Source organism: Aquila chrysaetos, chromosome 20 (assembly GCF_900496995.4).
Source record: "Aquila chrysaetos chrysaetos chromosome 20, bAquChr1.4, whole genome shotgun sequence".
Taxonomy (NCBI): Eukaryota; Metazoa; Chordata; class Aves; order Accipitriformes; family Accipitridae; genus Aquila; species Aquila chrysaetos.
The window spans coordinates 12,787,376-12,847,456 of NC_044023.1; the positions used below are offsets into that span (position 1 = coordinate 12,787,376).

A 60,081-nucleotide genomic window follows, 5' to 3' on the forward strand; every position below is an offset into this window, starting at 1 on the left:
AAATGCAGAGCAGAGTGGAGCAAGAGATGAAAACACCCGAGCCCTTGGGATCAGATGAGCCCACTGTCAAATTGGTACCCCTGTTCTTTATGCACCGTTGGGTGTTTAGATTTAATTCCCCCCTCCTCCTCCTCAAGGTTCGCCAAGGAGATCCCACTTCTGCCAAGTGATCGGTGACGTTGCTTGTTCGAGATCCGTTGGAAAGCTGACATCAGCGATGCTTTCAGCTCTGCGCAGAGGTGCAGGTTGAGAGGAGACCTGGAGTGGGCCCCACAACAAACTTGCAGTAGTGTTGCCTCAAGTAATATTGCGCAGCCAAGACGACAGATTTTAGGAAATGAATGAATTTAACATTTATTCATGAGTGCAGTCTGGGAAGATTCTTAACATCTTTTTCACTAACAACAACAATAAAATTGGCATTTCAAAATACAGAAAAGATATCAAATACCAAAGGGACGTCCTACTGAGGGAGAGGAAATCAAGTTGATTTGACTCCAGAAACAAAAACTGAATACTTTGAATATTTCTCTCTGTACAACTGATATAATGGTTTTTTATTTTTCCAAACAAAAACTACACTTCAATTTTCTTTTCTTTTTTTTTAAAGTATGAATTCAATATCTTGGTCATGAAGGTGGAATGAATGGTCATTCTCAGACTTTCCTGAGGAAACAAATTTATCAACAAAGAGGCGATGGTGACCAGACCTCAACTAACAAAGCTCTAATAAGGTACAACAGGTTGTCTGAACCTATGTCAGAGCTCAGCCCACTTTTTTGTCTGACCTTAGCCTCAAGTCCCTGTACCAAAGTGGTGGCACAGAGCTCTGTGGTTCCCAGGCTGCCGGCAACAGCAGGGTTATTGATCAACCTCAAATGTCCAGACCCCAGAGTAGAGTCATCCTGAAACCCTTCAATGGGGAGAAAGCTAATTTTGAGCAATTCTTCTGTAAGAAGTACATCTTAACTTAAAGCACTGTGGGCTTTTTTGGTGTGTGGCACAAGCCTTTCTGCCCTCCCCAGGGTTCCTTCCAGTTGTCTTCTGTTGCAGATCTCCCAGCCTTTCTGCACCTGCATTTCTCCTTTGAGCGCCTTCCTTCCCAGCAGGAACTGGCAGGGCTTGAATCCCTTTTTCCTGATTCTTGTCAGTATGAGAGATGTCCTAGATACCAGGTTAGATCTGAATACCAGACATCCTACATCTGCAGGAAAAAGGGTGTTGCGTGGTTATTTCCCCTGTCTCTGTTAAGTGTGTTGTGCCCTTCATTTTCAAACAGAGCACTTGATCTTTCTTAGACAATTTATATCTCTCATTCCCTTCTCTTATAGTCTCCCACAGCAAGGTCCCAAAAGTTATCTAATAAACATGGATGTTTTGACATCCTCCCACAATAACTCTAAATATCACACAGGAAACATCGCCTAATAAACGATATAATTACTGTAAAGATGAAAACCAGCACTCCTGAAAACACGCAGTGAGTTGCTCTTTATCTTGTCGTACAAATTATTTCCATTTTTTTTCTTGAGTGCTTTGTTTTGTCTTGCTTTGCTTTCCAAGCTCTTATTTTGCCTCATCGCTTGTGATCATGTGCAAGAAATGTATATCTCCAGGCACAGAAATATAAAGCACAGTCGTTCTGAGCTGCCACGGGAATGCAGGTCCACCCAGTTAATTTTTTCCCACTGTGCTGGGTGGAGTGGCTCCACAGACCCACTCATATACACACCCTTTCTTTTTTGGTACTGTTAATTATTTTAAGCTACTCTTCAGGTTGGTAGCATAGCTTATTACTGTGGAAAATGGGCAGTTTCTTTCCTTCTGTGGTGAATAGTAAGTTATGAAAAGCTTTTTAGCTTGATTTATTCTGACTTCTGCCATGTTTCGCTGATTTATCTATTATGCTCTAAAATAAGGCCAATTAAACCCAGCAGTTAAACCAGACAGAGAGAAGGGCATGCATTTCCCTACCCAAAAGGCATTTTTGAAACAAAAAGACATGCTTTAAGCCAGTAAACGGTATCTTTTTCTTTGAACTAAGGACAGTACCGTACAATTATCATTGACTCTGTTGTCATGGGCACATCGCATTATCACTCCGCTTTGCTTTGTTACTACGTTCAGTCAAAGCAGTGAAATACAAAGGAGCAGGCTGCTCTGTCAAGTGCTCCAAGGATGGGATTGCTGAATGCTGTATTTTAATAACCTGCCTTGTTCACATGAGCCGAGCCAGCCGCAGCCAAAGCGGAGAGCAGTTGTTGGCCAACCAAAACACAGCTGTTGTAGCTCATTTTGAAGTCTACCAGCCTTTCTGCTGTCCATTTTCAGAGATTAAGCTTAATCTTCTGTATGTGAGGCTTATGTCACCTTATTCAAGAACGGTTTCACTGACAGCCTTGGAGTTTTTCCTCTTTGCCTCATCCTTTGTGGTTTTGGCAGGGGAACAGCTTTATAGAAACGTACCCAGGCAAAAAGCAAAACTGTATAAAACCTGTGTGGTTCTGCCACACAACCAGCAGCCAGGCCATGGCCGTGCAAGCGGTCCGGGAAATCACAAGGTTTTTGATAAAAGTGCAAGCTGCTATTTTGTTATGCTATCAAAACTGGGTAAACCTGACCATTTTGTGTGATTTGAGCCAATGGGCACATGCACAAAACAGAAGCCGTGTTCTAATCTGAGTTTTATTTCCATTTTTTTTTAGCTTTCTCTGAAACCGAAGTGCAATTAAAGTGTGGGAGAGGAGGCAGTTCTCTAATCCGTATGGATCAAAATTTCATAAAATACTAAGTGAGGTGCAGCAAAACGAAGCAGCTGAGTCTCACCAGCCTGCCTGCCTCTTTCCGTGGCCTCATCTGCGTTGTGCAAAAGCCAAATCAGAGTTAGAAGTAATTCTGCTCCACTGCCAAGAAACTCGTCGCGTTGGTTTATCCAGAAGGGCTTCTGTACCAAAGATAGCCTTTGGCGTGTGGGTTACGTTTCAGGTCTGCTTTTAGAAGAGAGCTGTTCCAAGAGAAGCTGAATGTCTGTCTTCAGGTCTGTGATTATTGTAAAAGCCTGGATTTGAGCTTTTTTTTACTGCCTGCGTGTCACAGCACTTTTCTAATGACCACTGGTCGCTGCCTCAGTTGAATAAGTTTCCCAGATTAACCAGGAAAAAGAGAAACCCTCCACCCTTGGTTCTTTTTCATTTTATAATTATCTGCTGTTTCTCTAGAGTTGCTCTTTTATCCTTATGTTTTGCTCTTGCCTGGATGTGCCCAGTGCCTTGCAATTAAAATGAAGCGGCTCTACATAGCTCACAAACTAAGATCACATGCTGCCAACCCTTGCTCATTAGAGCAATCCCACCAGAGCGAATAAGGCTCTTTCACATCAGGTCTGCTTGCTTGGTGAAGTTTAGTAGGTTCTGACCTTAAGTTACACGTTTTAAAACGTCAGCTAAATGTTCTCTGACTCACTGTTAATAGTATAATTACTAATGGGATGAACCTCTAAAAAATAGATCCAAATATGTTTATATAACAATCAGAAAACTTTCATTCCCAAAGGGAAGGAACAGTTGTACTTTCAACATCACTTGAGTTTTGGCCTGGAGGTGTCCTACGCGCTGTGCCAAAAAGTAATAATTAAAGGGACATGGTCGACATAAAACTAAATTTATTGAAATTCCTTACCTGTGCTACTTGGCAATGCATTAGGGTGTTCAGAGAGAAGAGTTTTTTAAAATAAGTTTGTTTTGCACCACTTAGCCTCTTTGTTCTTTCTGCAGTGCTCAGTTTTAAGTATAAAATCTGCTTTTTCTGGTTTCACTTCTAGTTTGTGTTCGATCACTCAGTGTTTCTGTGCTGTATGTGTTCTGAATTTAAAAGACATCTGCTTCACTTCAGCTGTATCCCCCACTGTCAGTCTTTGCTTCCTCCTGTTATATGCATACTAAAATATTGCTAGCATGAATATGCAAGGAAAGTAAATGCAAAGCCAGCACCACAGATAATTGCTGATCCTTTTAAAGTGTCCAAACCTCTCATGACGTCTTTGATGCAGAGGCTGTTAAGCAAGACAGATTAAGATTTGACTGCTCTCTTTGCAAGCAACAAGAGCAAGCATCTGCAATTACTTTATGAAAACAACCACGGGTGAGAATTACAAATCAATACATGCAATGTGCTCGGTATATTTTATTTTAATGAAACCCTGCTTCACCCAGCATTTGGAGTTTCTCAGCTGCCTTGTTAGATCCCTGGCATCAAGGCATGGTGACAAAGGAGTGAGCCGTCTGCTCCGCAGCTGGGATCACGTGGCAGATGCTGCAAGTGACCCTGCAAATTTTGCTGATTTATTTTTTTGGTGTTTCCCCTCAATGGATGGTGTTGCAAGTAGTTCACTGGAAATCACAACTCACTTGGTAGCCAAGTGTTTGTGAGTAAAATTGCAAGAAATCTGCCTTTAAATTAAAAGAAAAAAGAAGTATAAAAATGCATAATGCTGAGTCCACAGGCAGGCGTGACCCTCTTGCCAGTGTCAGATGGGGCCAGACAGGGGCCGAGCTGCATTAGCACGCAGGTTGTGCCGAGCAGACATGCCCCGTCCAGATGTTGGCACCCTTCCCCGCCGAGAGCGCCTCGGATGGAGACGGGGGAGTCGACTCCCACCCCTGCCTTCGTGTGCGGAGGGCTCCAACCCGCAGCGCCGGGCTCAGCGCCGGGCTCACGCAGCCCAGCGGCTTCTGGCCAGGAGCCGGCTTGCATCTGGCCAGCTAAAAACTCAGCCGGAGCGATTTATATCCATCTGCACCCACGGCCCGTTACTGCTCAGGGTGCAGTTTGAGGTTAAAGCTAGAACAATCCTTTTTCTAGGAACAATGCCCTGGGCAAGGTCTGTCTGATCCAGAAGATTTGATGTTCTCAAGAAGAAAAAAAAACAAGCTTCTTGACTTCAAAGCCATGCCTTTCCCCCACTTATAGGGTTTATAACAGAAAAGTCTTGTGATCTTACATGGTCAAGCGCAGCCCGAAGGCTGCGCAATAGCCTGCTCTGTCAGTGAACTCCTTGTAACAAGTCCAGAGAGGGGGGAAAACAGCCAAGAAGCAAAATGCCAGCAGAAAGTGTAAGGTCAGCTTGAGTAACTGATATACCTGAGAAAACCAGGGTCTGCTCCTAAGGATTGCTCAGGGTGAAATGGATGATCTGCACACCAAACTGGTCTCTGCCAGGGAGGCATCCCTCTTGCTGCAATGGCAGCAGGGAGGAGACAACCAAAACAAGGACAGTGCACACTTCCTAAGATTTAAAAGAGCATTGTGAAATAAATACTAGAAATATTTAGGTTGTGTAAATCTTCAGTCGGGTCAAAAGCAAACAGAATGTGCTCTGCAAGAGCCAGGCCAGTCCGCCCAACGTGGCTGGCAGTCAGCAGGCTTTGTAATCAGCAGATTAATGACCTCCAGAGAAACGTCCCCCCGCTGACAATTTACTTCTGACTGATTTCAGCTACGCATCCTCGGATGCGGTTCCTCTGAGCTTGCTGCGATCAACGGGCTGGCATGTGTTATGCAGGACATTTAGGGGCATTCATTATAGCCACAGTGCTGACGAGGGGGCGGCTGGGAGAGGCTCCAGGCAGAGCAGCACTGCTGGGGGATAAACACTCTTTCTCCCAAGGGCTGGGTGCTTTGCAGTAGCTGTGTTGCTCCTCTTTGGATTTTTTTTTTTCAATTTAAATCTCTTTCAGCCTTGGTTTGTAATTCTTCAGGATAACTAGTTCCCTGTTTTTTTCTTCTAGGGCTCGGTAATTGCTTGGCTTCTTTCCAGTTGATGCTCCCCATGCACAAAGAGGGAAGTGTGCTCTTCTGTATTAGCTTTTATATGTATTCCTTCCCTTAAAAGAAATGAAGAGGGCATTTGTCTGCACTGCGTTTTTGAGGGGTGAAAGGGGGAGCCTACAATGCCCACGAGGTTCAAAGGTGAATTTAGACAAAATTACAGGCACACGCAGGGGATGTTTTCGGGAGTACGTAGCGCCTTTGTGGATCTGAGCAGACTTGGCAGCGTAGCGTGACATCGGTACAGCTGCCGGGGGCTCGGTCCCTCCGGACGGACACAGGCGCTCGGCAGGAGAGGCTCCCGCTGTTTGTGGGCGGCTGGGGGGATTGGAGAGCACATTCTGCTCTTGGCTGCTCTTTAAAGAGCAGCATAACCTCTCCGCAGATAGAGGTTGTCTTTGTACTAGAAATGGCATTATTCCCTATGTCGTTCAGCAGTGTCCTGAGCAGGTTTGGACATAAATACCCTGATATAACAGCCCGAGCTTGATCTGCACTGGACTTGGCCTCCTGCTGCCGTGGGCATCCTTGGGAAAGTGGGGCTTTCAGGGTTAGAGTGTTCCCAGCAGGGGGAGAAAGCTCAGTGCAGATCTGCAAAATGCTCCTGCTCTCGTGGTGAAGGTGTGCTGCCCAGGAAGAATGCCTCATCTTCCTCAAATTCAGCCAGTTTCTCTGCAACATTTCATTTTTAATGTCCAAATGCGTATCTGAGGAGGTTGGCCTGTGTGCTACAATAGAGAACAAAATCACTGTGAGAGCTTGTTTGGACTGAATTCTATGTGCACACAAGGGAGAACCTGCCAAAAACGTAAAAACCTAGGCTATGTACCCATGCTCATGTTTTGCTGCACTGATAATATAATATTTCCTGGGGCAAGTTGAAGCAAAGTGACATGTTTACCCTTTAGTGTGGAAGTGAACTTAAAGTGAACTTACACTCTGAGGTGTGTAAGTAAAAGAACTTGAACGGAACAAAAAAAAATGGATGAGTAGTTAAAGGTATCTTGCAGGAGATAAGTTGGCAGGAGTCTAGCCGATTTAACATTAACACCCAGAAAGCATAAGAGGCTGTAAGTTAACCATGAGGATCATTAACTTCTGTCTCCTTTCAACCTATGGAAAATTATTTTCCTCCCATTTTTCTGTTTTCTGGCCCCTTTGAATGTAATCAAATGTAACTCAGCTTTTCAATTCAGTGAAACCTTTTAATCCTGCCTGTGTATGAAACACTTCATACCATAGTGTGGCACTTCATAGTAAATTAAATTAACTCTTCTCTATACTCCTGGACTGTGAGAGACCCTCAATAAAGAAAATAAATCTGCAAATAAAGAGAATTTAGTAGAAAGCTGAATGTTTCCCATTCCCCTCAGAGACATGGAGATCAGTGTTACCCTCACAAGCCCATGTACCTGTATAGGTTCAGCCAGATACCTCACTTCTCTGCAACTCTCTCTCTTTTTCCTTCAGAGCAAAACCTGCTGTCTTCTGAAAACATCCCAGAGACGGCGAATGCAGCCTGCCTGGCTGCTCCAGGCAGTCCGGCATCCCTTCCCATCCGCACACTGTGCTCGCAGGATGACTCCTCACCCTCTCCAGGCTCTTTTGCAGGTCAGCAAAACAGCCAGAACACCCCTCCAGGTCCATGATACTCCCATGGGATGGGTGTTCAGTACAAGCCAAGACTGGGCTGCTTCTGACGGCAGAGTACAAGCTTGCAGCACGGGGGTTTCCCCAGGGGTTTCATTTTGGAGGGATCCTCTGTCATGACACGAGGCGCTTTTTGAAGCGGGTGTTTGAAACCATTTGTCCTCCTGCAACATGTGACTGCTGCTGCCCTAACAGGGTGCAGGACAGGCAGGGGTCACCTGCCAACACCGACACCCTCAGAAAAGTGCCATCTGCTCATCCTCGGGGACTGACCTTCAGCACTGAGCGCATGGCTCTGCTCCACCTCTAGCCTTCCAGGGAGGTGGGAGAAGGAGACTGGTTTGATAATAAACCTGGATATCCCATAGAGAAGGTTATCTAGATGGGGATTAGGAGGGAGCACAGATTAACTTTTTGGAGTAAACTGCTAGGAATCAAGTTACCTCGATCCTCTGTTTTGCTCTGCCACTGACTCATTCTTCCATCACAGGCAAGTCACTTCACCTTGATGCAAGGATTAGTGAGAACATGCCTCTAGGAGAAAAGCCTGTCTCATGCCTTTCTAGTAATGGCTCTGTTTACTTTCTACTTTGTCTGTGTTCAGTTGTTGTGGAGTTATGGCTTTCATATTTAGAAGAGGGTAGTGTGGATTAGAAGTCCATGTTACAAGAGCCAAATGTGCAACAGAGGGTTTAAAATGGTAGCGAATGTGTAATTGGTTAAAGAGTGAGTTAATGGAAAGGAACCTGTGGCTACTGGTAGGGCACAGAGCTCCATGTTCTCACCTCATCAGCACGCAGAAGCATTTATGGGGCTCCTACAAAGCTTTCAAGATTCATTGTACGCTTGGCTGCATATTTTTTGCCATAAAGAGCCATAAATGCATCGTGTTCTCCATGGCATTAACTTATCTGGCAATATGGCCTCTTCTGAATCAAGTATTTTTACAGTGGCATCACTAAAACCCTTTTGGAGCTTGCCATGAAGCGTTGAGTACCCCCTTTCCAAAGCAGAAGTGTGGGGGGGAAACTGCTGACAGCCCTGGGCCAGTGGGCTTTCCTCCTGCCTGGGCTGGCTTTGGGAAGCTCTGCTGAATGTGTGAGCCGAGCTCTGCATTCACAGCTGCTTCCCTTTTGGTTTTACACAGGACTCGTACAATAGAACTCATCAGTGAGTGTGCCTTTGGGGGACTGCTGTTACTCTGACAGGATGCTTGGGGGGACTCTCTTTTTGCACATCTTTTTGATGGGCTTGAATACAAGTCTGATCCCAAAAGGTATCGCCCTACAAACATGTGTCCCAGTGATCTTCAGGGCTCTTTGTGTTTGAAGTTACTTTGACAATTCACCTGTCTTGCTTAGGTAATAGCTATAATATTCCCCTAGAATCTAGTTGAAGAATTTAAATTCAAAACCCAGGATGCTGTCATTATACTAATCTCTTTTTACACAATTGTCAATCCAACTTGTAGGCTGGTGCAACTACTGTGTGCTGCTTCTGCGCACCACTGCTTTCCATCATCTCCTTCTCTAAACTCAGTCCCCCACACAGCTCTGTCTACATCTTTATACAAACTATACCCACACCTTCGTCCTCAATTTTCTAATGCAGAGAAGCCACAGCACCTATCTACCGACCCAGTGGTGTCCCCTGATGTTTCCACTCCTGGCCTCTGTGTTGGAATGGGTAATAAAGATGCTGCTCGTTTCATCTCTATTAGGCTTTTCAAAAAGGCTTGGAAAATGAGATGCTGTCTATCTGAGGGGGTCTCAAAATTCATAGACTCAGTTAACTGCATGGATTAGAAACCACCTGGAGGGCTTTTTTTTGATCTGTGAAAATTTAAATTCAGCAACCACTGTTTCCTCCACAAGAGAGGGTGAAATTACCACCTCTCGACTCCAAGGAAAAAGCTGCTTTCCCTGACTTCCTTACAATGCTTTAGGTGTTAGTGATTAACAGTATCAGCCTTCCTTTCTGTCTTTGTTGTTGCAATACTAGATTTTGTGCATATGGTAAGTGATGCAGGTACACCACCTATTGTTAAAATAGACTAGTACTTCCAGCAACAATAATTCATTTCAGCTGCTTATAGTTTTGCCAAATTGCAACTATTTGGGTTGAAACTTCCCAACCAGAGAGTGTCTGCTTCATGCTGATTAATTTGCTTTAAATTTCAGCAAAAATGTTTCAGCTGTTCTTTGACCAAGATTAAGGAGATGTATTATTGAATGTTGTTCTTAGTACTTACTGGGTTACGGTGGAGGTTTTTCTCTCTTTTGTAAAAGAGATTCTACCACCCACATGGGTTGGACTCGAAGCTTGTCATGTCTTGGATGTGCTTTCTGGTGTCAGGCAGGGCTGTCCTGAGAGCCTGTATGAAACAAAGGGTAAAATCACAGCCCATTTTGTTGCCTCCTGTTACAGTCTGTCTCCTGGATAACTTGCTTTCCCTGCTCCTGTTCTCTCTCCCACCATCCAAGCTGAGTAGCTTGCTGCTGTCCCCTCTCTCCCTCTCTTCACCAAATTCACTTGGGGTCCCGTCTCCCCCTTCCCCGCTGTGTGGCAAGGCTGAATCCTTCCGAATCTGTCCTTGGCCCCTGAACTGGGGGACAGTGACAGGAGAGCGTCTCAGGTGGTCAGACATACCTTTTTGCCCTCCCAGAAGTCAGCAAACGGGCTAATTTTAGTTGATTGTTTGAGTCTGGACAATCACATTTTGAACATTTTCCAGTTGTTACAACCCCTCTGGAGTCAGCCACCAAAACTGGGAAATGACATTGCCTTTCTCACTTTCTCAATATCTTCCCTGGCTGCCAGGTTCATTCTTGTCTCAGAGTACAGTTCTGGCACCTGCCTCTACCCACGTGTGTGTAGGGGTCCTGGGAACTGGGCTAATTCAGATGCTGATTTGGTATCAAGTCCTGTACCGTCAGAAATGGCACCTTCTGCATCTAGAGAGGGTTTGGACACTGATCTCCTGGGAAATGCTCATGCTGAGTGGGTTTCTTCAGACTGATGATTGATTTTGCAGCCAATATTCTTGAGGGCAGGTGGGTGGAAGGGCTTTTTGGACAAGGAGAAAAACAGATTTCTGAAGCTAGTTAAGGAAAGTTGTTCCCCTCCCCCCCCCCCCCCCCACCCCCCGCCCTATTTTGCACTTAATATGATTTAAAGTTGGCAAGAAAGGCTTGGTGCAGGAGAACAGAGATATTCACATCTGTCACTGCAACTAAAGGGGACTTTCTCTGAGCGCAGCCCAGAAAGTCAGGTGCATTTGCTTTCACTGCTGTTGGATCTTTCACCAAAGTACTGTTTTTAAAGCATTTGGTTCCCCAGCAGGATTTCCCACTCTGGTTTCCATGAGATTAATTGTTTCAAAAGCTGGAGTGGATGGAAAGTTTTGTTGGCTAAGTCCATACAGAAATAGCACTACTCCTCTGTGCAGGAAAAGCTGATACTTTTAGCACTGCCATGTGTTTCTGTACAGTCTAATATTTCACTCAGCTGTTACATATTCTTACTTTATTCAGCCATTATTTAACACATTAAGGAAGCACATGAAGTGGTTTCATGTTGCTATTGATTAACACCTTTTCCTTTATAGTCTTCTCATAGTAATTTTTTAAGCTTCACTGTCACATTCACAAATGTCAACATGCAGTTGCAGATCAGACTTCTTTGAACGCAGGACAGGTGTTTGAGACACTGCGTTCAAAATGAGGAGATTTTGCTTTGTGTGTCATTCATTGCCATTCCTAGCCTTGGTCACAAAGGGTGGGATTTAGGATTAGGTTTCTCTCTACTGTGTGCTTGTCCTGACTGATTGCAGAATACATTTCAGAGATTTCAGCTGAGAATGGTTTTCTTTTCTTGGCTTTTGCACAGTCCAATTAAGATTTCATTGGAAAACGTTAACTAGTAAAGTATATCCCTTCTTCAGCTACAGCTGTAGTGACCACATAACTATAAATTCCTGTGTAGTCAAACAGTGGCTCACGAGATCCATGGAGTCATGCCCACTTTGTCAAGCTTTGGAAATCTTGAGAGGAGGGCCTGGAAAGCCAGCATTAGCCTTGACGGCATGCTTGGCTGGTTTAGCACCACGAATCTATGTTAGGCTCTGCAGGAATAGTTTGGTTGGCTACAAACCAGCTACCAGAGGAAATATAGCTAAGAGAGCAGAATAGGAGAGGACAGTAAAGCCATATATACTGCACTGCAGTATGGATGAGAATTAACTGTCAGAATAACACAGCTTTATTACATTTTTTCCCCAATTCCTAATCTTTTCCTTGCATGGAGCCAGAGTTTATATTCTGGGCCAGCCGTATTTCTAGATAATGTATAATCATGGTTCCCTCTCATCGATTATCTTACTGCTCAGTTACAGCTGCTTTGCTGGGCAGCACGAAGCTTTTCCACACGGTCTGTGGGCATCATTAAAAAGCGACATAAGCTTGGTGCTTTCAGCCCAGAGGGATTTGATCCGCCTTTAGCGCAGGGCTGATGCACAGCGGCAGCCACTGGATCTCACGAGCTTCATGGTGCAAAGGGGAGCTCTGAACGGGGAGCCTCAGCCTGCAGACACCATGCAAGCTTGGATGAGGGCCATGTTGCAGTACCGTACTGATTTATATTGCATGTAGAGCATGTCCTTCTCTGCCACCCCTGCAATTTGAGCAGCAGTTTTTTATTTCCTCATTAGTTATTAGGTTTTCCTAGTCTTGCTTTGCTAAAACCAGGAGGCTGGGGGTAGCTTTACTCCCCCATCTCACGTTAGGGAGAAGGCTCTGAAGGACTGGAGGACTGCAGTACTGAATTGTTGGCCAGGGGCATTTCAGGGCATAAGCCACAGAGAGGCTGACTGAAGCACTTTGTTCAAGCTCCTCCGCTCTGTTAGCTCCAGGATGCCAAATGGAAGTAAAACAGAGCAAGATTCAGTGCAGTTCTCATTGCTTCAGGTTTTAAATATTGCAACATATGCCTGACCTATCTTGTACTGTGTCCAGCTGGTGTTTTCTGAGCATTGAAAGAGATAATCGCGTATTGTTTAAATTCATTTCTGAAGTTTGAAAACCAATTTCTTTTTAAGACTGTCCAGTTCACTAATTGAACCTCTGCACAGAAGCGTATTCAGTTTCTGCTGTAACCTGCTACTGCTGCTTCTAGCTGTAGCTTTAACCGCAGAAATAACAGCCAAAAAAAAAACCCCTACTATTTGCTTCATTTTTTTTTCTAATTTTTTTTTCAATGACACTGACTGCACTGTTAGTAGGAAAGAAGGTTTAGGGAAGGCATATGACTGTGCTTTCTTCCTCAGCTGAGAGAGGCATTTGAATTCTCTCTGGCTTTGCTGAAATCACAGTATTGCTGAGAACATCTGTAGAAAAGAATAAGCTTTTTCTCTCCCCCCCTCACTGACAGCAAACTTCAGAGACGGTCAGGCTCATGGGTGTTTCTGTGGATTATTTTAGCTACACTGAAAAGGGTAGAGCCTGTCTCGTTGCAACCAGCTGGAAATACAGCAACTGCTTTAAAAGTACAGGAGTTAGCTGCCATCAAAATATAGACCTGGTAGCAGTCAGACTGTTCTTTAACATTTTCAGCAGTGCTAACATTACAAACCAAGTGCTCTGAGGGGAAGTCTGGTCATGCCCTGAGCAGTGCAGAGCATCAGTAACTCAGCCAGCCAGACCATCTGCGCTTAAATGGGAGGACACCTTGTTGGTCATACTGGTACCTCCTCCAGAGTCGCCCACGGTAGGGCGACAGGCATATTCTCGCTGGGCTGCAACTAAAAGCTTTTGGAAGCTGAGACTTGGACTCACAGGCTTAGGTTTCTGGGAGCACACGATGCAGAAAGTCATGAATCATCACTCCATGGTTAACATCTGCAAGAAGAGGCTAAGGCATGACCTGCAAACCTTTGATCTAAGTTGTTTGGGCTGCAGTCTGCAGGGCTACTTGGGCTGTTTCTCCTGAATTAATTGTGGTAGTAATAGGAGCTCCAGCTGCAAATCCAGTGCCCTGTCCCCTTCTGTCTCTGATGGACTGTGCAAACAGTGGACCAAAGTCCTTGTTTGAAAGATTTCTTTATAAAAGAGAGGAGCCAGACGGCTGGGCTTTCTCTGCAGTGGCTCAGAGACTTGGAATGTGCTTTCTCCACTCCATACTAAGCTGATTTGGTAACTTTCCAGGATTAAACTTCTTGCAAAAGACACCTCTGGATAGAGTTTCTGGAGGAGGCAGACACCATGCCTCCTAGATATGCCTCCTAGACATTATGGGTAGGTGGCTGTCTGATTTTAGCAGTGCTGGAGTTTACTAATGCAGATATAATTCAATTAGGGCACCCAGAGGATTGGAGAAAAGCCTTTATTATTTTTAGTCTAAATAAAAATAGTATCTCAGGCTTCCCAGAATAGTGAAAACACAGTGTGTCATGGACGATTGCTGGACAAAGAATATTTATATGCCTTTTCAGACAGGGTTTCCATGAAATAGAAGATGTTTAGATTGGATTTGACCAGCCCTGTCATGTCGAGGCATATGCAATTAGTTCTCTATGCTTAAAATTGCAGTAACAAACCTGTGTTTGACTTTGTGGCAGTACGTGCAGGATACAGCCTCACAAATGGTATTTAGATGATGATTATTTTAATCGTACCCCCTTCAGTAAACAAGAAACTCTGTATTTAGTCATGGGGGAATGTTTCAGCAGTACTAATGGGATTTAGGAACCTAAAGACTCATCTAAATGTGGTCAGTGAGGGCAGTACCTAAGTCACGGGGCTTTCTTTGAAAACATCGCTCCATACTCTTGTCTTCTTTCATTCTCCTCTTCCTCCAGGGCCAGGCTGCTTCCTTGTAGGGACTTTCAGCTATGTCGGCATTTCTGGATGGTCTGGTTCTGCTGTCAGGATGCGGGCTGCTGAGGGGAGAAGGGACAGACCTGCCCAAGCTTCCCTGATGCAAGAGGGACAAGAACATACAGGACCTCTGCCCCTGCCTATAACACAAGGTTTTAAGGAGAAAGGGAAGTTTGTCAGCATGCTGATTCTGTGGTCGAGGAGACTTTTATAGCACTGCTCTGACCACTGATGGCAATTTATGTTGTTATTTACAGTGTGGGTTTTTTCCCTTCCCTTTGTATTTGGAGCCACTTCAGATGGATGTGTGCATAATAGCAGCAAAGTGAACGCTGCAGGGAAGAGAGCTCTCTCCAGCACGCAATGCCCCGCCAAGCTGAGAAGCTGCTTCGTTTGGCCATGAGCAATTCTTACCACATACACCCCCTCACTCCACTCTCAGGGACAAATTTGCCATCGCTCAGACCTAGGGAGTTGGAGAATGAAACACCCTAGATCACAATTTTGTGCTCATTGCTGCTATGCTAGGAAATGGGACTCTCTAGATGAGGTATTTAAACTAGGGTCTCTCTCGTGCTATATCTTGGCTGCTGGCTGGTTGGATATGGAAGATCACAAGACCAGATCATTTGGTCCTGGGGTTCTGGTCATGAACAAGTCAACATAAATAGATGAAAGTCCAGGAAACACGACTTTTCACAGAAATACCTGAGCAGTCTTTGCTACCTGCTCTGCTCCTAAGATACCAGGCTTGTTTGTGCTACTGAGTCACACGCTTCCAAGCAAATAAAGCCCAGCTTAGAATAATCTGTTTTATACCTTTTGTGAAGGTATAAAAGCATGCTGTTAACAAATTTCTCTCTATCGAATGGATGTATAGACTTCCTGGACGTGGTCCCTCGGCTGGGATAAAAATGAATACAGTCTCTGAGCAAATGCTTACAGCAGCCAAAGATCTGGCCTTTTCATTACAGGCTTCAAACTAACAATTCTGGGCTTGCAAATACATCAGCAAAGGCGCCGTGCCTGTGTGGGCAAACACTCCCTCCCTCTTAGTTATCACCAGCTTCAGCCAAATGGTTTAAAGAGCACAGTGCTCAAATTGCCCTAAAATATGGAGAGATCTCCTGATGGCATCTCCAAGCCCCTGTTTCCCCATTTTGGGAATCTTTTGAACGCAAACCGTGCCCGGGCTCCAAAGAGAGAATTTTCTGTTCTGACATGGTGGAACTGTGGTCGCAAGGTCAGCACGTGGTGCAGGTCTTGTGCCCCATCTCACCTGCCACTGCTGGGGAGGTCCAATAGGACCTGAATGCAGGCAGAGGCATAACAGATCAAGGACTGCAAGCACTGGACTCCCAAATACCCTAGCAAGGTCATGATAAATTACTGTGAGGTTTGGTGTTGCCTAGTAATGCAGACTCCCCACTGTGTTCCCCCCAGTTGTAGACAATACGAAACCAAAGTGCAGGCTGGTTTCTCCTGTTCTGGGAGAGCTTCAGGGGAGCAGGTAATAAAACTCAACTCATTGTGTCTTGATGCTTTGCAAAGTATTTGAGCGTTAGCCACGACACCAGACAAACCTCTTCCTTTCCTTAGCCTTTGCCCAAGGGAAACCCAAGGGATTTCTGTCTGAGAAAAGGCTTTCCTGGGGACCAAGGCAGGAATGCCCCACAGGAGACGAGGGCTGTCACAAGCCTCTACCAACGTCCACTCCAAATGCAAACTGTGCTCCTGATTGATAGCATGCCTGCAAAATAGGTGTATCTGCGTCACTGTGCATGAAAACAGCTCTTCTCACCACCACACAGAGTAAAGAGCGTGTACAGTGAGTGTTTGTTTCGTGGAGGGGTTTCAAAACAAACTTTGGACAGCTGTTAGTCACTTCTCCTGGTGTATGGCTGGAAGGCATCGCGATGCTACACTGGTGAGTGCAGTGAAAGGGAGCTGGGGGCTGTGCTCATGTGGCTTTTACTGGGTTTAGAAGATGTTCATCAGTCTAACAAAAGCCGGCAGCTCCTCTACTGCCTGTTACTTGGCTTCAGTACCATCAGTATCTTGTTTGCGATGCTGCGATACTTGAAACAAAGAGATTTGTGTGCATGCTTTGCTTTCCTAGAAGTTAAGACCAGCTCCCAGGGGCAGACTGCCTGGCTGTTGTTTACATGGACGCTCTCCAGCGCTAGTGCCACCGGACTGCCCAGTTAAAACACGCTGGCGTGCATGTGGCATCTCTATTCACCAGTCTGAGCCCAGTCGTTTCTACCAGGGGAAGCACCACATCCGCAGAGAGGGATGTCCCAGTCCTGGTGTGGGTCTGGCCATCATGAGAAGAGCCTTTTTTCTTTGGGGAAGACTGGTTGTGACTTGTTTTTAATCCCAAACTCAGGCAGTAGGGCAGTGCTCATAACCCCCCAGGGACTTAAATATTGCTGTGCTGCACTGTGAGGTGGCGCAGCAAGGCGTGGGATGCAGTCAGGCTTTTCCATCTGTTCAAAAAATTACGGGCTTGGGCCCTTGAGAGCCCATCCTGCCCTGAGGGATTTGGGTTCATAACTATAGGAGTATTTGTATTTTTTTTCCCCACAATAGGATTTGGTGTTATTTCTTGGGATTTGCAGCACAAGGTAAGAACGAGACAGAAGATATTTTTACCAAATAGTAAATATTCAGTGGCCACTAATCCTAAGAAACCTGCGAGAGAAGGTAATTCAGGTCCTTTGAAAAGTCTGGCAATGTACCTGCTCTGAGTTAGGTGTTTGTGAGCCAGGTAAAGCCCTATAGGTTCTGTTCCAGGAGTTTTTACCCTTCCCTTCAGACCCCTCATGAAGTTGCAGATACAGTTCTTCCTTGGAGGAGGCAACATCTTAAGGAATGAGAAGGAGAAATTTCCACCTCCAGAGGGAAACTTGAAACACATATTTTTCTTGCAAGACCTATTTGTGCTGGAAATGGTCAGACTCCTCTTTCCCAGCCACTGTAATCAGATGGTAAAAAAGAGCACCTAGTATACAAGTCCCTGCTCTGTGCAAAGCCTTGCTCGCAGGAGATCTATTCAACACAGTAGAAAAATTACTTCTCTCCATCTCCTCCCTCTGAACTGTGTTTCCTTGCAGTGCAGGAGAAGCTATGTATTAAGTCATCTGCTGCGCACTGACATATGATGGGCAGGGCCGTGGCGGTAGCTTTGCTCCAGGGCTTCACAGCGTTCCCTTGAGCAGAAAGGTCATTAGCTGCCTCCACCTCAGCCGTGCAGCAACATCACAGCATCCCCTTCTCTCTGTATAACCCTGCACGTAGCTGTTACAGGGATGGCAGATAGAGCTGACCAGTTGCAGCCAGTGCTTTGGGCAGCAAGGAGAAAGGCTGCGGCTTTCTGCTGTGAATGTGCAAGAAATAGCAGAGCACGAAGCAAACACTGACCACAGGAGTGAGTCTTGCACTCCTGGTGGGAGGCTTGACAGGTTTGCTGCTTGTGCTGTCGGAAGCAACTGCAGTTCCCAATGCTGTGCTAAGATGAAGGGCAACTGGCTTTCCAGTGTATATCTGTAAATCACGTCCCTCCCTCATGCAAGCCTCTAAATCAGACATCAGCAGAGAACAAGCTCCCAGCTGGTAACAGTACATAAACTAATGAAATAGAAATGCCTGGTACAAACGGCAAACACGGTTCCTAGTTGCCACCACTGAATAAAATGGTTGATGGGAGTTTCCATCATACCAACGGCATTTCCAGTAGATGCAAGCATTGCAGGCAGAGAGTAGTCCTCAGAGCCTGTAATTTAGTTTGCTCCCATCACCACTAGTGCTTTTAAAAGAAAACAGCTGCTGGGGTTTTTTTTTTAGGCCTTTTTTTTTTTTTTTTTAATTGTGGCAGCAAGAAAGTTAAAGGAATGATCTCTTGAAATCTATTTTGACAGAGGCCAGCATTTCACGATACGAAGCGAGAGCCCGGTTTTTAGTTTCTTGGTCTCTAGGGAGATTTCCCAGATCAGGAGATAATTGCAAAAGGAACTCTGGGAAGTGATTAGGGTTTTGTTTGGGAACAGAAAGGTCAGCAAGGTATGGAATTAGCCAGGTTTCAATATTAACTACTGAGCACCAGATACTATTTGCACTATCCTAACCCTCAGTACTTTTTTTCTGACAAGGAGTATGAACCTGCTTAACTTTAGGCAACATACACTGTCATACCCACCAAATCAGTGCAATTCCCCGGGGTGTGGAGTGTCTTTGGGATCAGCTGCTTATTCCCTGCCCTGTCACCCTGAGACCAAGGAGATTTCTCAAGGCATCCGTGCTACTTTGTATGAACAAATGGCAAAATCTGGCCATAGATTTAAAAGATTCATCAAGCATCTTGTTTTATTATACATACTTTTAAATCTCCAGTTACCTCTCCAGAGGCATTTAATGTAAATTCTGCCTTTTATCCAACCTGTTTCTTTTATATACTGAGCCTGCAAATATTTACTCCAGTACTTAATGGTGACAAGTCCACCTCGGCATGATTCTCTGCTGCTTTGAACTATGGCTGTTGTATATCAGTGGAAAGTGGGCATAAGCACTAGTGTTTTGATGAAATAATATTTGAAAACTCACATTCTGCAGGTGAAAAGGACTACAGGAGATGGTTGAAAATAGCGCACTGCTTGAGAAAGCAAGCATTCCACTTTGGTGCTATTAGCAGAATTGACTTTTCCTGGTTAATACAAAATGAGACAGAACCAGACACCCTGCTTGTCTTTCAAGGCAAAATGTTGTGGGTTCCAGTTATGACAACGATGGCTCAGGTAAGGTGGTAAGAAAAATTTTTGAGGGTTTGCAGAGCTGGAAGGGATTGCTTGGCAAGATCATAAGGTGTCCATCTCAGGGAAAATTTCAGAACAAGCTGCACACACGTCTGCTCAAGTAGGGAATGAGCTGGGGCTTTGCAAGGTCCCTCTCAGCTGGCACATTACAGTGATGCCATAAAATTTAAAACAAAGCATTGAGTATCAGGATACACTGGGGCCTGTAGAAATCCTGGAGGCAGGGTGCTGTCTAACGCAGTTCTTAGAAAACAGAGATTACCCACGGTCATCTCTGTGAGTAGCTGCCCAGCTGCTGGTCTCTGAAGAAAGCCTGTCCTGCATCAGTGTAATTTCTTACATATCTGCCCAAGCCCTTGCTAGCTTGGTAAAACTCGGGGGCTCTGGCAGCCAAGGCAGCGTGCACTGGAGCCTGGCCACCAGCAGATGGAGGTCTCACCAGCATGAGGCCAGGGTAAATTATTTCTGTGGCATTCGGACTCCACAGTTAAGTAAGTGGGTGCAACATGCGCGCTAGAAAGGCTTCTTTTCACAGTAGCTGGAAAACCAGGACTTGGGGAGGAGTTCAGCAGATTCCTCAGTTTCTAGCTGAAACTAGCTGCTGTTTAATTTCCATTCAACATGGTCATCAGACCAAAGCTTGGGGTTAATCTCACTCAGTGGCACCAAGGTCCTGGGAAACAGCAAGGCATTTGGGAGAAACCTGCTGAGAAGACAGTAACGAGCACTACTAATGAGCGGGGAGGGACTCAAGCATGCACTGCATCAAAGGCACAGCATCTTTCTGCAGGCAAAAAGCACCCCGTCTTCACCTACAAGTCAGATGCAGTTCCAGGCCTCGGCAGTAACAAATAATTTTCCTCCATGCCATGTTATTAGTGCCTTTTGACCATTATTCTTGGTTATCAATATAGCCTTTACAGTCATAAATAGCTCCAGCCATGGTCTGAACCCCACAGCGCGAGGCACCGTGTAGACAGGGAGCAGCATGGCCCTTCCACGGGGAGTTCACAGCCTGGCAGGGAAGGAGCCATTGCCATTCTCCAGCAAATATTCGTTTCTCAGTTGTTGCAATTAACGTGGCAAACCGGCAGATTAAGAGAGCCAGGCTCAGTGCTCGCCCACGGACACGCTCACTTCACATGTGCCGCTGAGCAATCATATTTTCATATGTGCTTTGTGCCTCAGTTGTTCTCCAGTCACCAGTGGTACCCGGGGAAGTAGAGAGGGTCTTCTCCAGTGCAGACTGAATCTGATGATTCCCTTAGAAATAGGCTTGGGATAATAATTTGGGAGTCTGAGAGCTTGGGTTTAATCCTCTGCCCTTCTACACTTCTGGGGTGACCTTTCTTCTCAGGTAAGCACCAGCCACTGTTGTCTGCCTTACGAGCTGGGGTTGCTCGCTCTTTTCTGTATGGTGGGGCTGCAGGGGAAGGGGGGTGGTACAAGACATCAGCATGTGGGACCAGGGAGGTTTCTCAGATGCACAGAACTAGGCAACAGCAAAGGCCTGACCTCCCGGCATCTGGTGCCATTGCCACCCGACAGCTCTTACCGTAATGTACCTCCCCTGCCTTGAAAATGTGTTTGTCCTTCTAAAAAGGGTGTTTTAGCATTGGAGCCGATCATATTTGCAGCAGAGCCCACATAAGAATCCTATGAAATCTTCATGGTGTGTTTCGCCTTCTAGCCCCGCGGATCTGAACGGCACGTTCACCTCGGACTGTTGGAAGACCAGCCTTGCATAGCTGATGTGATCACAGATGGCCCCGGCCCTGCCCTCCGGGTATGAAATACAGACAACAGTCAGCAGGACGCAACAGGTCAGTGTCTGAGTTTGAACTGGGGTGTTTTACTGTATTTTCTTTTAAGGAAATGTCCAACTATAGGTGAATTTTGGTCACTTCTACTGTTCTTATTTCTCCTGCTGAGCCCAGGGAAGCTGGGCTAAAGGGATGATTATTTTCGTTAGCTCCTCCGCGAGCCTTGGCCTAGATTTTCCAGTGTTTCAGTACTGGGAGATGCAAATAGTGCAACACTCACCAACTGTCTAAGTGCCCCTTCCAGCTCCTGCAAAGCTACTGGAAGGGGGTTCCCACTGCACGGGCTGGATATATGCCTTCAGTCTCTGCACTTCACTCTGTTCCCTTGAGAGGTTCAAGGACAGCAGTGCCAGACATCCCTTTTGCTGTAGCGGACACCCAGAGAACCACTCCAGTCTCTTCTAATGCTGACAAAACCCATAAGTCTTCATTCCCCTCTGAGGTTGTTGGAAGCCTCTTCAGAAACAAAAATAAAGGGAGGTCTCACTTTGTAGTGCATCCCCAATATGACGGTAATGCCTGTAAGCAGGTATCAAAATGTATTCGCACACACCAGTCCCTCCTCCCCACCTGGACTCAGCCAGCCCCTTCGTTCCTTGGGTCTCTCAGCCCATCTTTGCACGTAAGGCAGATCCCAGCTCTTTGCACGCTCGCCAGGGCGGCCAGAATTGCTGCACCACTTGCAACAGAGAGCAACCTGCCTCTGCAGAGCCGTTCCCAGCCAGCAGCCATCATTAACTCTGCCCTAGCACTGTCTGTCTCGCTCCCCAGTGGCAGGGGTTACAGTCCCTCCCTGCACAGATCCGACAGGCACGGGGCTCAGGAGCTGAGCTTATCTTTCCAACTGGTTACTGCAGTACTGGTTACTGCAGTTACTGGTTACTGGTGTGTCCTTGCGAGGAGGTATAAGCATATTCGGGTCTCAGCTGTGGTCTCGTTTCTGTTACCCCTCTCTAGACCATCCAACAGGGACTTTAAAGAGCTGTGTAATTTCATGGTCATAGCTCAACTTGGCCTGCAAGACGCTGCGTCGGTTCTTATTTCATTCCTTTACTGCAGTGAATTCTTCCTGCTGGTTTACTCTGCCCTAAATGAGGGCAGAATGAAGCCCAGCATGTGCACACACCCAGGCTTTCTTTGTCATTCCCAGTGGCTCCTCCTTGAGCTGTCCTCTTTATCTTAAAGCTAAGTATTTTGGGGATGAAGAGAGCAGCAGTGATTGACTGTTGTCAGTGGGACTCCAGCTGTCACCCTGGCTTTCTAATTTGACAAGTGGCCTTTGACTAGATCTTGAGTGTTTTACAGAGGTGGGTCAACAGCATTACTGCTATTTCAAAACTGGGGCAACAGAAGCGCAGAGCTTGTTTTGCCTGCAATTACGGAGCCTGGAGGTTAGAGGACGTGGTAAGAGAGCATTGTGCTCCTGCTTTCCAAAAACATGCAGAAATTAGTAGAAAATTACGTGCTCCTATGTAACTTTACTGCTTGAGTTAGAATTACTCAGAAGCGTTATTGCTTTCAGTTAAAGTCCGCAGGGCCAGGGGGTTAGCCAAAAAAAAAAAAAAAAAAAAAAAAAGAGGTGTATTTTAAGGCCACGAAACTTTGCGATGCTTACGAAGTAGCGAACGTGCTGAGAGAAGTCACCAGGAAACTCCCGCGCCCTGCCAGCACATCAGTAACTCTCTCTTCCCCTGCGCGCAGTTTTAAAGCCACCGCGGGAGTTTGGCGGGGAAGGGCGTGCTCCCGAGCGCTGCCAGGGAGCGGACGCGGCCCCGGCCCGGGAACCCCCCCCCCCCCCCAGCCCTCCCCCGGGGCCCCCTCCCGCCGCCGCCGCCGCCGCCGCCCGGCGGGGCTGGATGGGGCGAACCGCGCCGCGGCCGCCGGGCGCCGAGCGCCAGCCCCGGCGCCGCGGGGCACTCGGGGGGCGAAGTTCCCCTTCCCGGGGCTGAGCCGTCCCGGTGTCACTTCCTGCCGGCGGCGGCGGGGCGAGGCGAGGCGAGGCGGCCCCGGCCCCGGCCCCGGCCCCGGCGCCGGGCGCGGAGCGGGGCGGGGCGCGGAGGGGAGCGGAGCGGGAGCGGGAGCGGCGCCCGGGGCCGGCGGGCGCTTCGGCGGGCCCTGGCCGCGGGGCGCTGCGCTGCGCCGCGCCGCCGAGCCGCGGCGGAGGATGCGGCGGAGCCGGGCGCCGCGGCTGGCGCTGGCCGCCTGCCTCGGCTCGGTCCTGCTGGTCGTCTTCTACTTCCAGAGCGGCCTCAACCCAGGTGGGTCCGGCGCGGCCCCCCCCCCCCCCCCCGGCGAGGGGTGCCCGCGCTGGCGGCGGGACCCCCGGGACGGAGGCCGGGGGCCGGGGGCGGGCGTGCGGCGCCACGGAGCGGGTCCGGGCGGCCCCTGAAGCCGGGTCGGGGGCGGTGAGAGCCGGTCTGGTCCGGAGGGGCCGGTCCGGGGGGGGGAGTTGAAGTTCGGGTCAGCCGGTGAACTCGGCCGGAGCTCGCACGTTTCTCGGCCCAGAGCGTTGAACTTCGCTGTTGGGTTTGCTTGGAGCGTGTGACCGACCTGCCGTCACAGCGCTGCCGTTCTGCGGCGAAATCCCCGTTTCATTTTGAAAGCAACCTTCTTTGGGGTGACCGTCCCGTCCGGCGTCCCCGCGTTCAGCGAAAGCAGGGCGTGAAGTTGTGTAGAGCTTCGTGCAGTGCCCCTGAGCCTGGGCTGGGCTTAGGACAGAGAGAGGAGCCGCTGGGTTCCACAGGTGCCCGTTTCACACCCACGGCCACTAAAATTCCCGGGGAATCTGGTTGACTTGCTCAAGGGACTTGTTTAGTGTGTGCTCTTAGAAATATCTTCCACGTTGGGAAACAATTCAGAGCTAGAATATAAACAGTTTTGCACTGGAGGGGTTATTTATTTCCCTGCCTGCTTTCTGCTCTTTTGGGGAAATTAGCTCCTCTTTCCTAAGAGATGTTATTGGGTAATTCCTGTAGTTTTAACAATGTACTACTAATGTCTTCTGATTACAGCAGCAATCCATCAATGGGGCCTTTAAAGTTACGTCTTAAAACTCAGAGGACTGATTTGACTGAAATGTTAGTGGAATTTTATCAGCGTGGACTAAATGAAATGCGATTTTCCTTTTACAGGGGCTGCTCCATCACTTTAATGTGTTTTTTCCTAAAAATAAAAAAAAGGCTTAACTTGTTGGCTGAATAAGATTGAAAAGGAGTTAGGTTTCGGCAAGCATTTGTTATTTCTAGAAGAGCATGTGAAGTTTGTCAAATGAATTCAGTAATCCCAGAAGAGCACAATCAGCACTGTATTCCTTAGTAACTTTTTTTTTTAAAGGAACGATACATCCATCTTATTTTAGTATTGGGACTGTTCAGTAAAAAGTGCAGCACTGAATCAACTCTCATCTCCAGGACTCCTAACAGAGAGACGATAGCGTTTTACATTGGATTCGCTTTCTAGTATTCGGCTGGAAAATGTGGCTGTTTTCAGGACTCTGCTTTTCAAAAGGAGTCTTCTGCGTGTCTGAGTCAGCAGAACTTTCTGTGCTTACTTGACTTTAATCCCTTGCATGATCTCAACACAGTTTCATGCAGAGTTCCCGTCAGGTCAGAGCAAACCAGGTGACGGTAATGGTGATGGCATCTCAAGAGGGGTTTGCGGGATTTGGGGTCTGGAACACTCCCTTGAGAGGCGTTGGCCAGCTGAGGCTTTGGGAAATGCAGCACCCTTAATAGGCTGCAAGTCTGTTTCCTTCATATGGGGCAAGTGTGATTTTTGAAAGGTCCTGTAGATGGTGGTAAGTCTGGGGTAGGGATCCTCAACTGGTGGAAACCAGCGGTGTTTGTCACTCGGTGGAAGCTCATTTGCAAGAGTGGTGAACACCAGATTTGCCCCTTAAGGTTCACAAAAGAGGTGAATTAAAGTTATATTCATGTTCTCTAAAATCTGGTTATTTTCTAGCCGCATAATTGTCTCCCTGGGTCCAGCCTTCATTTTTGTGCCATTTCTTTCCCTTATTATTTTTCAGTTTACAGTTTTTCCTTTCCTCTTTAGTTCTGTGAAAAACTCACACTAGCAGAGGAAAGGTCATTACCATATACAGAAAAGAAGCAAGCTAAAAATTGCTTCTTTTTTTTATCCCAAAGGAAAGCAAACTCAGGCCAATTACTTGACTTTTAGAAGTTACAAGTTACAATAGTAGGTAAACAATTTGCAGACAAAAATGTCATCTTTAAAGTGATGGTTGCCTTGAGGTTATTTGGAGTTCTAGTTGTCTGGTGTCATTTGGTTTCTATATAATAATGAAGAAAAATGCTAGAAGAAGCAGCAGTGCTATGAGTTTCCCCCGGGAGCAGTCAGATCCTTTTCTCCGTCTTTAGCAGGATTCAGCAGGTCGCCTTTCCTGGGCCACCCATGGTCCGTTAGGTGTGACGTGCTGAATTAATCCTTGCTAACAGCACGTAGAGATCGAACCATCCTGTGACCAGGACAAGGAATACAACACGGGAAGAAAGACGATATAACCAAAACCCTTTAAGTTTGAGAGTGCTAAGGGCTCACTCAGCTCAGGGAGCAGGAATTAACTCCTCCGTTTGCATTTTCCACTTTTAACTCCATCTGGGCAGTTGTGCGCTGGCGTGGTTTGCACTGAACTCCGTGGCTGTGCTGAAATAAGGCTTTCTTGTTCTGCCCTAGGAACACCCACACACCAGCGTGTGCTGAAATAACTCTGCTCCTAAATGCCGCCGAGTTGGTTATTTTGGTGCTGGGCTGAATTTGTTTGTACTGAAGTCAGTGGCAGAATCCCCCGTTGTCCCTCCTGGAGGCAGAAACGGGCTCGGGTGTGTTTGCCAACCTCACTGGCGCTCAGGAGAGGTGAGACGGTCTCAGTGCTCCCCACGAAGAGCAGCCGCATGTGGGTTTGAGCGTGCATTGACTTCACATCCCCGATTGCTTTGCTTTGGCTTTCCGTGCTGCTGGCTGTACCAGTGGGCAGCCCCAGGGCTGTAGTCCCTTGTCCCTGGCCGTGGGGTGCAGCTGTACCCACGGAGTGTCCCCTGCTCACTTTGCGAAGGTGATGACCTGTCTGTCCTGTTGGCCTTCAGCTGTCTCACTGCAGGCTCACAGATGCATGGCCAGGGGCAGAATATCTGCATCGCAGGGAGGTGTTAAAGTGGTGCTGCGCACACTGGCAGGTGGGATTTACAAAGACTGCCACAGCGCGTAGTTAGGGGGTTTGGCTGGAGCAGACCTCTTCCAGCATCTCCAGGCCCTCCTGCATCTGGACTGGTGGTGTGGGCAGGTACGCCCAGCTCGTGGGCAAACCTCACGCGATCTCAGCTTGGTGCCGGGAGCGATGTGGTCTGTCAGGGGGACGTGGTTGTACTGGTGTCAACCCACAGCCATCCAGGAGATCCCGCCTGGCTTCGGCATGATTGTCATCCGTCTTCTGAGTTGATCTTCCTCTGCTGTCTCCTCCAGGGACGGTGCATTATTAGGGGTGGCTATGCTGACTTCTGCACGCCGTACAGTTTCTGCATCAAGAAGGTGGGAATAAGCAGCGGGGCTCTCAGACCGTTGTTTCATCTAACTCCAGTTGTAGCATGTCTAGACTGGCACAGCGGTAAATGCTGGAGGCTGCAGATCCTTGTCTACATCAAAGCTTTGGTCACTGCTGTTCTCAGGGGAACCACACTGATTTTAGCAGCAGTGGGGGAGCCGGGGATGACTATGCTGGTACAGATGTGGGGTGGAGAGAAGGGAGAACAGCTGAAGGAGGCAGAGGGAGGTGAGTGGCAGGTGGTAAGGCCCTGCGTTATTCTGCGTCTGTGGTTTCTGCAGACCTTAATTAAAAGTGCTGTGGGGCCACCCCAATGGTAGGTCTTTTGGGGAAACTGAGTAGGCAAGTCGTACTGACGTCCAGAGAGCTAGCAGTTTTCAGGCTGCTGGTGAGGGGCCAGAGGGATGTATGCACGAACTAGCGGTCTCCTAAGCAGTTAATAAGGAGCTCCCCCATCCCAAAAGAATGTATTTCCTAATGAGAGGCGATTGGGTGCTGTATGAAACATTTTACATAACCTTCCCCCTCTGGAGGCTTCTCTCTCTGACCAGTGTTATTTGAGAAGAAATCCCTTGCAATCTCAGAAGTGTTTGGAGGAAGAGGCACCTTTGGAAGCCTGAGGCAAGGAGGGAGGGTGAGGTCATTCAGTCTGATCCCAAGAGACCCTTGCGTAAGTCAGGCTGTTCTGTTCTTGCCCCATCCTTCCTGCGTCCAGTCCAGTGGCTTGTGCGTGCTGGAGGTGACTGGAGGGGACAAAAGCAGACCTTGCACAGAGGCAGCCTGCGGGACGGGGAGTGCTCCGCTTCCTGTTGTTTCGAGTTTGTGCCAGCACTGAATCACCTGCTCCAATAAGAAAGACGGAAAAACCCTCAATCTCAAAATGCTGCTTTATTTCTGCTCCGGTTCTGTCCGACTGCAGCATCCAGCTGTTGCTTCTTATGTCTTTTTAGCAGCACTTGCTCAACGCTGGCTTCTGCACTCCACATATTCTTCCAGGACCTGCTATCAGCAGGAGTTGTTGGACTTCCATGGGGCTTTGCGGGTTAGATGTACTCAACCTTCGATCTGACTCTTTCACAACGAGAGATATCGGAACCAGGATCATAGTAGCGCCAGGGTTGTGATACTGCTCCAGAAAGGTTTGCGAGCGGGTAAGCAGCAAGATCCCTCTCTCCATCCGTACCTGCTCCTGCATCGACTGGTTGGATCTCCTCTGGGCACTGACGGAGCAAAGCCACCTCCAGCCACTCCTGGAGTGGAGGCACCACTTCTCCAGCCTGAGAGAGGAGGATTGGGGTGTTACAGGAGGATGAGCAGCAATGCCAGAAGCCATACCACCACACGTAGCACATATCACAGGCAGGAAACCGCCTCATCGTTTTGGTGGTGTTAGACACTCTCTGATTTGCCAAGGTGGATATGGAAGATACCCATTGCCACCACTCTCTGCCAACTTTGGGATGGTTTCTGTTGCTCAGCCCAGCATCTCTCAGCACCGGCAGGTCCTGGAGAAGCTCTTGCTTCTGATTGTTGCAAATCTGGCCTTCCACGTTTTTCTGAACTATGCATCCGAAGTCTGTGTGGTTGCTCTTGTGAACTCTCAGCCAGCTCCATCCTTGTGCCTCAAGATTTGTTCCTTCGGGGGGGACAAACTATTATAGAGATTATAGAGTGATAGAGATTGTAGAGTTTATAAGTGATTTGACTGAGGTCCCGCAGAGCCCTAGTCCCTGAACCTAGAAATGCACCTAGACCTCGCCTGAACAGAGACTTACACACTTAGATATTAGCAGACCCTTAGAAACCAGGGATTCTTTTTCAGAACAGGAAAGAGCCTATTTTAGACCTCAGTTCCTCCCCATTGTTTAAAGGTATTTGCAGGCTGAAATTCAGGCACTGCCTTGGGACATGAGCGCGGTTCGGCCGGCGAAGGCTTTCTGAGACTGGGTCATGTTTGCAGCTGGCTGACACATGTCCTCAGCCTTCCAGATAACGAGGGCTACGCTGCCTTCGCCCTGGCTAACGCTGCAAGCGCGGGCAGGGATGTGAAATCTAAGACGCCCTCTGAGATGGTGTTGGTTTTTCTGTTTTGTTTTGTTTGCTTATGTCGTGGGGCAGTTTTGCTCAGCTCACATTCCTGGTCACGGCGCTGTGATGCCCAGGATGCAGCCGCTGCCTTTCAAGGAGCCAGTGCTCAAAGTGCAGCGACGTTTGTCAGCTGAGGCATTGGGCAACATGGGTTGGAAAGCCCTCAGCTCTGCCATGTTTGAAGAAGACGTGAAATGCTGTAGCCGTGACCTGTTGTGGTAGAAAAAATCTGTCCGGTCCAAAGCTGCAAGCAGGGCAATAATGAAGCCCATCTGCTCCCGAGGGCCAGGCTTTTCACAAGGAGTGCTTTCTGTAGTCCTTCTTGGCTTTCTAAAGTTTCCTGAGAATCTCTAATACATGCTAGAGGTTTGGGAGGGGGAAGGAGGGGGCTTAGCACACCGGGAGTTAACTCTGTGCCTGCAGGAGAGATTCACGTCTCGGTGGCTCTGCCAGGTGGATCCAGCCTTCGCTGGCCCTGCATCCCTCTCGCATCCCAACCTGGCTGTTTCTCTCTGGTAGCACATTGCACCTCTGCTTTCTGCTTTGTCCCTACTCCCAAAACCCCAATGCTCCTATTTATCCTGCAAAAAGGACTCCACAAAAACATCTTCTGGGAGCAGTAGGACCTCTGCCTGCGTTGGTGCAGGAAAGACCTTCTGGGGATCATCAGTCAGGTCTGAGGCTGGGAGACGAGCGCTCACGCAGTGGCCAGGACACTCCTGGGGGTGCTGGGGTTTATTATGTGCTGGATTTTCTTTCCTGGTCCCTGTTTCCCGCAAGCATCTGAATGGAAAGCATGGCAAACCCTCCATCTTAATCCCAGAGCAAACACAGCTGTCTTTCCCAGGACTCACTGTCAGAAGCCAAGAAACTACATAAGGCATTAGATGCTGAACTCCCATTACTCCCCCTCGGAGCTGAATACCCAAAGAAGAGCTTAACTCCCCAAATACCTCTGTGGGGTCAAGGGGGGGGGGATGTTTCACATTGAGGCTTTGAGGCAGAGCTGGGCAAATGCCCAAAACATTCCTTGTTAAAAGGCAGTTAAAGACTATTAGCAGTCTGAGAGGGAGGGAACATCTCACTGAGTAGCTCCGGTGGCCTGAAAGGCCTGGGATGAACATCGCCATGCCTAGGTCCTGCCTTCGCTGCAAGGATTGCACTGATGTTGAGAACAGGGACAAATAGAGCTACCCTAAGAGCTGGGGGTATTTTTTTTTTTTTCCCCCAGTAAAATCATTCATGGGTAGAGGGGAGTGACTGGTGTCAGTGGAGAGTTGAACCCCATATTCCCAGCCTCTGCTGTCCAATTCAGACCAGCCTGCTCTCTCCCATACATGTACCTGCATCCACGGAGCTTGCACTGCTGTAAACCGGGACGCCCTGTCTCTGTCTCCTGTCTGGATCTGCAGCTTTGGGACAGGCCTATATTCACCTACACGCTCTCTGCAATTTCCCCACTGTTTCACATGGATCTTTTAATTTTTCCCTTCTTCAAATGCAACTGCTCCCTTGGCAGTAAAATCCTTCCAGCAGGGCTGGATGGTGGGAGGTACTGCTAAACGCACCCTACACATGCTGCTGCCCTATGTGGATGACCCCCTTCCCTGATGCTCATCTCCAGATGCTGGGATCCTTGCTTCTTGGCTGGTTGTCGTGGTTTCTTCTGGCTAGCGCAGTTTTTGCTCTGTTGCAGGTATGCACCCCATGTAATTCCAGTAAATTATCCAGTAAAATTGGTTGTAGAGCTCTGGTAAATAGGGTCCAACCCCCAAATGTCTCCTCTGCAGCCTGGACTCCCTCTGTTCTCCATTTCCCAATTGCCCATGGCTTCCACTGGGAAGCAAAATCTCAGTCTAAGCCAAAGCCCTACATGGGCAAAGATGGGAAGAAAGAGTTGCTCTGTATCCCCAGGAGGTGGGTGGCCACTGCTCAGATAAACTCCTCTTTCTGCATGTCCTTCACAGGAGGTCACCCAGCGTAGGAGGCAGCACCGGGATGTGGGGTTTGATTTTGTTTCTCTTATAGTTTTAATGAGCCGGGGTGCAAAGACGATGCTTCGTGTACTGTGTTAGAAGGAGAGCGTGATGCTCTGAGGGAGCATGCAGCATGCGTGAGAACAGGGAAGGGAAGGGGAGCTAAAGGACACGGTGTGAGAAGTGGCCCTGTGCAACTCGGGTCCTTTGCAGAAGTGATGCCCAACATTGCCACTGCAAGCCTCGTGCTGTCAGGAGACGTGGTGTGCTGGCTGGTCAGCAAACGGGCTGCAGCAGACCAGCCAGGCGTCTACAGATTTTGCAGGAGGCAGCACTGTTGGTTTCAGCAGCCACCACTGCCTGTTCCTCTCTGCATGGAGCTGAGCAAGCCCAGAAGACCTCGTAGCCAGATGAACCTGCAGCGGCTAATATCCTCAACTGTCACCCCACCGCTTCACAGCCCCCAAATTTTGAATCCCTTCTCACTGGGCTGAATCTGGCACAGTACAGCGGTGCCCTGAAGTGTGCTTTCAGGCTGAGCCTCGCAGACAGGACAGCGATTGCAAAAAGCAAACACACCATGGTGCCCCGTGCACACACGCTGCCCTGCAGTTGGCAAATAGGTCTTGGTGTCAGTCCCAGGCATCGCTGTGACTCCCCCTGGGCAGCTGCCTAAAAAATGGCCTTTCAATATGAAAAGTTTGTGAACAGCTGTGCAAGACCACTGCGTGGGATCTGGACCCCAGCTGTGCCATCGGAGATCCATCTTGAATTCTGGTCCTGTCCTGCTGACCCACCCAGCCTGGCAGGACCTGTGCATGTGGGGACATCTTTATGCTGGCTTGCTGGTGGTTAGGCTAGTGTAAGGGAAGCTGAGCTCTCCCCCAACATTTCTTTTGAACGCTATTAAGCAGGTTTCATTTTTCCCAGGTCTTTGCAGCAGCCCTTACTGGGGTGGCTCAGGTCAATATGCTTTCTGAAGTTCCCTGCTTCGTAACCCTTTCCAGCTCCCACCTTCTGAAGGCTCAGAAGCAAAGATCTGCAAAAGCCTGAATTTTGTTTCTAAACAGACCAGATCTTCCTTGCCTCCAAGAAGGAATTCAAAATCTGTTCAACTTGCACAAATCTGTTCCCTTTAGCTTGCTGGGATGGCACTGAGCAGGTTTAGCTTTAGGGCACTGAGGTGTCCAGCTTTGAGGCAGCCAGTGGGGAATTCCTGCAGCCTGGCAGAGGAACAGACAGAGGAGGCCTGGATGCTCCTGTTTTCCCCAGAGTGCCCCTGAGCTCTTAATATTTGGATGAGCTTTTATTAGATAAAACAGTTGTAAATTTATGGGCAGGCAGACTGATGGGAATTTGGCTGGGAAGAGCTGGGAGTTGGTCTTTCCTGGGAGAAGAAAGCAGTTTTTCTCCCCACTGGTTAGTACTGCAGCAACTCTGACACCCCTGAGTTGGGCAGCTACATCTGCAACCGAGGTGGCTCGTCACCATCTACCCATGCAGGAAAGCCTGGCCGCATAACCCACATCCTTTGGCAGCTCCGTGCCGAAATAAAAATCACCATTTGGTATTAAAAATGGTCGAGGGTCTGGTTTAGAGGGTGCGAGTGCATGTGGATTCAGCATCTGCCTACTTTTGCTGTCCCAGTTGCATACACAGCCCCGTGCGGTCTCCAGTCCTTCCCTGCGCAGCGGCGAGAGCTTCCTGACCTACAGCTGGGCTCTGCCAGCGCCAGCTGTTCCCAGCGCCGCGGACAGCCCAGCCTGGCTCCTTCAAGCCCTGTTTGCCTCCCTCTCTGTTAGCATGTCCTGCTTTCCCTCCACCTTATCGATGATCCTCCCGGATGCATTGGAGCAACGAAAGACAGACACCCTCGGTGTTCGCAGCAGTGCCGCTGCCTGATCGCCGTCACCGAACCCTCGTGGTGGTGTGTCACATTGCGAAGCTGTTTTCTGCAGCTGGGAGATGCTGCAAACCACACTGGCCCGGATCCGAGTCTGGTGTCGTGCTCAGATGAGTCTGTTACGTGGCCGTGTAAACAAACCGCGACTGAGCACAGATGCTGAGACCTGCTGTGCTGAAGACCCCGCTTTTTCATAACGGGACTTAATTTTCACAGACTCCCCCAGAGCATTATCCAGCTGGACTTGAAGTTGCTTTCTCCCAAAAAAGTCTCTTCTGAAGTTGGCACTGTCTCTGTAGCGGCTCAAGTGGCAGATCAGCAAGCCCCTAGCCTGGGCACAGCAGATGGGCAAGTGCTGGCCGCTCTAGCCACGGGGTGTGTGTGTGGAGATGTGCCATTGAATATTTTGGACCTGCACGGCAGTGCACAGGGCATGTCGTGACCCGTGGGTCTCTTCCCGTCCCTTGTCACCTCTGTGGTATGGAGGGACACTGGGGCCACGAGTCCTGGCCACTTGTCACAGCACTGCTCGCGGCTTATTCTTCTCTTTGTAAATGCCACTTGATTAATAGCTCTCCATCTCTTGGCTGCTCTCCCAGCCCGTCCGGGGAGGGAGCAGCAGCGTCGGGTTTGAGCCGTCCCTCGGAGCGGTCTCTCCGGGAGCACTGCTCTCCCTGTGGGTTTGCAGCCTCACCACTAACATGAAACCTGACCCAAGCCGGCTCTCTGGACAGATGTTGCTTCACTGCTTTGTGCCATGAATTACTGACCTTGCAGAAAGAGGGGTAATATTGACGTGCGGTTCAAAGGTGATGTTTGTTTGGAGCAGCCGGGTGTGGGTGTCTCTGGGGCTGGCTCCCCTGTTCCAGAGGCCTTCCTTAAGGCAGGGACCTGGGAAATTAGCACAAACTAATTGGAGGTCAGAAGCTCCTCAGCAATTCCCCGTCCCCGTTCTTATCGTGATGCCCTGCAAGGACACGGCTCTGCCCCCTCCCTGGCCGCAGAGAGTGTCTCTGCACGCTCATGTCTCTCCATGGCACGGGAAGGTGGCGAGTTCAGTCCTGCACACATCTGCAGAGCCGGGCCATTCCTTTTGGCATGGGTGCAGGGATAGCATATTCACAGCTGGGTCTTTTCCAAGTTTACTCCTGGCAGTATCAGAAAGATTGACTTCCCTTTTAGCTTCATAGGATCAGCAGGCACAGGCACTGTGCGACTCAAACAAGGCTGATGTGATGCTGGTGGCGTTTTGCTTCAGCTGCCCATGAATAGCTGATGCTGGGTGGGTGTAGGTGCAAGACTCCCCGTTGCCTTCTTCCCGAGGTCTCCGTTAGACCTTGCTCGTTCCCTGCAAAAAGGAAAGAGATGTCTTCAGAACACCTGCTGCTAACAGCCATTCTCAGGGCTTGACCGGCAACAGGGAGCTAAATCCAACAACCACTCAGACAAGTTGCCACTGGTGATGTTGGATCTATTGCATCTCAGTGCTCCAGTGACACTGGAGATGTTTGTATCCTCTGTTAAACATGCTGGCTGAGGAGACAGGGCTCTTTAGTGGCCTCAGGCAATGCCCACTACTAAATGCAGCAGAAGTTGGCACAGGGAGCTTTGTGGTCAGAAGTTGTGTGCTGGAGGTGGTTCTCCCTAGTCTCCAACAGGCTGTAATTAGCTCCTGTCCTCCTCTGCAAGCTCACGCATCTCCTCAATGCATTGTAAACCCTCTCGCTCAGTATCTTGTGGCAGCGAGTCTCACAGGTTGACAACCTGCTGTCGTTTAGAAAGGCAGGACACAGACCCTCAGCTGCCTCGGCCGAGAGCAGAGGGGCACGAGCCGCGAGGCAAAGCCGGGGAGGGAGTGGCTGTGTTGGGAAGGGTTTTGCTGAGTGTGCATTTTTCCAAGATCTGCTTGTTAAGGCTTTCATCAATTCCAGATGCACGGAGCTGACAAGATGGCTTAAAACGTATTCAGCAGGCAAGTCGTTGAGCCGTACGACGTTAGGGAGACTTCTTTTTCTTGTATGCGTGCAGGTAGCCTGCGTGCAGAGGGTACAAACAGCATCTGCCTGAACCAGACCTGACTGCGGGCAGGTTTTAAGCAAGTCCAGCCTGGTCCCCCGGCACCCTGGCCTGCCGTGGCCTCAGCAGCTGAGCAGCAGGCCGGTGCAGATGGGCTCTTGGCTTGGTAGATCCATGCTGCTATGTGAGCCCAAGAGCTTTCTGCAGCTGTGGCTTGCCTGAGCCTGCCCCGGCGATGGGAGGCTGCAGGGGTACGGCCACCACCGCAGTGTGCGGGTGTGCAGGGCAGAAGTGGGTCTCTGGTGCAGCCTTGCCAGTTGAAAATCAGCCCCTGTGCATCCCAGCAGGGATCTCTCCCTTGGCACTGCCAGCGCAAGCCCTTCTGCTGCAATTCCTGTCGAGCAGCAGACTGGAAAGGAGGAGTTTATTGACAAGGAATGGAAATGCTGGCAGTTCAGGCTTGCATTATACATGCAAGCAGCCAGCTGGGGCCAGGAGAGCGACAGGCATAATGGGGAAGAGAAATTGCTCTTGGAAAGCTTCTAGCTTGGCTTGTAGGAGGAATTAACCATTTGAAAACAGAAGGTTGCATGGTACTTATGCACAGATATTTTATTTGCTCACAGAGGCCATATTCCTGCTGGATACTGTTAATTTTCTTTTTCCTATAAAGACCTTAATCGCAGTCCTTGTGACAGCAAAGAGCTAGGCACGTTGCCCCGGCAAAATACGTCCCCCACCGCAAATGCCTGTGATCCTTCTATTAAACCCTCCTGACATCTGCCTCAGGCTGGTACCAGGTGACCAAAGCCTCCTGCCACCAAGGGGACATGAGGGTTTAGGAAGAACCACTGAATGGGACAGGGTGTCCAGACCAGCTGCTGTTGGCTCTGTTCCCGCTCTGATCCCCACAGACGATCCTGTGGCATTTGGCAGGTTGCTTGAAGCAGCTGGATTCTTTCTTTCCTTCTCTGCATGATTTATTGTGAGCTAATCCTATAGCTGTCGCCCTTTTCCATCACTTGATTAGAGTTTCCCTGGCTGATCCTTGACTCAAGTTGACTAAATTGGAATAAGAAAGCCTTCCTTGAAAAACAGAGCCTGAGCCGTCCCCGTCTCTGGGGAGGAGGGAGCCACACAGCCAAGGGCCAGCTGTGCCAGCCCCTGTGCCTGGCTGTGGCTGGTGACACTGTGAGCGTCCAAGGGCTGCCATCGTCGAGAAATGAAGAAAAATTACCTTCAGAAACATAAAGGCAAAGCAAGCTGTGCGACAAAGCAGGAGTCAAGCAAGGAAAGAGCTTTCGTGAGGCTTTATAGAAAGCAAGGAGCTTCAGTATGTGATTTTAGTATCTTCCTAATGGCAATGGCAATAACTTCTTCCTAAGTAAACCTCCCAGGATCCTGAGCATCAAGAGTAATGCTCAAGTGGTTTTAAAGCATGTCCAGCAGCCAGATCTCTGAATCACAGTCGCTTCTGGAACCAGCGATTGCCAGTCCCTACGCTGGCTTGGGTATGGCCAGCGCTCCCTAAACAGGAGTCATCTGGCTGAAGCCTGGACAGACCAGGGATTTTAGGTTTCAGGAGTCTCTTCCAGCTGTTGTTAAAGGCTGGGTAGTCTCCTTTTAAGAAAAAAAAAAGGCAAAAAATAAAGTTAGAAAGATAATTATTTTCCTGCCCAGTGTGTGTGACACGCAGTAGAAATCTAAACTAGTGCAGGATGTTCAGACCCAATCTCACGTCAGGAGTTTAATGTTCTTTTTGTAGCAGCTTAAAAAAATACATACATCTGATGACACCCCCTCAAACCTCCCAGCTGCCTTTGTGGCTGCTGTCTGAGCAGTTGTGTACAGCATATGGAAGATAGAGTTGGCTGCAAACGCATTAATGCTAAATTGTCTCTCAGCTCCAGCGTTAACTGCAGAGCGCTGAGTTTGCACTGCAAACACGAAGCTCTGTGGGCTGGGTTTGTCATCCAGGCACGAGAAGCAAAACGCACACACGAGTCCATTGTCTCTTTTTGACACGCAAGTGCTCCAGCAGCCTGCTGGGAAGTGCCCCTCCGAAGGGCGCTGGCGGGGGGCTGCATACAGGGTCATGCTAGCTTTGCAGTGTCTGGGAGCACTTGCCCGTCTCGGATGGTGAAAAGTCAGCACCATGCCTTCCAGTTCCTGCTAAATCTGTAAGAGGATTAATAGAAATGGACAGTGGAGATTACATTGTCAGCAGTGCTTGCCATTTTTCTTTGGAGCACTTTCAGCAGAGATCCCTCTTTTTTAGTGGTTTGGAGAAAAATCCAAATCGCTCTGAATATTGGACCGCTGCCCCCCTCCCGTCCCACGTCCCACACGGTGTTGAATGCGGCACGCAGGCTGTGGTGCGGCAGTGGTTGATCTCGCCCAGTGTCCTGTTTCCAGCCACGGTCTCTGCCAAAGGCACAGCAGACCCTGAGGCGTAAGAATGAAGAAGCTGCCCACTGGAGAGGTGGTTTCTGGATCCTTTCAGTGGAGAACGGGGTGGTGACGCAAAATAGGTCTTATTGTCACATTTCTGTAGTAACAGCAGTGCCAACCCCACGTGTGACTTGTCAGAGGGCCCTCTTCAGGTGTGATTCTTGGTTAGGACAAGTTTGAGCTAGAAGAGAAGATACTGAGAAGTCGGTGATGAGGGGGGAGAGTCAGCAGGAGACTGCAGTTTGGAAGGGGGTCAGGTCAGCTGCGAGGCTGCTGCTTCTCTCTCTCGCCAGCCGTTCAGGAGGCGTCTGCTGTCGTTCCTTGGCACAGTGGCATTGCCTCCCCTACAAAGGTTGCCACAGCATTTGAGAGGCTGGGCTGAGGCATTTTCCTATGAAAGTCAATGTGTCTGCATTGAGCTGGATCCAGATGGAGAAACCTGAAGTCTGGTGGCACTTAGTGCCAGTGGCACTTTGCGCTGGAGGCCAATGCCCTGTATCCGCCAGTTGCAGTTTTATTGCATCTGGCATGAGCCATTGAGCATGGAAATGTTTATGGGTAGGTGACAGTCATGAACAAGGGGCATTGCAGCCCCACACCAAGGGAGCGGGGAGCGTCTGTCTGCCTTTTGCCAGCAGGCTGGAGGCTGTGTGAGTGCATTTAATACGCCTGGGGCTCCTGGGCTGCCTGTACACTTGTCTGCCCTCAGATTGCTGTGTGAGGGCCCCGTGCTGCAAGTAATTTGCACTTTGTGGGTGGTGTAAGTGCCCCAATATCAGACAGAGGGGCGATGCAGCTCTGCTGCCGCCCCGTCCCCCGACGCACTCCCGTCCCGTGAGCCCCAGGCACAGGGTCCCAGACAGCAGACGACTGTCTACAGACATCAGGGATCTCACGCGCAGGTGGACGCAGGTGTGCTCGGATTTTTGGGTCCCACTTCCATTCCCTGCGGCTGTGCGTTTCCACCCCCAGGCATTCACCACAACCACGGCTGCTTCTGGCAGGCTCGGCCGTTCCCTGTCTGGCTGGAACGAGAGCAGGACGTGTACTCACCCCTCTGCGTGGCTCTTCCCATCCATCACTTTCCATAGAGAATAACTTAGGCCCTTCATCCACACCCTGAATTAACATTTCCTGTAGGCATCACACCCCCTTGTCCCTCTCTTGCCCATGGACCGCTGCCTTCCAGCCAGCAGGGCACATCCCGAGAAGAGTGAATGATTTTTCCTGTTAAAGGCGGTGCGGTCCGTCGAATTATCCCATGTAAAACAGTGACTCATTGTCCCCTCTTTAGAGTGTGTTTCTTGGCTAGAGGGACACTGTCGTTAGTGCCAGGGAGCCTGGCTGCCATTACCATCCCGTTGTGCCACACAGCCCCGGGACTCTGGAGAAGCTGCAAGGTGGTGATTGCTGCAAACAAGGGTAGTATTTTTAGGGGATGACACCTTCTTTCATCTCCTTCCCATCGAGGAGAGCCCATGTACACGTTGTAATAGTGTGATCAGGGGATCCCCAATACCTTCAGATCTCTGTGTGGTTTGAGGATGGAAATGCTGCAGAAGGGTTTGTCCCAGGGGATAGTAGCCATGGAGCATTTGTGTTTGGCGGAAGGAGGTTGGAAGAATGCTCTTTTCCATCTTTTCTAGGTTTGTACAGCTGGCCTCCTCAGAGGTGGAAAGTGTGACCTCAGGTCACTGCCTGTGGTACCTCTTCTGAGGAGCATGGCTGGGAAGGAGGTATTGGGGCTGCTTCATCAGCAGAGATGTGGGCTGAAAATGGGGGATGGGGATGGGGTGCCCCATCACCCTTCAAGAGCCATCGTGGCTTCTTGGAGGTGGCCTTAAGTAGCTTCCCAGAAAGCCAAAAGAGTAATTTGGGGAAAAGGGGGAGATTTCCAGAGGAGGAGGCTGTGGGTGACAAGGGCTGGTAGGATCCCTCCATTGGCTCCATGGGGATGAGCCATGTTTTAGCCAGGTACTGGAGAAGAGGAGGAGGGTGGACCACTGTGCAGCCTTCGTCCCTCCTCTGCGCCCCTCCCTCATCTTGCCCTGAAATGGTACTTTATCACAGCAGCTAAAACATCACTTCTAGGTGACCCTGGTGCCTGTGGTGGTGCAAAACCACCTGGTGCCTGTGGTGCTGTAAAACCACCTCCTCCCATATGCAAATGTGTGCGGGTTCATCCGTCTGAGCTGATAGGAGAGGAGATCTGTATTTCACTGCTGCAGCTCGTCCTGCCTGTTTTACATGGGCTAGTCTCTGTGTAAACCTCCTCATGTGCACGTCCTGTCTTGCACTGCTCAGGTGTGCCTCTGAGCTGCTTTTATTTGTGGTTTTCCCTTAGCTTTGTGGGTAACCTCCTTGCAACGTATCTCTCTTTAGCCCTCTGCAGTTTCTAAGTGCTGGGAGGGGAGGCGGCGGGGGGGGTTAATTATTTGGTTTGGCTGTTTCAAAAGGGCTAGGGGGGATGGTAGAAAATGTGTAGTGGTGGGAAAAAAGCCTGAGCTAAGCTTTCAAGCATCCCCGTGCTGCTGGGACTCGGTTCTGTCGGATCCAGCCAAGTTCAAGTCACTCGGTTGGTTTAGTTTCTGCTGAGCAAAACAGCGTTAGGTCAGGACCGCATGAACCGCCGACTGGAACGTTTTCACAGCTTCCCTTCCCATGGGGAGCAGTCCCGGCAGGCTGGGCTGTCGGTAACAGGGTGTCGCAGGGCACGATCCTGCACTTGGCCGATTCAGCAGGACCTCTAAACAAAGGTGTGTTGCACCACATGAGCTAAAACTTCCAGTGACCTGTTGCTCAGCCCCAAAGTGAGCGGGTATGTGTTTTCCAGCCCCCCGTGTCGTGTGGGTGCCGTTGGGGAGGTGGCTTATACGATCTCATAGCAGCAGTCTTGTAATGGTAAGAGAAATTAAATACCCTTCGCTAAGCCCTCTGATGGACAAGCAGATGAGCTTCAGACTCGTGTTTTACTCCCCATCCCTGCGAGAACAGACCTATTTTGGTTGTCCGTGCTCCTGGGGGGGTGTGACACCAGTGACAGCTGCCAAGCTGCTGCGATGCTCCTTGTGAGAGATGGCACCTGGCTGGAGATGGGGCTTTGCCGTGGGGGATAACCAGGCTGACAACATCCAGGTAGTGGCTGTGCTTGAAAATAGAGTTGTATGGCCCAAACCAAGCTACCTGGAGGCAGTTTCAGAGCCTGAGAGTTAGGATGCAGTGCTGGTGAGAGAAGACGCTTATCCAGTGGTTTCAGAGGGACAGCTCAGCTTCCAGGTCCCATGCCAATGCCTGAGGGTTGTGGCTCAGCTGGTGACACAGAGGGATGCCATTAAATCACGTGGTGGTTTTGCAGGGGACAGGGATGTGCCTGCCTGCGGACCGGCTCAAGGAAGGAGGATCACAATGGTGACTCTAATCCTGCCCTTCGGATATGCTGCATTAGCCTGGCTGGGTTATCTGGGAGTGAGTTGCTGCAGGACCCTTGCAGGGCTACAACCAGCTACAGACTTTGGGCTCCCCTTGGAGGTCCTGTTCGTAATGCTCCCGTTGCCCATCCCTCCGGGCAGAGGTGTACAGGATTGGGGCATTAGGTGGGTCCTGGTGCAGACGTGTGGGCACCCTGTGCAGTTCTTTCAGCTGTCCCTAGCGAGTCAGCTCAGCGGCATCCTGCCCCTTGGCTGTGCTGTAATGTCTGAAAATGCTCTGGAGCAAGCGAGGGGAAGGTCCTGCTGCTCCCCAGGACGCTCTGGGTTGTCACTCTGCTGCAGGCAATGGGAGGGGAGCTGGCAGGGGGACGGCTGATGGAGAGTGGAGGATTATTCCCTTTCCCTAACAAGTGAGCCAAGACAGATGTCTCTGGCAGACTCTACGCCGCCTCTACCTCAGCAGACAGAAATGCAGAGCCAGCCAGCCTTTACCAAGGCTTGGCCCGCAGAGCAGAGGGCAGGCTCTCAGGAATAGGCTGGGTTATATGTTGCCGGCTTGTTCATCAGCAGGGGAAGTCTTGGAGGCGGACAGCGGTGGGTCTGCCTGTGACTGCACGGCATGGGGCTGTGTTAGGTGGCAACCTGTTGCCCATGTCCACCTAATCTCCTGCACAGGAGAGTCACTTGCTGCTCACCTGCTGATGGGAAGGAATGATCACCGGTGTCTGCTCTGAGCGTCTGCAAGAGGACGTTGTCATGAGGCAGAACAGGCTGAACAAACCATAACTGGGGAGAAGAACACCGTGCAAAGAGAAGCAAAGATGGGAAGGGCCACCGGGGCATTTCCCGAGCTATGGAGGATGTTGGTCTGGAACAAGAAATGTATGTTTGTATTGTAAATATTAGAGTTACAGAGTTTGCGAGTTGATGCCAGCTCCCCTCCATCACTCCTCCTGCTTACCAGTCGCTGGCGCAGCCCCGGGATGAACAAAAGAGGTCAAATACAGCATTCGTTCCAAAGGGATCTGTTAGCCACCACATGGAAGCTGTGCAAGGTTGGGGCTATCGCAGGATGATATCTGAGCTCTCCCCTTCTCTGTAATGCAACTGCTTGGGGAGCCGTGCTGTGCATGGGAGAGGCCTGGGGGAAAGACCAGAAAACATCTCTTCTGGTTGTTCTCCATAGAGCTGATTACTTTTTGCCATTGCTTGTGCCCATCTGAATATCGCTGTTCACCTTGAAATGCTCTGTCTCCCCAAAATGCTTAGTCCCGCATGTGCTCTGCTGCCAGAATGGAGCATGGATGCTGACCGCTACCTCTGAGCGAGCCCAAGGGGCACAATCTCCTACCACCGGTGTGTAAACAAAGTGCAGAGATACCCATCAGCTGTCTGGGGGACAAACCTCATCTCTGGAGATACAGGAAAAAACTTGGGTCTGCTACCTGAGAGAGCTCTTTCCAAACCCACCCAGCGCCGGCGGCTCCTGCAGGCCCTTGGTAGAGGTCCGGAGGCTGCCAGGCAAGTCTGAAATGCCTCTTGCATCCCCTGGTTCTCTTGCCGACCCCCTGCATGCCCAGAAAGGCAATGGTTGGGGCTGCACTGGAGGACAAGCACTTGCTTGAGGTCTTTGTACGCAGTCGTCACGTTACAGTTTCACTTTTAAGGGCAGAATGGGGCCCGTCGTGTCCTGCAGATTCAGGGATCGATGTTCTTAGCTGTGACTGATGCTCTTGGCTCTCCCCCAGCAAAAGGCACAGCTCCTGTGGTTGCACTGCCACTCTCCTGGCATCCTCAGCCAGGTCTCTGGTGTTTGCCATCCACCCCGGATTTCCCGCACGAAGGCCTCAAGTCCTGTGCCCCGCATCCGAAGTATTTGGGACGTTGCCTTTTCCCCGGTGAGCCGTGGGAATACGCATTTTCCCAGCGGCGCTGCAGACGGTGAGAGGCAGGGTCCCACCTAACCCCACCGAACCCGCGGGAGGTGGCTGCCGGTGTGACACAGCAGCGTGACGGGGGACGGGGGCTGCTGTCTGTCTGCCGTACGTAAGAACAGAAAATGAAGCAGGCGCTGCCGGCTGCCCGGGCGGCGAGGCACTGCGGGGCTGGGCTGGAGGACACGTCCTGCTGCGGTGAGGTTGCCCCCTCGGCATGTGGCCTCGCGCGGCAGTCGTGTCTGACCCCCCCCCTCCCCACATCCCCATTGCCTGGGGAGGATCTTCAGCCTTGGCAGAGAAGATGCTCAAGCAGACTTGAGTTTTTGGGGGCGATCCAACGAGTTTTGGGGGCAAGCACCTGGGTGAAGCCCAGCCGGCTACACCTCCTGCTTCTCGTTTCACTTGCAGCTCCCCAGCGGAGGTGGTTGTGTCTGAATTTGCAAAGCTGAAGGATGCATTTAAGCAAATCAAGCATGTGGCTCTTACAGTTCTTTTCCTTTCTTCTCTAGCATTTTAATTCAGCCTCTGTTGTCTATATCCCTGGCTTTTTAGATGCAGTAAAAATGAGCAGTCGCAGGAATCTAAGTAGATTGGATTACCCCTTCGCTGAAGCCAAAAATTTGCGTTCCCAACTCAAAACCTTCCAGTAAGAATAAAAATAGGAATGGGTTTTGGTTTTAATTCCCAGAGGTGCTCCCTTAGCTCTGAAGATACGTGAATGCCAGAATTGCCACACTTTTTCACAGCTGAATGCAGCATGCAAGAAAGCAAACAGTCACTTATTGGGTCATCTTCTCCATCAAAGAGTGGTCACTACCCTCAGCAACATTAAGTCAGTGGGTCTGGAGTTTGCTGTGGGATTTTGGTGTTTGGGTTCCCACATCACTCTTGTTTTGAAAAGAATCTATCTTTAAAAAAACCAAACAGACAACAATCAGCCCTCATGCTTAGGTGAAAATGAAGCAAATGTGTTCTCCACCAGGACGAGCCCAAGCATAAAAGCCAGAGCTTCCTAGAATTAAACTGCTTCCTTGAGACCAGCCCTGTTTGACCCAATAGCTCTGATCTTTCCAAGCAGGGCTGCTCTTCACGCAGACCACTGGCCACTGCCCAGGGGTTTGACTGCTGCTTCCACGTGTGATTTCTTGGCCTCCGTGCCCTGGACCATCCTCACACAGTTGAAATGTCCAGCCGCCAACCAGGCTGCATGTCGCTTTGCTATCAAACCGGGAGGGAAAACTGAGCGTAAACTGCAGGAACCGTCTGGATCTATCACTGCTGCTGTCAAGCTCTATTTTCTTTTTCTGTCTTTCTCTTTTTTTTTTTTCCCCTCTTGGATGTTAAAATCGAAAACGAGATGGATTCAGCAGCCAGTGGCTGCAGCTAGGGTTTGGCTTTGAATAACGCAGTCTCAATATCCTCTCTTAAATTAGATGGCAGGATCCTTCTCCGTGTCTCTTGGGTGCAGTTATTTTAATAGCAAGAAGCCTGTCTTCATGAAGCGGGGCTGCGTTTCCGCAGTCAGGGACGAGTGAGCCATCGCTGCTGCGACTGAAGCACTCACTCGTTGCCCATGGCAGGTGCTGGAGAGGAGTCAGCAAGGTCTGGAAAAGCTCGTTGCTGTGCCCACAAGGAGTTCCAGGTCCTGATTTCTGGCTCTTTCAGTGACTGACTTAAAGCAAGCGCTGATGTCTTTACATGGTAGAGCTCTGGGTGTTGCTTCCCCTTTTGATAAAAAGGCGTAATATTGTTCTTACTTGCTTCCCACTGTAAACTCTTCTCTCTCCTATGAACGCAGTTCAGCTGCACATGTGCCATGTGTGCCAGGCAGTCAGTTCATCACTGATACCTTTTCCTATGTTCAGATCTAGAATGCATCACAAATCTGAATCCATCACAAATCCATCAGAAATGTGATGGATTCACACCCCGCCTTACCCAAGTTCAGAGCTTTTTTTTTGGTCTGAGAGAGCATCCCCTTCCAAGAGGGGCTGCTTGGAGAGCTGAGTCTTCCTATAGTACAAACAAGCACCTATCCCACTCACCCGCTGGGAGTCGCAGGCTGTAATTAACACTCAGACTGATCATTTTGGGTGCCCAGGCACCACAATTATTTTTTCTCTTTTTTTAGGTTTTGCGCAGACACAACAGGAAGCGAAGCTGGGCTGTGAGACAGCAGCGGGGAGACAGCGGTGGGGTCAGGATTAGCTCCTTGGGGCCTCTGGGGTGCCTACTCACATGCAACCATGCGTGCTGCTTCTTCACTTCCCTTGGCTGGAGACCACTGAATCTCCAGGTTTTAACCCTCTCCAGTGTTTCGTATTGGAGACCACAAGTGGAGCTTTTGGCTCCTCGTGGCCCCAGGGTTCAGCCTGGAAAATGCCTGAAAGTTCCGTCCTCCAGCCCAAAAGGAGTTGGGACTCCTCCTGCTGCATCTCAGCCAGACTGGGGTTTCGAAACCTCTTCCTATCTGTCACCCGAGCGAGTGGGCATGAAGGTGTCCTGCACGTGAAACACCTCCCGTCCCTTTCTGGAGGCCCGTTCCCGGGGGACGGTCACATCCTGGCTCAGCTCACACACACATCCAGCCCTTGCACAAACCTCCCGTGGGGCAGCAAGTCCTGGGATCACCTGGTCACCTCACAGCCCTTCTCAGCAGCTCTGGATCTGCCCTGGTCCTGGGAGAGCAGAGCCGTCAGTGCTGCAGGGGAGGGTCGCCAATGCTAGGGGTAGTAGTATTCATGCTTTTTTTGCTGCTGTGGCAAATACCTCGCCCGATGATAGGTTTCAGGACTTCATTTACCTTTTTTTATGACTGTCACACTGGCAGCTGATAGCCCAGAACTAATGCATCTGGGACCTCCTGCCACTTCCAGTAGCGAAGTAGCAGAACCTGCTGAATTCCAACACTGCAAAATTAAATTCCCTTGCATTTCTACTTTGTCCTAGTCCAGGACAAAGCTTTAGTTTCCGTGTTTGGTGTTTCAGTCTCTCCCTGCCATGGCAGCCTTTCTCAATGCTTTGTCCGTCATCAGTATCTTTCTATTTTGATGTCAACTCATTCCTGAAATATTGATCCCAAAGCCAAACTTGAAGATATTTTACTAGAAATCTGCCTTCTGCCCAGCATTTCCCATTTAAACACCACCTGCTTTCCAGTTGCTTGCATCCCTTACAGTTCACCTTTTAAACTTCATTTTCTCTGATTGCAGTATTTGTTTCCTGTGGTAAGTCATATCTCATGTGTTACGTATATCTGGGTGAAGATCTACCACATATGCTTGATCTACAGAAATGGCTTATTTTATTCACAGATTAGGTTGCATGAGTATAAACTGTGCTTAGTAAATGCCATGTTGATTTTATTCCCCTATCTAGTTGCACCCACATCTTTTAATTGTTTCTTTCCTTCAGACTGTTTTCTAAAGCCTTGGTAATGCTGATGTCAGCCTAGCAGGCTTGTCGCTGCCTGAATCCTGTCTCCTAGCCAAACTCTTCAACTCAGGCGCTGGATTTGCTGTTGTGGTTGCAGAGAACCTCCCTCCATAATTAAGAGTCTCTGCAGCCAAAACAGCAAATTCTTTCACTGGTGCTTCCAGAAGTCTGGGATGGTCATGATCCAGTCTTTCCCTCACCTCACACATGTCTGGCTGTCTTCGCAATCAGCTAGTACACCTAAATAGTCACAGCTTTAAAATCTATTCCCTTTTCCAAAGAGAGCTGGCAAGTCATTGAAACTCCAGATCCTGCTGTGGTATTGATGTCACACCACTGCAAGAGAATAGCTTTGGTTTGGATGGGATAGCACTAAAATCAGAGCTGTAGCGGGAAAGGAGGGAGGGAGCACATTGCCTTTTTAAGCTCCGAAGGAAAGACTGAAAGCACTTGTAGCGCTGGAGACTCCAAAATGGGCCTGAGCTCCCTTTCAGGCTCATCTCATTTGGTGATTTCTGGTCAATGTTACTGCCTTAGCATGGGGTTTTCGGTCTCTTGCTCGGCATCACTGCTATTCCCTTGCCTCATCCTTTGAAGATGCAAAGGACAAATGTGATATTTCCTTCTGCCCATCTCAGTGAAAAACATTTTGGATTTGGATCATGGACGTACACTGTCTTGATACTTGCTGTGCAAATGGTGATCCAGCAGTTGCCAAGGATTGATGTTTTCTCCCCTTTAGAAACTTGATATACCTTGGCTAAGTGACTTGCCTGCTTTCGGATGCAATTGTGGCGATGCTAAATTTCCAAGTGTTACCACTGCATGTGGTGGAATCTGAGAACCTCAGTAACAAGCTATAAAGTCAGGAGGAAAGCCAGGATGCAAAGATCTTGGCAGCTCCGCCATGATGGAAGATCCTGCTGTACTCAGGGCCGTGGTGCCAAAATGTAGCACGAACCATTAGTTTACTCTGATGATACTCCCTCCTCAACAGTGTCATATATTTCAGTATTCCTTGGCCTTCCCAAACTTCCTGGAGTCCCAGGAGCATCCCAGGGATGGCTAAGCCAGCGGTACAGGGGATGGGGTGATTGACTCGCTCTCAGCATGAGCGAGTGGAAGAAGAGGGATGTGTAAATGCCATTGCCCATCTGCCCCCTTCCTCCCTTCTCCTCCTCACAGTCCAAGCTGTATCCCAGATCTGATGGAAGAAACAGGCACAGATCAAGAATCGAGCCTTTCCCCACCTTCCCCTCCATGTGTGGTTTTCTCTCCAGCTGTGCATTTCAGCCAGCCGTGGAGCCCCTTGAGCTCAGCCTTCCTAAGGTGGGCCATTGCCTGCTTGGGGTGTGCGGTGAAGGCGAGGACAGGATGGGGATAGCAATTAGGGGACAGGATGGCGAGAGACCCCAGGATGGGAGCACGCTGTGGGATTGCATGATGAGGTGGTTGGGATGGAGGAGCCAGGGAAGAGGGGTTTCGTGTTCAAATTAAGGCCGAGCTGTGTTCGTAGAGCTGCACGATGAGGATCCGGGGACTGGCGACGGGGGGAGGACTGGGAGAGGAGTGTATCAGCAGAGATGTTGCAGGTGCTGGGGCCGAGGGATGGTGAACAGGGGATGGCCGCAGCCTGGGGTCATGGGGCAGAGCTGTGTTAGGTGGCAAAGCCTGGTCTTAATGGGGCTGGACTCCGTTAAATCGCCAGCTACAGCCTCCCACTGGCTCAGGCAGGTCGCAGCAGCCCCGGCCTGCCTTCTGCTGTGACGACCAATGTTGCTCTGCAGGGCGATCCCAGACATTTTGGGGATGCTTTGGGGACGGGCAGCCCGGACTCGTGTCCGTTTGAGCACGCGCTGCCAGCCGCAGGCGTTTATTTGCAGCCGCTCTGACCGCAGCGCTGCAGAGGATGGACGCTTTGGTCCCACGGGGCGCACAGATCGACTGCTGCCCTCCGCATGCACCGGTGCCGGCACGGTGCCGTGCTGAGCCGCGCGCGGTTGCAGCTGTTGCATCTCCCCCCCCTGCCGCAGGGTTTAACGCTGTCTTCAGAAGTCATCCTCATGGCCCAGCCAGGAGCCCGTTTGCTTTTCTCCTCGGGACTCTGCGTGTAGCACAAGCAGACGGTTTCTGAGGGGGGAGAATTCCTGCAGTTGGAGCCTCGTAAAAACCCGCCATTGGGCCAGACGTTTGCTCTGAAGGGTTTGGCGAGCGCCCCGGGCAGGGGATGGTGTCATCGCTTTGGAGAGCAAAAGCTGTCAAGATGCAGCGCTGGCGTCTTCCCCCTGCCAGCTCAGCGCTCCCGGGCTCCTCCAGCCGCACGGGAGCAGCCTGACAGCTTTTTTTCCTTTTTTTTTCTTTTCCCTTTCTTTTCTGGAACCCTGTACAGTATGAGCGTAGCGGGGATCCCAGGGGGTTTGCTGCTATCCGGAGAAGATGCCTTGTTCTCCGCCAGACCTTGTGCTGGGGAAAGGCTGGAGGAAATCCATTTTGCAACGTTTCTGCTGGGGCTGTTGGCGAGAGTCACGTGAAGTGCAGCAGTCCCTGGCCAGGCTTGTTCCCCTGCCTCAGCAGCGTCGAAAGGCACAGCCCAGAGCTCGGATCTGACCTGCCTGACCTTTGCTCGCTCCCCGCTTTACTGCAGATTTGCCTTTTGTTCACCCTAAAGAGTGTCCTGCCGAGCCAGCCCGCTCGTCCCGGGCCATGACCTGACCCTGCACCGGGCACTGTGGCTTTCCCCGAGATGCCGTTTCCACGCACCCCTGCGCAGTGGAAACATGAGCAATTTGCATTTCTAGCAGCTTCAGGTCAGCCTGAACCACCGGGGCTTTGCTTATGTCCCTCATAAGGTAGGTTCTGGTTGATGCACGTGTTAATCTCGAAAACAAATGCCTCCACATTGTTTTTACTAAATATAGGCCAGGTGTCTGCTGTGGCGCAGGGCGCTTGCAGACAGCCCACAGCAGGGACACAGTCTTAAATCGAACAGGAGTTTATCAGCCCTAGCCAGGAAAGGGACTCGAGCTTAATGCTCTCTGCTTGCAGATTTGAGCTGCAGTGAGTTGAGTTTTCAAGGTCGATCTCGTTCCCTGTCATTTGCAGAGGGCTGAGCCTGGAAATGTGAAACGGGGCTCCTCTGGGACAAGCATCTCAGCCCAGCACTGTGTACGTTGGATCTTCTGCTTATCTCTCTTTAGCACAGATGCCGTTTCACGGTCCTGTGGGGTAACTGATACAGGGGATTGAGGAAGAAACTGTATCTTCTCGTTGAGTCACATCTCGATCAATCCAGTGCTGCAGGAAGTATCATTTCCCATCAACGCGCAAGCGTACATGTGCTGCTGATGAAATCTTGTGAGGTCAGGCAGTCATTTCCCCCTAATTACAGCTCTGGGAATGAATAATGTTTAGCTTAGACCCTGGTGATTTTGTGCTTTGGAGCAGCTTTCATTTAAGCAAAATATAAGCACGTGAAAATGAAGATGGGATTTGGATTTTTCCTTCTGGTTATTTTGGTTAAAAAGATGCCATCTGGGGCTTGTATAATAAATTTGGTTTTGTTTGGTGAGGGTCAGTGAACGAAAAGATCCAGAGCCCCATATAGTTGTGCAAAAAGCCTCTGTTAGAAACTTTCATGTTGCCAGAAATGGTTTGTGAGAGATGCTTTTCCCTCCACCGTATACATCCTGCTGAGATTTTAGAAGGTCCCTGTAGGAGCAGGAACTTGGAGGACTGGAAGAACCTCCCAGGCCATGATCTCCTGAACAATGTATCCCATTATCCCCTTCAGAAGAAACATCATCTTCCATTTTAAAACTCACAGTGTGATTTCTTCTGTGGAAGCCAATTCCAGGGCTGCACAACCCCCCTGGTTAGAAACCTTCTTCTCACATGAAAACTGTCGTGGCATCCTCTGCCAACGGAGAGGGTCAGACACAAGAAGCAGAGGGCGGGTGAGAGGTGGGACAGCTGCTTCGTGTTACTGCTAGCGAGAGCCTGCACGCGTGTCGTGGCTGGCTCCGTGCATTAGGTTTGGGATATCCAGGCAACGTGGTTCTGCCCACGCTGTGCTGGAAACAGGTCCCTGGGGCTAAGGGATGGCAGCTGAAGTGGATGCTTCATACCCTGGAAGATGATTGCATCCCTACATAATTTATGAGCATGAGAACTTGAGCATCTGTCACCGACTGGGTGTCCGGCACCGCATTCGTTGTTGGCCAGGTCCAGCCTCCAGTTTTGTGCTGCTGCAAATAGACCTCCGAAATCAAACCAGCCAATCTGCGTGGCAGGGAAGGGGCGAGGACTGCTTGGGTGGCTGTCTGCAGCTTCAAACACTTGAGGAGATGTTGCTGGTTTAGAAGGGAAGAAAAAAAAATAAATAGCAAATAAGAACTTAAAACAACTTATCAGTCAAATGAAGCATCTGACTAATTCGTGTATTAATGACCACGTCTCTGAGCCTGGAAATGCAAACTCTGAGCCCGTGGGGGCTCAGCACAGAGCTGCCGGTGTTGGATCTGCCCCTTACCTCTGCCAAGCACAGATGCTGTCTCGCCCCTCACGGGGCTGCGGCGATGCTGGTCACCTCCTGGGGCATTCCCTGAGCAATGCAGCCTGCACGCAGTGCCATTTCCCAAATGCACGTGGATCAAACTGTTCCCAGTTGCTCTTGAAATTGTAACAACCTGTTATCTTTATTTATGGTCTTTTATTTGTTTAAAGGTTAGATCTGGACCTTTTGAATGCTAACTGCAGGTTTTGTTAAAAAATAAGAGGGAGGGACGAGTATTGCTTGAGCATCTTCTCCCAGAGGCAAACAGATCTGTCTCTTCTCAAGGGACGATGTCTCATCCCAACTTGGGCATCTCCAGAGAGGGTGAGGGAAGCAGCCCCTCCCAACCCCTCTGATTTTTCTCCCTCTTTTTCCAGCTGCAGAAGACAGAGTTATGAGATCTACCTGGCAGGGGAAAGCTGGTCGCAGCCCACTCCAGGCCCTGTACGAGAGTGACCAGGTAAAGGGCCAGGGAGAGGGAGATGGGGGGTGAAGAGGGAGTGGGGTGCTGGAGGTTGACCCCTTCTTCCACCCCTCCGGTGTGCAGGGCACTGCAGTGTGTCCAAACACACCCAGGGTCCCCATACCTGAACCTCTGGCTGTGTCCAAAAGAAAAGACCACACCGCTTTGGGGAGTAATTGTTGATAAAAAACTGCTTTTGGCCCTTGCTGGTACTTGGGCAAATGGTTTCATTATTGATGGGCTGAGCCATAGCTGGGCAAACGCGGGAGATTTCACCGTCTGAGGATTCAAAGCCAACTCTGGGCCATCGTAGCAGGGCAAGAGCATCATTGCTGCACTTTCTGAGCTAATAATTGGGAGATGCTTCTATGTTGGGTGCTATACACACACACACATATGCATATATATATATACACGCACATATATAAAGCTGGACCCAGCCATGAGGCGTTTATAATCCTGGGACGTCTCAGTCCTCTCCATCGCCCTGAGCTGTGCCAGCTACACCTGCTGAGAAAGGGGCAGCCAGGCACCGTGTGGGCAGGGAGACGAAACGCTCCCTCCAGGTGGGCTTAGTGGGTCCCTGCCTGTGCAAGGGTCTGCCGCAGGGTAAGCTCGAGGCAGAGAGCGCTCGCCCTCGCCAGCCCCCAGTGCGTGCAGCCCAACTGGCATCGGTGACACGGCGTCGGGGAGGGTGTCCCGCTTGCCCTTAGCAGCTGAATGGGAGCTTGGGGCTTTGTGGTTGAAGCTGCAAAAGGTGTGCTTGTTTCCTTCTACTGCATTTCCCCCGTGGGTGGGCAGTTTTCCCCCCACGCAGCCAGACTTGCCTTTGCAGAGGGATCCTCGCCCACAACTTCCCTGCAGGAAACCACCCGCCAACCGGTGCAAAGGGCTGGGCCATTGCCACACGCCCCAGCTACCAAATGTGCCCTGCATCTCCCCACGTCCACTGGGCAGTCTTCTTCTGCAGCCCCCAAGAAGCAGAAGGCAACGGTGGTGGTCCCTGCAGCTGGAGCCAGATCTCCCTTCCATACGCGATGCTTTGTGTTACTGTCTAGGTTGATGTTTTTATGTCTATAAGCAGCCAAATTACATTTGCTCTGGGAAAAATGGCAAATGTGGACTTCCTTGGCCACGATGCTGGCAAACCCTAATGCTGCTGGAATGTCGTGGTGTTATTTCCTTAAAAGTGATACTTAATTTCTCTGGCTTTTAAAGAGAAGGAAATGAAGGGAGCAATTCCGCTCTGAAATAACTGCAAGACATGCACTTATTCCAGTGGGCGGCTGTTGAAAAGTAGTCACATTTATTTGTTGCCATGCCTGCAGACAGTGTCTGTCTGTCTTTCTGGTCCAATAGTTTTGAATTATGCAAGTGCATGGAAAAATACCTGAAAAAAAATAATCACATTATTAAAATGCTTCTTTTTTTTTTTTTAAGCACTTGCAAAAAGGGTTTCCAATTTTAGAAGGTGATGGGGAACATCCAAACGAGAAATTTCTACTGAAAGGTTTGGCTGTGTCGCAAAGAGGTGTACCATGAGAATGCCTCTTCAGCTATGATTATCACCTCCCTAGGTGCTGTATCTTCTTCATATCCAAGTAGCCAACAATGTCAAAGTCATCTTTTGGTGGCAGTTAGAGTGTGTTGACCTGCGTTTCCTCCATGTGAGCATTTTCCCTTATCGTCTCCCTCTTGGAAGGAGCAGGGATGGGATGCTTTCTCCTACCCCGTCTCAGGTTACTGCCCATGCAGGTTTCTGGAGAAAGTGGTCAGTAAGGTGACCCGGACAAGGTCATTTCTTTTGTGGAAATGAGATCCAAGGGTATAACTGTCGTTCATCCCTTGCAGGAGGAGCTTTTTGCCCAGATGTTAGTGCCCTTCTGAAGGTGATGAGCCTGCTGGATCATCCACGGGATGGGCAGTTTGTCTCGGGATCCCAACTCCTGGCAGGAGCTTTACAAAGCCCCATCTCCACAACGCTGCCTATCCCAGGCTGTAGTGCCTCCCAAAACCCCTTATCGTCCCCCAGGGAGAGGTGAGGGTGCACCTGAAGTTTGGCAAAGGGTGTCCTTTGGGATGCCTAAGCGATGACAGCTGTCAGCAGCAAGGATGTAGGGACCGAGGAGGTGGCCTGCCCTTGCCCTTCATCCTGAGGTTGCCACATCTCTGCAGGCTACAGACATTTGTCGTGGCGCCCTGTGATGCCGGCGGGAGTTTCTTCACAACCACAAAGTGGAAGCCAACGTCATCTTGCGACATGGGGGGGTCGTTGCATTGCGTTAGAGCAGCGGTTCCGCGGGGTCAGATCCACCTCGGGTTAGCAAATGGGCGGTGAAGCTGTTAGCGGTCGTGGCCTGGACGAGGCTGTTGGAGGTTGCCAGCGAGGACCTCGGGGCTGAACGCGAAATTTCCCAACCTCGTGAGCAAAACCGGGAGGGAGTGGGCAGGCGGAGGAGGGGACCTTCCTCTTCTGAGTGCCTAGAAATAATTTCCTTCCCCAGATGTTTTAATGACATTTTGGGATTTCTGATGAAAACCATGACAGGAAGGGTCGCGTCCCCAAATCTGGAGCCGGGGGTTTCATCTGGGCCAGGGGGCTCTGGGCTCCTGGGACGCCAATGCAGCAGCTGCCAGGCCTTGATGCATGGGTCAAAAAGGATAAAGAAAAAGGACCGTATGTGGACTTCTCATCCCTGTGGACAAAGGAGCCTGTGACCAGCGCTGAGGCATCAGACTGGCCTGTGTGGAAAACGTCCCTCAGGAGAAGAAACCCACAGCCCTCAGGAAGGGCCCCACCACCTCCAGCAGCACCTCGCTCCTCTCCATCATGCCCTGCCACCCCACCTCCCCTTCAGCTCCCCATCTGCTCCCCGGGGTTCGACCGTCAGTGTTAAAGGCCATTTTCCTCCACCCGCCTCCCTCTGCCTTTCCTTGGCAGCACACCCGTGCCATTTTTCATCACGCATGCCCACGTTTCTGCCTCCTGGCTGCGGTGTTCGCAGCGAGCCCGCGGCTGTAGGCGTCAGCGCGACGCAGCGATGCCCCATCGCAGCCAGGAGGTGTGCGGGGCCCTGCGCCAGCAAAGGGGCTGTGCCGTTTGCCCCTGGAGGGGTCGGGCCACGTATGGGCCCCCGGGCTCCGGTAAGGGAGAGCTTTAGCCCAGTATGTGTGTGGGATGCTGTAACAAATGTTTGGTTGTTGACCCTCTCTGCACCGCCTGTTCTTTCCTCACCCCCTTTGACTTGTCTTCTCATCTGGCTCCTCATCACATTTTATTCTGTCTTTTGCCCCCAGCAGGTCCAAGGATTAAATGCACCAAAGCAAGTTGTGTTCAAAGTCAACGCTGTCCCCAAAAATCTCACATGGGTGACTGCCAAACGCAGAAAAGGGGAGAGGATGGGGACAGTTGTGGGCCAAGTGTTGCGTGTAGGCAATGATCAGCTTGGGCAAGCTAGTGACCATCTTGGTTTTTTTTTTTTTTTTTTTTCTCCCCAGTTTGAGCAGTCATCACTGCAGGCGGTTCACCAGCAGAGACGGGAGCTGTTGAGCAACATCTGCAACCGTTACACCCGCAAGCGGCGTCTCCTGCGTCCGGATGACTTGCGGCACTTGGTGGTGGATGACACGCATGGGCTGCTCTACTGCTACGTGCCCAAAGTGGCTTGCACTAACTGGAAACGGGTGATGATGGTCCTGACAGGGCAAGGCAAGTACCGGGACCCACTGGAAATCCCCGCCAACGAGGCCCATGTCTCATCTAACCTGCGCACCCTCTCCGAGTACAGCATCCCCGAGATCAACCACCGCCTGCGCAGCTACCTCAAGTTCATCTTTGTGCGGGAGCCCTTTGAGCGCCTGGTCTCGGCGTACCGCAACAAGTTTACCCGCAGCTACAACACGGCCTTCCACAAGCGCTACGGCACCAAGATCATCCGGCGGCACCGGCAGGAGCCCAGCGACAAGGCCCTGGAGCGTGGGGACGACGTGCGCTTCGAGGAGTTCGTCTACTACCTGCTGGACCCACGGACGCAGCGGGAGGAGCCCTTCAACGAGCACTGGGAGCGGGTGCACTCGCTCTGCCACCCCTGCATCGTCCACTACGACGTGGTGGGCAAGTATGAGACCTTGGCCGAAGACGCCAACTACATCCTCCAGCTGGTTGGGGCCGACATGAGCGTCAAGTTCCCGTCTTCATCCAAGACCACCAGGACGACAGATGACATGACGGCCCAGTTCTTCCAGGACATTAGCCCCTTCTACCAAAGGAGACTCTTTAATTTATACAAAATGGACTACTTGCTCTTCAATTACTCCATCCCCTCATACCTCCGCATCCGATGAGGCAGGGGTTGGGGGGAGAGGCGAAGGAGAGCTGGGTAACTCTCATCTTGCCACAATTCCTCTCCTCCCACCCTGTGCTCATCTCTTCGTTGACTTTTCCCCCGTGCCCTCTCCGTTACGGTCTGCTCCACATCCTGCTGCCTCATTCATGCATGGTCTGGAGGGAGGACACCTCTCAAAACACTGGGGCTGGAGTTTTTCCTTCCCTTTCCCTCCCACCCTTGAACACCTATAGGGGATGGTGGCGGGACCAGACACTGCTGGGTAGGGGAGGGCTTGCCTTGGCTGGGGACTTCTTTTTAACTAAGAAACTCCTCTGTAGATCCAAGTCTTGGGAAGGCTCCTTTTTCGGGCAGGATCCCTTTAGGTCTTTCTCCTCCTTACTGGGCTGTTTGGGGGCAGACATGGCATCTTGGGGGTAGGGTGGAGCGTGTCAGAGACTTTCATAGAACCAGAAATAAAGCAATAATTTAATGTAAGTTTTTCCTTTTGTTTAAAATTGCTCCCACCTTTTCGCCTTGTTCTCCTCCGTCCTCCCCCAGCTTCCTGCAGCATCCCCCATTGCTGGAGAAGGCAGTGGTGTGTTACTGGGACCACACATTTCTCCCCGACAAAGCCCGGAGGGCTTTTTTGTTACTCTCCTTCTGTGTGCTCTCCGGATGCAAAATACTCCAAAGAGAGAGAGAGAGGAGCAGGTTTGCAGCAGGTATGGGATGATAACGACACCGTGCTTTCTCCTGAATTACAATACCAGAGCACTCAGCGCCTCTGTGTGTGTGTGAGTCTCTGGCTTTCTGGTCAAATCAATAAATCCAGGCCCCACACCTCCTGGTTTTTAAGAGCAGGCGATAACTGTTTCGCAAAGCCACATGTACAGCACGGGTGGAGGTGTCTGCCCAGATGAGATCACGTCGCCCACGGCCCTGCTGGGCTGGCAGGACCCGGCTGGCAGCGACAGCTTCAGCTTCTCGTCCCCTGCCACCACGTGCTGCTCCCGCATGGGGCGGCCACGTTGCACCAGGGCACAGAGAAAGGTGCCGGGGCAGGTCTGAGTTATAAAGTGCTTCTGGGATGTGGGAGATGATAGATAGCTGTGGTAATGAAAAGGTGATGCTGGACTGGGAAGGCCAGAGAAGAGCGTGTGCATGTGTGTGTGCGCGCGTATGAGAAAAAATTGAGAATAAAAATGGGGACAGAGACACCTAGAGGAAAATTCCTCTTTGCCTGGCTGGTTTTGGACAATTCATTCCTTGAAGAAGAAATGGGGAGGAGGGGGTGAAACACAAAAGAAAATGACAAACCCAGTCCTAGGATTTTAAATTAAAACCAGTCCAAGGAGCTGTATTTCTTTAAAACCGTATTTCAGTCTTTCCTCTTTTCTGTTCAGCTTTGGCTCAGTGGCTGCCTTTTTGTAAATAAACACGCCGGTAATAGATGCTGTAGAGTGTGTCTGCTGGCTCGGCTGCGAACACTTGACTTACTAGTGCAATACAATGGGAGGTTTTATAAAACCCCAGTGCTCTCAGGCTCTTCTAAAAATAATGTTTTCATCTAATAACTTTCAGCTCTTATAGCTCAACCTTTTTCCTCTCTGCCTCTGATTGGCATCTCTATGCTGACACTGCCTCCTTGGTTGCTCCGTTTGGAGAATGGGTTTAGCAAAGCAATGAAAAAGAAAAGTAAATAAAATTGCTGGTGATCCTGGCAGTCTGACTGCTTCTCCCAGTCTGGACTGGAGATCTCATGGAAATGGCCTTTCTCGTGCTTAGTATCTCCCTGTCTAGCCGAAACTCAAAGCACAAGAAGAGATTATATGATGCAACAAATTTCGTCTGCAGTGTTCAGGCTTGGAGTGCATTCCTCCTGCTTTCTCAGGAGTCTTGTGTTCCCCGTTTAGTACTGCCTCTGCTTGGAAAACTCATTGTTCAAGTCACCACAAGCTCTTTTCATCGCTTTTGGTCATGAATCATAATTTGGGGTCAGATTCAGAGTCACAAAAGGCTGGATTTTTGCGTGGATTTTTTTTTTTCCTTTCCTAAATCCTGTTCCCTGCAGGTAGCTCTTAAAAGCTGATGGCACAGTGAGTGGCAAGGACAGATAGATGCTCTCTCCCCGTTGTGCTCTCTGTGGGTGTTTAGGCAATATCTGGCTGGCTGGGAGCCCCTTTGGTCTCTCTTTGGTGTGAAAGCGAGGGCACAGCATGCTCTGGGCTCTGCCTTTTAGCCAGCTGGTTTCTAACCTTTCCTGCAATGGTGGCAATTTGGAGACGGATGGCTATTTGATGGGAGCGTGTCCCCCGGCATCCCCATCAGACCTGACCCGTTGCCCCAAACAACAGCAAAGTGAAAGCAGCCCTCCGGCCTCGGCCATGGTCTGCTAAGGGCAATACCCTGCTGACATTTGGTCTGCAACAGGGCGTCTTTTGGGTCACGTAGGACCTTTGGAAATACCCACCTTTGGGCTTTTTCTAAAAAACAAACCCAACCAACGGCCACAATCCAACCCATTTAGGTCATACCCTTGGCTTTCCCCCTGCCTAAATACCACTTTCCAAAGCAAAACCTGCCCATGCAAACAGAAAATGGCCACTTTGTATTTCTGAAGCAACCACCTTCAGCCCGGGCTGGAGCGTTCCGGGTCTGGAAACGCTTTGTCCGTGCCAAAGCCGGGCAGCCGGGGCCGACCCCCCCCGGCTCGCACCGAAACACGCTGCAGGACTGGGAGGAAAACGGAGTTACGAGGACACCGTGTGACTGGTGATCCCAACTACAAGCATTTTAATTTCCTGTAAGACTTGGGGTGCTGGGAAGCATTTCTCTGATGAGGGGCTCCTAGAGGTCTGCGGCTTTTTTAGCTGTTTCACTGCATCGTTTTTCTTGCTAGAGGAGAAAATCTCAAGGTAGTCTAGGCCAGCTATAAAGTGTAATTGGATTCGGTTTCCTCCTCTACTTGGAACTGGGAATGTGGCGGCTCCTGACGTGCAACAAGGCCATGAAAGGCGAGGAGATGCCCAGATGCCAGGGTGTCATCCCCTCGGCCCTGCCCCAGCACCCCGCTGGGAGCGGGGAGTGTTTCTGGGAGGAAGATGGTGGTCGGGTGACGAAGGGTACAAATGCACTGCTGGGATCGCCAACGGGACCAAAACGCAGCCCTGCGGGATGGGTCTGTCTTTGTGGCAGTGAGGCTTTGGTGCGGCTGGCCTGTGGGACTACGTACGATGTAGTGTGTTGCTTTGGCCGGGGTTTGGGGATGAGCGGAGGTGAAGACTCTTCGCGGGCAGTCCTGTAACCAACGAGGGGAAGACAGGACCAACCATCCCAGCAGGAATGAGCTCAACTCCTGTCGCCTGGAGAGAGAGCAAAGGGATAACCCAAAGGGCAGCAGGACCACTTCTACCTGTGCATGGACTTCTTTTGGTGCCCTTAAATACAAGCCTTACACTGCCAAAAAAAACCCCCCAACTTGGTATTTCTGCAGGGAAGGTTCACTTGGCGCCCAGGGGTTAAGTGTGGCCCTTACCCCCATGGCCCCACACTGAGCTCCTGCACCCGGGGTGTGCTGGGAGCAGCTGGGCTGGGGGGAAGGAGGGGACGTCCCATGGCAAAACTGGAGGTGCCGGTGGCTGCCAAAGCAGCCAGGTGAGAGCACTGAGGTGTCCCCGCTGCACTAAGTGCACCGACCCTGCCAAAAGGAGTGGAGGCACCCGGGCAAGTGTGGCTGCAATTAGATGCCTACCCCATAACCAAGCAGCTCATCTGCTGGGGTGGGGTGGGGGGGGGTGTGGGACCCGCTGGGCAGGCAGCACCGTTTTCTGCCACGCTGGAGTCCTCAGTGGCACTTTGGCAGCAACGGGTTGGGGCAGTGTGAGAGACTGAAAGAGTTAATGTCTCAAACATTGTGGTGGGGCAAGTTCTGCTTAAAGACAAACCCTGCACAGCAAAGAACCAAGGTGAAAAGCCCATCAGCTCAGACATCAGCAACAGGAGGGGGAGGGTGTGCTGGAGGGTGCACCGCTCCCTGTTCTGATAAGCTGTTCTGATACAAAGATCAAACAATGGGCACGGCTGCAGGGAAGGAGAAGTTACTCCACAAACGACCCCCAAGCCCAAAGGCTCACAAACTGCTCATTAACCTGACAAGTTTGGGTGCCCGCCCGAAGGAGGGACAAGGATGATAGAAGGACACAAACTGAAGCCCCAAGTGCGCAAGCCCACTGGGACTGGACCCCTCGGCTGACTGGACCAACGCTGGACCCAGGACCGGTGAAATCTTTCTCTCCTCCTTTTTCTCCCTCTGTCTTCTTCTCTCTTTCCTTTTCCACAATCCCTACACCTCATCCCTTTAAGACATAAAACCGTTGACCAAGTCTGGGACTAAGAGTGGATCCAGCCGCCCCTGGGCCCTTCTCTGAGGAGGAGTCTAGAAAGCAAGGGGGTCTGCTCTGAACCTCGTGACTCAACAGGAGGGATCTCCTTATTCCCTGAGTTGATGTATATGGTTACCCTGGGTTACACAGTTTACAGAAGTAGTCTTATACCAATTCCTGTTGTGAGAAACCCCACCACCTACTACCACGCCTCCCCAGTTCAGTTTGCTTCTGTCATGAATAAAATCTTTAACTGATCGTTTGGTGTCGTTTCACCTTAACTTAGCCCGAGGGAATTTTGAATTAAACACGACTCCCTGGTCTGTCCAGTGTTGTCGTGACAGGCAGGAGAACCAGGGTGGCCAAGGAGAGCCCCCGCAGCCAATGCTGCCAAGGTCACCACAGCTCAGCAACAGGAGCCCAAAGACAAACAGGAAAAATCCAAGTTAGATGGGATGATTGCACGCAGCTCAGCCTCAGGGAAGGAATAACCTTGCAAACTCTATTTAAGCCCTCCCTTCCTCATACACCCCCATCAAGTGCCTATTAAAAATAATTAATTAAAGAAACAAAGCATGGC

General features: G+C 50.2%; 1 protein-coding gene across 3 annotated transcripts; it reads left to right on the plus strand.

The window, feature by feature from the left end:
* Positions 1 to 5,691: 5,691 nt before the first annotated feature.
* Positions 5,692 to 55,614, plus strand: CHST13 (carbohydrate sulfotransferase 13). Of its 3 annotated transcripts, none has more exons than XM_029996137.2 (5): positions 5,692 to 5,967; positions 7,297 to 7,437; positions 20,850 to 20,982; positions 50,706 to 50,788; positions 54,290 to 55,614. In XM_029996137.2, exons 4-5 carry the CDS (start codon positions 50,723 to 50,725, stop codon positions 55,133 to 55,135), a joined length of 912 nt encoding a protein of 303 aa, XP_029851997.1. In that variant the 5' UTR covers positions 5,692 to 5,967; positions 7,297 to 7,437; positions 20,850 to 20,982; positions 50,706 to 50,722; the 3' UTR covers positions 55,136 to 55,614. The 3 variants fall into 3 exon arrangements, with proteins under 3 accessions (XP_029851997.1, XP_029851998.1, XP_029851996.1); XM_029996138.2 differs by having other exon boundaries at positions 5,856 to 5,967; positions 20,850 to 20,945; XM_029996136.1 differs by lacking the exons at positions 5,692 to 5,967; positions 7,297 to 7,437; positions 20,850 to 20,982 and adding an exon at positions 23,080 to 23,240.
* The last annotated feature ends 4,467 nt before the right edge of the window (positions 55,615 to 60,081 follow it).

Coding starts and splice junctions, on each gene's coding strand:
- CHST13 (XM_029996136.1), top strand. CDS start 23,147: ATGCGGCGGAGCCGGGCGCCGCGGCTGGCGCTGGCCGCCTGCCTCGGC. Junction 23,241..50,705: donor CCAGAGCGGCCTCAACCCAG/GTGGGTCCGGCG, acceptor CTCTTTTTCCAG/CTGCAGAAGACAGAGTTATG. Junction 50,789..54,289: donor CCCTGTACGAGAGTGACCAG/GTAAAGGGCCAG, acceptor TTTTCTCCCCAG/TTTGAGCAGTCATCACTGCA.